At 35.4% G+C, this 72,089-nt stretch overlaps 2 protein-coding genes across 2 annotated transcripts in view; one reads left to right on the forward strand and one right to left on the reverse strand.

The window, feature by feature from the left end:
• The window catches only part of LOC142350361 (uncharacterized), a 187,519-nt gene extending 185,836 nt beyond the window's left edge, over window positions 1-1,683 (reverse strand). The window contains exon 1 of the mRNA XM_075402201.1: window positions 1,005-1,683. Within this exon, the coding sequence (XP_075258316.1) occupies window positions 1,005-1,593 (589 nt within the window). The 5' untranslated portion in view covers window positions 1,594-1,683. The remainder of the gene's footprint in view (window positions 1-1,004) is intronic.
• A 3,861-nt stretch (window positions 1,684-5,544) lies between these two features.
• LOC142350422 (uncharacterized) lies at window positions 5,545-53,879 on the forward strand. Its single transcript, XM_075402269.1, has 5 exons — window positions 5,545-5,777; window positions 9,402-9,686; window positions 41,099-41,295; window positions 45,715-45,863; window positions 53,715-53,879. The coding sequence occupies exons 1-5, from the start codon at window positions 5,545-5,547 to the stop codon at window positions 53,877-53,879; spliced, it is 1,029 nt and encodes a 342-aa protein (XP_075258384.1).
• The last annotated feature ends 18,210 nt before the right edge of the window (window positions 53,880-72,089 follow it).

The raw sequence follows: 72,089 nt of genomic DNA on the forward strand, positions 1-72,089 counted from the left end.
ATTGTCAGCCTAAAAAATATTCTGTCTGAAACCTGTTTGAGTCCTGAGTTTGCATTACTTGCGAGGCATTTTCACACCATACTGCATCACACCACAGGCAATCATGCTGCATCGTTGTTTTATAGTTTTAAAAGCGATGATCTTGTGTAAATTCAACGCTCTTGAGAAATAAATAAAACATTAAAATAAAATACAGGCTCACTTAGTCAGTCTCAGGAGTTGTAATTGAGAGTACCATGAGAGTTTCGGATGTCTGTAGAGAACTTTAAATTCACCAGAGTAAAGTGAAATATTTCAAACGCGTCTATTTAGATGATATAATTATCATCATCAATCACGATTTTTTACTGTTACCTGACCAAAATGGGGAGAATAGAAACGTACTTTTCATGTGCGGAAAAATGAAATGGACTGATGAAAATTGATTCATTAAACTGTTGATCTGCCGTTTTAATAAACATAGTCATGGTACCCAAGTTAATTGTTAGAAAACGACTGCAAATAGAGGAATCAAGTATCTGACAATCATTTAAGGATAATACACCAAAAATTTAGCCATTTAAATTGGTGTGTAAAACCGAATTCCTGATTTTTGAATTACAAAAAATTTACGCTCTCCAAGATTAAAGCCATGATTGCGAAATGCTTAAAGAACAGTGGTTTATTTTTGAAATCGGTGGATGAGTCTTAAAAGTTGTAATGAGAGCTGACTTCGACAATTTTGTGAGAATGACTATTATAAACTGTATTGTTGTCGGCAAACTAGAAACCTACTTTCGCCTTGAAAGAAGTGAAATATTGAAAGACCGACGCCCAAATTTTTTGGTATTGCTTAGATAAACAGTTCTGAGGTGAAAAAATATTTTCACAATTTGTTACTGCTGATTTCTTATGCCTTTGCAGTGATATTCTCTACAAGGATTATATTTTTCAACGATGAACAAGGACCATAACGAAAATCGGTTATCAAGAATTTCATTTGGAGAGCATTTAGGCGGGCTTGCCTGAAAGATTTGAACTGATTTCTAATCGTGAGTTGACATTCACAGTCGACCTCTGAGATCCTTGCCAACGTTGCTGTTGCCTTGAACCCACATTCGAAGAGATCCCCGAATCTCTACCGACATCAGTCGCAGAACTTCTGGAACGACCCGTAACATCCGATTTGACAGTCGAGGGTCGAGTTGCAGTTGTAGCACGACTATCAGTTGGGTTTTCAGGCGTTTGCTTGTTTGTTTGAATAGCCGAAGTAGTCGCGGAATAGAAACCCGAAGTTTTACTCGAAGTTGGTCGTGACTTCATCCCGACAGCTGTGTTGGGTCGCGAGCCGGATTTTGATTGACTTCGGAGCTCAGAAGACTTTGCCTCGGTTCTAGAATCGACTCGGTTCTCGTCAGATTTGTTCACTCGTGACGAAGGCCGAATTGGCGGAGGAACTTTTGGAGGTCTTCTCGTGTCATGGCGAGGACTTGCAGCTAATAGTTGCAACGTTATTTTCCTTGATGCATTTTCGTCGGTACCATAAAAATCAGCCTGCGAATCGATAATGTATTCCTGATTGTTGTTTTCTTTGTTTAAGTTAAAACCGTTCATTGGATAAGATTAAATGTATTGGTCAATGTGCAGCTTATATTAGCTGGTATTAGTACAATCAATATACAACGTATGTTTTGTTGAACGTGTTATAATCACAGTCTTAAATTTGAATTTTGAACGCTAAGATTGGCTTTGCATTTTTAAAAATCAAAATTGAGCATTCGTAAAACTTGATTCGGACAGCTATCAATAAAACCAAAAAGTGAGTTCGATCTTTCCCATTAAACACACTCAAGGTACGTTTACGTTAATTGAGGCGATATGGGGGGGGGGTTTGCTTAATTGAAAACAAACTAAAAAAATGGTAAATCTTGCCAAGATCTTAACAAATTGCATGGAAAGAAAATGCTAAAATATGTATCTTTGCATGAAGGTAGAGAAACCATATTAAGGCAAAAATATTGCAAAAATAAGTAGTACGATTTAAGCATTATTAAACCCGATTTAGAATGACATTATAAAGTTAAGGTTGAGGTATCGAGATTTATCAGGAAGAAGAAGAAATATTATCCAAAATTTGGGAAAACTCAGCTCCCGTAAGCTAAGCTGTGATATAAAGCGCCATAACCTCACTATATCTTTTGTTGCTTGATCGTATAACCTCAGTAACAACAGAAGCAAAAGGGAGTTTGTTCTTTGAGATGATGAAAGAAAAAAATTGGTACGAGATACGATAACCCAACTATCTGAAAGTCTTAAATAAAGTGTAGGCCCATACATTCTTACCATGACAAAAGTTCCATACTGATTTTGAAAGATTTTCTCAAAAGATTTCAGCGAAATAAATCCTGACCAAGATTTAACAACAACTCTTAGTGTTCCGAGTTCTTAGCGCCATGTTTCAATTTTCGCCAAGGATGTCAAGCTCAGCTGGTTTCATCAGGGTTTATCATGAATCGGTTCGATGGGATCCAAGAGAAAAAATTCAGCCGTTTAATCGGATCGGGTTTTTTTACCAAGCGAGAGTTTAAAACACTCCTTTTGATAAACAGTTCATTATCAGACACATTGTAGACACATAGTTATGTAGTGCAATTTGTAGCAACCGATCTTGAAAAAACAAAACAGGGGATAAAACTTGGTGTTTGTCCAACAACGTTAGTTTTGACTTTTTAAAGATTAAAAAGGATTTGTCCAATTACCCGAAGTGTTTCAGTTTTTATAGTTTAGTTTGAAAATACGTATAAGGATGTCAGGTCATGTGTTGTTTCTGTTTTGTGGTTATTGTGTTTTTCTCTTTTTGTGTTTTCGGGCAAAAACGCAAAATCATTGATTCTTTTTGTTCGTTCGTTTCTTTTGGACTATGAAAGACCAAAAAATTTTGTTCTGTATTTAGCAGCTATGCTGTAGTTCTGTTCGTTTTCTTAATATGAAAATATAACAGCTTAAACTTGGAATTTTGAATACATTTTTCAATTTTTTGATTTACTTTTCTTTATATGGACTTTTTGCCCTCCCTCGATCGCTTTTCTGATTTCACTTTTTTCTGAAATTTAGGAAACTGGACTATTTGAGAGCTAACGAGCGGCAACTTCTTATTCTTATTCGACGATGTTTTATTTATCAAATTAGTTTTACTGTTCAGTATTAATTAAGTGATTGGGAGCCAAAACAATTTAATTTATTGAACTCTGACTCCTATTAACCACAAAATTGCTGCCATTACCCAACTTGTTTGGTAGAAAAATAAACCCAAAGCCTCATTTCGTCCCCTAAATTCACCGAAAATAATTTTTGTTTTCGTTCTGTTTTCAAAAAACATAAGAATTTTTGAAAAAGATTTACAGCCAGGATCTTAATGGTGATTTTCTGTTTGCAGAACGAATATCTAGAAAATCAACGAAGCACTTTCAATCATTTGACGGCAAGATTTTTTTTCGAAAGTGTTGTCCGTTTATGGCAATAGGCAGTTTTGATGCGCTTGGATAGCACGTTTTGGAGGTAACGCGCATAAGATGGCAGGTTAGACTAATCGAGGTTGCGGGTTAAACTTTTTAAGGTAGTCGAACTGAAAACTGAGATGAGTTTTAAAACGTTACACCTTCAGTCTTTTGAATTTACGTAAAAAATATTTCCTGGCTGTGTGATCAAGCAAACTCTGATCAGTTCGACTAAAGCAACCCTTCCACAAAGTCTGCCAGAACCCCTTATGGTCTAAAAATTTGGATCAAGGTCCAATCCAGAGTCACTTCGGTCTGATCCGCGCACTACATGGGGTCCAGAAAGTCTGATATTAGACACTCACGGAATCTAGATATTCTGATCCTGCGGGATCTGGGGTCAAGATAACTTTATGAAAAGATTTGGATAGTTTGAACAGAGCTCTTTCCAGATTCTGAAGAGATGAGAAAAACTTCCAGAGTCTTGAAATTGGGCTCCAAACCAAGAAGTTCAACCGGAAAAACAGCCAGTCCGCCAAAAGAAAGAAGAGATAATTAACCACATGAAGAGACAGTTTTTGAATAGTATTTTTCAATTTTACTTGATGAATATCAAAGACCACGCTAAAAAGTAAGTTTCGATAAATGCCGTTGAGCTCAAAACTTTCTTAGTTTGGAAAATTTTCAAACACCTAATGCATGAAATTATGTCTGTTTTTTTCTGAAAACAATATATTATACCAATGATTACTGCTACAATATATTATACAATGATTACTGCTGATTACTTATACCAATGACTACTATTCTACCAATGATTACTGCTGCGTGACTCAAGTTGGTCACATCAGAGCCGATTTTGGTTCGGATGGTCTGTTATGCCCTCTTCCCGACGCAATATATTCAGTCTGATCACAGTTGGCATAGGACGCACACCTCATCCAGGGTTGTATATTCTACTGAAGAAATTAAAAAGCTGCCCCATATAGAGCTCTTTACATTTAATTGAGGAAAAAAGCATCAAATTGTAGAAACTAAAAACTTTCAACTATGTAGATTTGCAAAATAAAAACTGCAGGAAAAAAAACCGGTTTTGGCCGTCAGTCAGAGTCAGCATTAGTAGTGATCCAAAAATAGTTTATTTTCGCGGTCGATTCAGAAATTTATCTATAGGCTACGTTTTCAGAATAGACACTAAAATAATTCTGAATGTCGCTATATCAGAACAAAATTTAAAACAAACAAACAAATATATATATATATATATATATATATATATATATATATATATATATATATATATATATATATATATATATATATATATATATATACAGCCAAAATGTAAAATATAGGTTGTATAGAGCAAAACTCAAAATCACTAAATTCTTAATCAGTATTGAGTCAGAAAAGTAATATGACTAGTTTTGTCATCACAAAAAACTTATTGAAAAAGAAGAAAAAACTGATTCTGAAGCAGAATATTTTTTCAGTTTGATTTAATTTATGATTCAGAACAGAATACATGAACAGAGTCTGAAGCGAAACGGATGCATTTCTGAAAACCAATCTAATTCGGTACTGAATGACTCTGAAAGTTAGGTACGGAGGTAATGTATTTCACTTGCTATCTTTTTGTCTTTAGATTGATTCCCGGTCTTATCTTCTCGAGCTGGAAACAATTTTGTGTACTAAAAGGTCGTTTTCATACCTGTCTTCTTGAAAGTAGACTTATATATCAAAATTATTATAAACTTTTTCCATTTTAGCAACAGCAAAACACTTTCTGTTTCCAAGAATGGAACCGAATTTCAAAATACTCCACAGACATTTTCTCCGGAGAAATTCCTGCGAAAACTTAGACAGCTAACAGTCTTGTTTAAAACAAAGAACTTTTTTTTAAAAAATCGTGGTTCATGCATTGCGATTTTTGGAGATAGCTGAGCTTCAGTTCAGTTCTAATCGCTTTGATGATTTTTAATTTTTAGAGCAATTTTCGAATTTTTTGTGTCACTTTTTGAAGTTTTGCCAGATCTTAAATATTTGTTAAGTGTTTTATTAATTCACTATGAATCTGTTATTCAACTTAATCACGAAACATCAAAAATCAATTAAATTGGTTTTCACAATAATTGCATTATCTCTTGTTAAGCAGCAATCTGCAACAGTTACAGACGTTGAAAGTTCCTTCAAAGACGAAAGTTTTGACCCTGAAAATGTAAATTTAGAGGAGAATTTGGTGGAACTGTCGAGTCATATCGCAGAACTTCCGATGTCTTTGTTGAACTCTGAGCAACAAGGGTACGTATCTCTCTTAAAAACAAATAAAAGACTGCGTCAGATTCTTTCTTCTGCGACCAAGACGGGAGTTCAAGATGCATGTAGTGACCCAGTAAGCCGAAACTTGAATTATCTGCCAAGGCCTCAGCAGAATTTCGCTAAGCTAAGTTTTCTTGAAAAATTTTGACATGTCTTGATGAGATCTAGGTAAAAATAACTAATTTCTCGCACCCAATGCATATAGGCTGCACGTTTGCACACACTTTACCTTAAAACACGCACGTGCATTTTATGAAGTGCCAAAAATCTGTAGTGCAGGAAGCTGAAATGCAATAAATTCCTAAATAATTTGCCAAAAGTTGGCTTTCATAAACTTTCATCATTTAAAAACGTGCCTCAGTTAAGCAAGGTTACGTGACTTTGCATAAGTGGTTTCGAAATTCTGGCCAAACAACTTGAACCGCTATGAGGTTTGCTGAAAGCCAGAAGTTCTCTGTAACTTCAAGCTGAATCGCGTAACCATTTCGGAATTAAAATAAACTGTTTACGGATGCGAAAAAGATTACTTACAAAACTTAAACGACAATTTATAATTTAGTACTTCAAGTGTGTTTCGATAGGACATCAATGAACCCCAAGGATCGTTATCAGACGCCTACCAAGGGGAGGATAAATGATTTCAGATCTCATTCTTCTTCTGGCTGAGATAAGGAAATATATGGGTGTCAATACGCAATGTGGACAAAAACGGCTTTTTGGGATACCATGGTATAAATGGAATGTTTAATGTTTAGGGAACCAATGGCATAAATGTTTTCAAAAAGTCTTGATCAGATTGCTTTGCTTGTTGCTATTCATTTCTTTTGACGTTTGTAATGAAAGTGCAGTCCATAGTCAAAGAGCAGTTGAATAGTTTTCTAGTTTTATTGTGATCAAGTTTTTGCTGATTATAGAAAAACGAATGTCAAGATGTATGGTTGACCGTCATTTTCCGGCAGTTTTTTCCAAATCAATTTAATTCATAGAATGCTCTTACTGTTTAATTTTGCACACATTTCTCAGTATTTTCTTCCAAATATTTCTTCTGTTCATAGTTTTGACTGTTGTAGATTTAATTTGTTTTGTGTAAGTTTAAAATGGAATTAAATTTTCTGTGAAAATAGATAACCATTAGTAATCAGTTTATTTTGCATCAATAAGTTGTGGAAAACTTTTGTTTGTTAATCGGTAAGCGTGGACGCCATATTGAATTCCTGGCTGCACAAAGATTTCGAAAATTTTAATCATCTGAGATACTCCTAGAAATTAACTCAGGTGGTAGAACATAGAAGTGAACTAGTTTAATTTTTTGTGAAAAAAACTGTGTTCTTGAAACTTTAGTTGGTGATCAACGATGATACCTAGCTATATAAAACTTTCTACGTTTTCCACTAGTTTGTGTTTCATTGGGGGACTGCTGATTTTCGTGCCACGCTTTTTTCAATATTTCGTCGTCCGCATCTTCTTTTATATTTAATTTATGCTTATTTTGTTATAACCACTCCGTAACATTATTTAAAATAGTTAGTAGTTGTTTTTGTGACTTTGAAGAGAACCCGTCCACGAACGAGACATTAAGATATTTCATGCATTTTAAAACTTTTGGGTGATTTTTACAAACATACGTCTGTCGTATAGGCACAACTCAATTAAATTTGATGCCGTCCCCTTAAGCCAAAATCTAAACAGTTTTTTTAAAATGATGCAATAATCAACTATGCCGAAAGATTTTAGTTCTACGAATGTTATTTGTATTCGCTAAAACATTTCTTTTTTACCCCCATGTCTTCTAGCAGAGTGACATTTGCGCCTGAAGTGTAACAACTCGTTCAGAATCTAAATTGGTTTTTTTCTATCATGTTTTTTCCATTAAATTTTTTTGGTCAAATCTTAAAGACTGAAAGTGGGGGCTAATGTGTCGTTTCCAATGATGTTTTTATGTCGCGAGTTTTATAAATTGGCTTTTTAGTGCAGTTTTTGATGAAAAAATAGAACTGGTTTAGAAGCTTTCAATGAAGAAATAATTTAAGTTGAAGCAGTCTGAAATGTCCTTTGAAATTGCCTCGACAACATCTTCACCTCCGTTTTTGTGAAAAACGTTTATAAAATCGTTTAGCCCTCAGCTTTTGTTTTGTAGATTGAAACGACTTTTCTAATTTTGTACCTACTTACGCAGAGTAGTTATAAAAAATCTCATTTTTTTGCTCAAAGAAATCATTTTTTAACTTTCAGCTTTTGAACTTTCGTTTACAACATCACTGATAGATATGAATAACTAACGGCTTTTGTTTCCCGCCTCATAAGCAACTTTTGTTTGTTTTCACGTTTTTCTGGTTACACCTCTAACAAGTTTCGATTGTGTATCATACGCTCCCTTTTCCGAATAGGATTTTGTTGTTAAATTTTTTTTTATTTTCCAAAGTTTTCCCTTTTGTGCCGAAACTTTAAATCTCGTCGTGAATCCATTCCTTTTTCTCTTCTTGGATGTTGCTAGATGGAGAAAAGTATTTAATCAAACAATTAGTGTTGCACGCACTACATCGGCCAGTTTGTGAACCTTGTGAGTTTCAAAGCTACAACTGAAGGATGTCAATTTGCGTCAAGAGAGCTATTCAGTTCTCTATAAAAATGTTCTTTATTTAGCTTCATCCAGTTACTTTTTAAAATTGGAATATTTTTAACTGTTTGACTAACTACATTTACTTGGAGCCCTACTGCATAATAATCGCTAATATTGATTTTTTTTTTGACAAAATTGTTGGTCTTGAAATTTGTAAAGATGACGTCAATGCACTACTTGGATGAAATGCTTTACCGATTCTGTTTCTGAGGACCCATTAGAGACAGGCCGTTCATCTAAATGTGATCAATTATTGTAATAGCTTTAAATTTAATATTTAAGTCACCACACACTGTTGGTGTGGTGTCGGGCAAAATAGTTAAGTCATCCATGCACGAGAAAAACATATGAAATGTATACTTAGAGTTTAGAGGAACATAATCACACGTGACAATGCATTGTTTTACCATCGAATTTTGTGTAATTGATGGCCTGTAAGTTCAATGCTTTAATTGAAGCTATTTTTTCGTGACAAGGGTTCCAAGAGCACCACATCTTTATTTCCTATTGGATGTTTCAACTTCTGAGTAGTTTCTAAAGCAAAAACTTTTTGTTCTGGGGCGTTGTTCAAACAAATTTCTGTAAGACCAATTACAATAGTTTCCACTACTGTCTGCGTAATAAAAATTTGAAATTCATCCAAATTTTTTGATGAAAACGGTTTTTTTGGAGAACTATCCAGCTTTTCGCCAAATGTCCGGTGATGCATGTGCCCTGTTGTACCTTCGTTTTTTTTAAAGTCTGCTTGTTTTTTTATCCCTTGGGAGCTTTTACCTGTATCAAGAGTCATATCAAGATCTCCTCACAATAATTCAAATTTCGTTCCACTGGGTGCATTTGCTAATTGGCAATAAAACTACCGTCGCTCTCCATATACGGCGTATAGAGATACTGTTTATATAATTCGATGTTTTATTTCTACGAGTCTTCATAACACGCTTAAGCATTCAATCAAATGTTGAACTCCACAAATATGTCTTTTTCAGACCATCGGACGAGCCCTCAACTTCGAGTTTGAACAACGAAGATGTAAAGAAAATCGAGAAAATTCTAGAAATTTCTTTTCTCGAATCTTGTGAAAATTATCGAAAGTCAGAGCAAAAAGTCATGTTTGATACTAAAGAGCAAGTGTTCTACTATGAGTTGAGCCGTAGCACATTGGACGATACTCATTCAGATACTGATCGTGTTAGCGTTGACTCAAATCTGAGTTTGGAGCCCTCATCGGAAAAAACTGGGGAGTTATGGGCAGGTCAAGGATTTCAGGAGAGGTACTTTCTTATTGATTAGATGACATTTTACCCAGTGGCGAAAAATGCCAAATATGCCAAAAAAGAATCTCTGTTCCTCCTTTACGTTTAATAAACCGATTACAACATCAATAGGATGTTCACGCCGCTCGGCTATGGTCTTAGTTGGATATCAAGACCGATTTGAAATACAAATTTATTATAGATTACCGAAGGTTGGTCCTCGACTTATGAAAAGAATCAAAAATTCTATTTATTTGTTGGTTAAAATCACATAGTCGAGCTTCCTTATTAAAGTCGAAAAAAAATTTTAAGGACCAAACAAAAATTTTTATCACGGGCATTTTGGGTCAAGCATGGTTTTTCATGAGTAAAAAACAACATTTTAATAGTCCAGCTGAAGATCCTGTCGAGCCTGGATTTTTTTATGGTTGGGTAAAAATCTTTTCATAAGCCTGCTTTTTGCAAAATTTAAAATTGTTTTTCGCTTATGTACATATTGAAGCAGCAACCGAGCAAACCATATTTACACCAGAGATATCAAACCTGAAAGACGGTTGGAGAAATGCCAGATAACTATTGATTTTTTCTTCAAAATCTCAAGATAATTAGTTATCGGGGCTATATCGCCACATTACTTGAGTGAATCAAACCAGATATCATAATTGTATAGGCCTCCTTCTCATTAGCCATAAAGAAACTGCGACATTTTTTGTTGTTTTCGACCTGCACCAAACTATTAATTAAAAAACGCAAATTTTTGTTCAATTAGTGGTTCTTCGGAATTTCAACGGAGCATGAAGAGTACTTGCTGGTACGTAAGAAGCATTTGTGGGCAATAAAATTGGACGTACAATTTCTCGGGAAAAATACTGACCAATGAAAAGACTTTCGATGAAAGGACTCATGAAAGGACCGACTTATGAATTGACAGTAACTGCACCCCCGGACCCGAGTGTCAGAGCCTTTCAGTACTGATTCATTACAATCCAATGGTAAAACGTTAAATCAGTCCTGAATCAGAGTGACCTAAGGGTAAATTTACCTCGCATTATGTGCAGACAAAACCCAGAAACACTTTTTTCATGAAATGTCACTGGACATTCTGAGTTTGTTGTTTTTTCTGATCAGAGTAAAATCATAGTAAAAATGAAATTCTCGAAAATCGAAAATTTTGGCAATTGTGTCGCACGATCAGGCAAAAAACAAGTAAAATCGTATAAGAACACGTTACAAAAAACGGAAAACAAGTAAAGGCTATGTAGCGAGACCTGTACTAACTAGTAAAGGCCTGTAGCGAGATATAAAGGTAGTGAAAAGGGGAAAGGTAAATATGGCCAGAGAGGAGGAAAAAAGTAGGAAAAAGCCCTGAGATAGGGTGGCAGAGGGTAGAGTATAAATTTTGGCGATGGTGGCACTGTCTCTGGTCAATAATGGGCCCAGTAATTGCAATTCAGTACATTGAGTCGATTAAAACTTGAGCAGAATTTAAAAGGTCCAGCTAACGTCAAACGTTAAAAAAGTGGTCGAACGAAAGACGAGCATAATAAATTAAGCTACGCCAAACTCCAGCCTGAATGATTTTTGTTAAGCTGAAATTTATTTGTTCGCTAAAGTTGACCAAAAACCATTTTATAGGCCATTTAGGTCAAGGAAGGTCTTTTCACTCTGTTTTTTTTCAAAGTATAGTCGCTTGATTTAAGGCCTAAACCTGGGTAAAACAGCAAATCAAAGCAGCAATTGATAACATTGAAATAAGAGCCATCATTTTGCAATTGGTGTCAAAAACAAAAAAAATGCTCCTTTAAAACATTCGGAAAATAAAGCAAATTGTAACTGATTTATGTGTTATCTAAACGTTTCTTAGAGGTATTTGTTTTGAGCAACAATCAAAATGAAACAATGGAAATTTATTTTAGAGTGAGCACTTATGTCAAGTTGACCATTGAGTGCAACCATGTTTCGAGTTTTTTCGAAAAATGAATCTGACAAACATTTAGAAACTGCGCCAAAAAAATATAAAACAGCAGAACTTGTAATTCTACGATCATAATTAAAATTGCGTTTCCTTGATAGCTTTTCCGCGTTGGGCCTTGAGATTGATATTAGCTCCAATGCAGTTGCTATTGGCAAAATCGTGTTTTTCTCTGACCAAAAACGGACATCTATATGGAAGCAAAAACATTGAAAGCAAGGTTTCCAAAGATTAAAGTCATAATCTGGGGCCCAATTAGTAGGATCGCGAGGTATTCGACCCGTCATTAACTTAGACCTGCAATTTTTCAAGACAAAATTGCTCCAATAATAGAGCTACGTGAAAAAGATTGCCCTGAGCAAATCAGGAGAGGATTTAACCATCAATCAGAGACCCGAACAAAGCTTCAACTTATCTTGAGCTACAACCCAGAAAGGAACCTTGAGCGAATGAAAACTTGATATAAAAATTACAAAAATATTTTTCCCACTTGCTTGAATTGCTATAGGCACCTTTATTGCACTGACTTAGCATAAACGTCTAAAACCCAGGATACACTTCAAGCCGTCTGTATAAAAACCAATTACTCCCATCATTTGTTAATTTGATCTCTGGGAGAAAGTTAGATTCCATTCAAATTGAAGTCAACAAGATACATGCATTTTTGAGCATTCGTATTGGACTCTGCTTTTGCGTAAAAGAAAACGCATAATGATTTGCCTAGCCCACAAATACATTACGCAGTAGTGGACAGTCTTATTCCACGATTTCGACAGTTTTCTTTAAAAAGATACAACTGTATACAACAATGAGGATAGCTAACACTTTCTTATCCCTAATGGCATCGATCTTAACATGACAGAAAACCAGAGGATCTAATGCTTCTACTTGATGACCTGATGTTAAATTAAACTGCAAATTGAGATGTTCATTTGTTAAAAAACACATAAAACCATTATTGTTTTTGACATTGGTTTTGACAAATAAGAAAAAATTAACTTCGAAGAGTGATTTTGTTTGATCTAATAATGATATTAAATATTTTATCTAATATTTTGAACAAGTATATGCAACTATTTTTTTCATGTTCTTTCTTACCATGCCAGCACAATTAACTGATTTATTCAAGCTTGCGTGCTGAAATAACGCTCAATATTGTCTGATAAATTTTTTTCGACTGTTGTCAGTTTTTCTAACTGCCATTTTAATAAATTTGTTTTTCACTCAAAATATGTAATTGTTCTCGAAGTTTTTCAAAATACTTTGGTACTGTTTAGTGCTTTAGCACAACGCGTAAATCAAAGAAAGGTGAAAATTGTTTTGAAAAACGTTCCACTTCTGATCTATTATGCGAATTTTTTTTACTTAGCAGAAGATTTGAAAAAATTAGAACAGTAGATATGAAAAATCTCATCAGCAAAAGTTACTAAAAAATTTTTAATAAAAAACCAATGACTCCCACCATCTGTTAAACTGATCCCTGGGAGAAAATTAGATTCCACTTGAACTGAAGTAAGCAAGATTTATGCATTAATTGAGAATTCGTATTGGACTGTGCTTGTGCGTACAAGAAAACGCATATTGATTTGCCTAGGGCGCAAGAACAATATGTACGATGTAATGGACAGTTATATTAAAGGATGTCGACAATTTCTTGGAAATTTTCAATAACAACTTTGAAGAACAAAAGGGATATCTAACACCTGATTTCTCATGCTTTAATGGCATCAATCTATGCATAACACAAAACAAGAGGTTCTAATGCTTCTACTTGATTACTTGATCTTCATTGAGTTAACGCAAATTGAGATTTTCCCTTTTTGAAAAAAAGCTTGATACCCTTTGTGATTTTGATTGTGGTTTTGGCAGCTAAGAATATACTGATTTCAAAGATTGCTTTTTTCTAAAAAAAACATTTATCTAATAATTAAATTATATATTTTATCTAATAGTTTTAATGAGTATAAGTAACAACTTTTTTCACGTTTTTTTTGTCTCATGTCAACAGAATCCTCTAACTTATTGATTAATTCGGGCTGAATTAACGCTCAATATTGTCCGATGAAAGGACTGTTGTCAGTTTTTCTAACTGCCATTTTAATTTCTTTTTACTCAAATAATACGATTGTTTTCGAAAGTTTTTAAAGCAACTTAGTAGTTTTTAGAACTTTAGCACAACGCATAAATCAAAGAAAGATGGAGCCCGTTTGTCAATTTTTTGCTATATTTGATCTTTCATGGGGTTGTTACTTACTTATCAGGGGATATGAAAAAGTAGACCTGAAGATATGAAAAATTTCATCAGCAAAATGTAATGAAAAAAAAATAAATATAAAAACACTAGTTACTGGACCACAAAAAATTTACAATCACAAAATAATCATATTGATTTTATGCGATTGCTAGAATATAGATTCAAACTAAGAAAAATGCAGTAAATTTTTAACTACAACTGCGCTCATTTTTTTGAATAATGAGACAATTTGATCGTCAAGTACAACACCAATAACACTGTTTTATATAAGCATGATTTGGTAAAATTTATTGTTTTTTATTAGAAACCGATTAGTGTAATTTTTCAATCGGCGCCACATCCTACACAGTAACGGCATTTTTGCAATTATTATCTTACGTTTTGTGAAATTAAATCAATAAATGGCACTTTACATGCCTTCCCGGCCAAGTCGTGTAATTCTGTGACAAACAACTGGGAATTTTTCAACTATCTCCCCTTCCGGAAAATGGGACGAATTGTTGAATAGAAAGTGAGCGAATACTTAAAAAGACGAAATAAACGAGCGTGACAAAAACTAAAATAATCAGCAATTTCTGGATTTGGTCCCACAGGCGTTGAGAGGCATTGACGTGAAAAGCAGTCTGATAACCCATTAATTTTCATCCAGGGACAACAGTAACTTCAAAAGAATGCCATTGGTGGATCATCGACGGTTCAATAGCACCATTTTATTATTCAAAATCTATCGATTGGATACCTCTTAGTTTTTAATGGTGCATGGAAAGTCTATGCAAAATGACTCTAGGACTTCAATTGACGTATGATTTTGTCGCTAATCGAAAATTTGATTTTTTAAATAGCATAAATTGAACACTGCAATTGCACAATTTTCGGGAGTCAATCGTCTGAAAGCCTGCTGCACTGCGATAATTAAATATCTGCATCAGTATTAAAACTAGAAGAAAATATTTTTTTGCAGGTCTTTATACCATTTATCATATGGCAAAACTATATGGCAAATTACATTTTGGATCGGATTTTACTATACAAATAAAAAATCCCAACAACGGATTACGCTTATACTGTTCTTAGCTCCTCCACATCGTAGTCAAGCTATCTTTATTTTAAAGTTTGTGAAGTTTTTTTAGTACTTTTTAGTACTTTAGCACAAAGCGTTAATCAAAGAAGGTTGGAATTTTTTTTTCCAAATTTCAACACTTACGATCGATTATGGGGATGAAGTTTACTTTTCGTGGCTATAGAGGATAGGAAAAAAATTGCCCTGAGCATATGAAAGAATTCATCAGGAGAGTTTCTTGGAAAAAAATGGTATAAAAAACTAATTACTGGGACAAACAATGTTTTACAGTTACAAAAAAAATCGTATTCATTTTATGCGACTGGGAGAAAACAAATAAAAATTAATAAAAATGCAGGAATTTCTCTTAACAACTACTGCGCTCATTTTTTAAATCATGAGATAAAGTCATCGTCAAGTACTACACCAACTTCACTTTTCTGTTACTGTAAATATGTTTCGCTACACTCTATTGTTTTTAGAGGAAACCAATTAGTGTAATAGTTGGTAAAATCCCACACAACACGCCTTTTTATTAAGTACTACATCAGTTTTGTGAGTTTAAAGCGGTAAAATGGCACTTTATGTGCTTGTCACGGCAAAATCTTATAATTTCCGGTGACAAACAGTTGGGATCTTTTCAACAATCTCCCTTTTCGCAAAATGAGGGAGACTGTTGAATAAAAAGTGAAAGACCACCTGAATAGGCCAAAGAAGTAAACGGGACACAATATTTACTAATTCTTGATTTCCGGATTAAACCCCCTAGGCCTTGAGAGGCATGGCCGTGAACAGCGGTCTGATAACCCCTTAAATTTCATCCCTAGGCAACAGTAATTTGAAAAAAACGCCATTGGTGGATCATCGATGGTTCAATTCCCCCAATTTACCAAACAAAATCCATAGATTGGATATCCCTGATTTTTTGCTGGTGCATGGAAAGCCCATGGAAAATGACACAAAGCCTTCAATAATTGTATATTTCTTGCCGCTCTTCGAAAGTTTGATTTGTAAGTTTTCAAAAACTGCATAGGTTAAACACTGAAATGGCAAAATTTTTGGCAGTCAATCGTCTGAAAGCCTGCTGCACTGTGCGAAAATTAAAAATCTGCCTCGGTATTAAAACTAGAAGAAAATTTTTTCGCAGGTCTTAATACCATTTATCATAAAAACTATATTGCAAATTACATTTTTGGATCGAATTTTACTACAAGAATAAAAAACCCAACAATGGATTACGCTTATACTGTTCTTAGCTCATCCAAACCGTAGTCAAGCTATCTTTATTTTAAAGTTTGTGAAGTTTTTTAGTACTTTTTAGTACTTTAGCACAAAGCGTTAATCAAAGAAGGTTGGAAAATTTTTTTCAAAATTTCAACACTTACGATCTATTATGGGGATGAAATTTACTTTTCGTGGCTATAGAAGATAGGAAAAAAGCCCTGAGCATATAAAAGAATTCATCACGAGAGTTTCTTGGAAAAAAATTGGTATAAAAAACTAATTACTGGGACAAACAATCTTTTACAGTTACAAAAAAATTATTTTGAATTTATGCGACTGGGAGAAAACAATTAAAAATTAATAGAAATGCAGGAATTTCTCTTAACAACTACTGCGCTCATTTTTGTAATCATGAGATAAAGTCATCGTCAAGTACTACACCAACTTCACTGTTTTGATACTGTAAATATGTTTTGCTAAACTCTATTGTTTTTTAGTGGAAACCTATTAGTATAATAGGTCCCTTGTTGCCGAATCCCAATTTTTTTTATTAAGTACTACATAAGTATTGTGAATTTAAAGCGGTAAAATGGCATTTTATGTGCTTGTCCCTTCCAAACCTTGTAATTTCCGGTGACAAACACTTGTCAGTAATCTTTTAAACAATCTCCCTTTTCGCAAAATGGGGGAGACTGATGAATAAAAAGTGAGCAACCACCTAAATAGACCAAAGAAGTAAACGGGACACAATGTTTACTAATCCTTGATATCTGGATTAAATCCCCTAGGCCTTGAGAGGCATGGCCGTTTATAGCGGCCTGATAACCACTTAAATTTCATCCCTAGACCACAGTAATTTCAAAACAACGCTATTGGTGGGTCATCGATGGTTCAATTCCCCAATTTTACCAAACAAAATCCACATATTGGATATCTCTGATTTCCTACTGGTGCATGGAAAGTCCATGAAAATTGACACTAAGCCTTCAATAATTGTATATTTTTTTGCCGCTCTTCGAAAGTTTGATTTGTAAGTTCTTAAAACAGTATAGGTTTAACACTGAAAATGCAGAATTTTTGGCGGTCAATTTTCTGAAAGCCTGCTGCACTGCGGTAATCAAAAATCCTCATCTCTAGAAGAAAATATTTTTATACAGGTCTTTATACCCTTTCTCATGAAAAATATAGCAATTAACGTTTTTCATCAGATTTTACTACAAGAACAGAGGACTCCAACGCTGGATCACGCTTATAATGATCCTAGCTCATCCAAACCGTACGCAAGGTATATTTATATTAAAGTTGGTAGAGTACTTAGTATCTTTTAGTACTTTATCAGAAAACGTAAATCAAAGAAGGGTGGAAAACATGGTTCAAGTTTTTAAAACTTTTGATTTACTATGGGGCTGTAGTTTACTTATCAGAGGATTAAAAAAATGATCTGAAGATATGCAGATTTCATTAGCAAAGTTTATTGAAAAAAATTCGTATAATCAAAACAATTACTGGGATAAACAATGTTTTTCAGTCACAAGAAAAATCATATTGATTTTATGCGACTGGAGAAAAAAAATCAAATCAATAAAAATGCTGGCATTTCTCTGAACTACTACTGCGCTCTTTTTTTAAATTATGAGACAAAATTATCCTCAAGTAATACACAAACTTCACTCTTTTGTTACTGTAAATATGTTTTGATGAAATCTATTGTTTTTTAGTGGAAACCAATTAGTATAGTACTTCTATTGTTGCAAAATCCCACACGAAAACGCCTTTTTTAATAAGTACTGTATTAGGTTTTGTGAAATTAAAGCGGAAAATGGCATTTTATGTGCTTGTCCCGGCCAAATCTTATAATTTCCGGTGACAAACAGTTGGGATCTTTTCACAATCTCCCTTTCTCAACATGGGGGAGATTGCTGATTATAACTACCCATTAAAAAGCCCAAAGAAGTAAACGGGACAAATAGTAAATTAATCTGCGATTTCTAGGTTAAATCCCAAAGGACTTGAGAGGCATGGCTGTGCACAGCGGTCTGATAACACATTAAGTGTGGTCCACAGATCACACTAATTTCATAACAACGTCACAAGTGGATCATCGATGGTCCAATACTCCCATTTTATTATACAAAATCCACAGATTGCAAATCTCTGACGTTTTACTGGTGCATGAAAAGTCTATGGAAAATGACTATAAACCGTCAATAAACGTATTTTTCTTGCCGCTTTTTGAAAATTTGATTTGTAAGTTTTTAAAACAGTATAGGTTAAAAACTGAAATTGCAGAATTATTGGCAGTCAATTTTCTGGAAACCGGCTGCACTGCGGTAATTAAAAATCCACATCGGTATTAACTCTAGAAGAAAATATCTTTATACAGGTCTTTATAGCTTTTATAATAAACTATATAGCAATTAACGTTTTTGATCAGATTTTACTACAAGAACAAAGGACTGCAACGCTGGATCACGCTTATATTGTTTCTAGCTCATCCAACCCGTAGGCAAGAGATTTTTATATTAAAGTTGGTAAAGTACTTAAGACATTTTAGTACTTTAGCAGAAAGCGTAAATCAAAGAAAGGTGGAAAACATTTTAAAAATTTTGAACACTTTTGATCTACTATGGGGCTGTAGATTATTTATCGGAGGCCAGAAAAAAATGATTTGAAGAAATGAAAGATTTCATCAGCAAAGCTTATTGAACAAAAATCATATAATCTTACCATATACTGAGACAAACAATGTTTTACAGTTACAAAAAAAAATCATATTGATTTTATGCGACTGGGAGAAAATAAATTCCAATTAATAAAAATGCGGGAATTTCTCTTAACAAAAAATAAGCTCGTTTTTTTTAACTATGAGACAAAATCTTCGTTAAGCAATACACCAACTTCACTGTTTTGTTACTGTAAGTATGTTTTATTAAAATCTATTGTTTTTTAGTGGAAACCAATTAGTATAATACTTCTATTGTTGCAAATTCCAACAAGAAAACGCCTTTTTTAATAAGTACTACATTACGTTTTGTAAAATTAAAGCGGAAAATGGCACTTTATGTGCTTGTCCCGGCCAAATCTTATAATTTCCGGTGACAAACAGTTGGGATCTTTTCAACAATCTCCCTTTCTCAACATAGGCGAGATTGTTGATTAGAAATTGAGCTACCCATTAAAAAGTCCAAAGAAGTAAACTGGACCAAATGTAAATTAATCTGCGGTTTCTAGGTTGAATCCCACAGGACTTGAGAGGCATGGCTGTGCAGAGCGGTCTGATAACCCATTAAGTGTGGTCCACAGATCACACTAATTTCATAACAACGTCACAAGTGGATCAACGATGATCCAATACTCCCATTTTATTAATAAACGTATTTTTCTTGCCGCTTTTTGAAAATTTGATTTGTAAGTTTTTAAAACAGTATAGGTTAAACACTGAAATTGCAGAATTATTGGCAGTCAATTTTCTGGAAACCGGCTGCACTGCGGTAATTAAAAATCCACATCGGTATTAACTCTAGAAGAAAATATCTTTATACAGGTCTTTATACCTTTTATAATAAACTATATAGCAATTAACGTTTTTGATCAGATTTTACTACTAGAACAAAGAACTCCGACGCTGGATCACAATTATATTGTTCGTAGCTCATCCAAACCGTAGGCAAGAGATTTAATATTAAAGTTGGTAAAGTACTTAAGACCTTTTGGTACTTTAGCAGAAAGCGTAAATCAAAGAAAAGTGGGAAACATTTTTCAAATTTTTAACACTTTTGATCTACTATGGGGCTGTGGATTACTTATGGGAGGATAGTAAAAAATGATTTGAAGACATGAAAGATTTCATCAGCCAATTTTATTGAAAAACAGTTTCAAAAAAATCATATTGATTTTATGCGACTGGGAAAAAACAATTCCCAGTTAATAAAAATGCGGGAATTTCTCTTAACAAATAATGCGCTCATCTTTTTAACTATGAGACAAAATCATCGTTAAGTAAAACACCAACTCCACTGTTTTGTTACTGTAAGTATGTTTTATTAAGTATGTATTTAAGTATGCTTTTAGTGGAAACCAATTAGTATAAAACTTCTATTGTTGCAAAATCCCACACGAAGACGCCTTTTTTAAAAAGTACTACATTACGTTTTTAAAATTAAAGCGGAAAATGGCACTTTATGTGCTTGTCCCGGCCAAAGCTTATAATTTCCGGCGACAAACAGTTGGGATCTTTTCAACAATCTCCCTTTCTCAACATGGGGGAGATTGTTGATTAGAAATTGAACTACCCATTAAAAAGTCCAAAGAAGTAAACGGGACAAAATTTAAATTAATCTGCGATTTCTAGGTTAAATCTCACGGAACTTGAGAGGCATGGCTGTGCAAAGCGGTCTGATAACCCATTAAGTGTGGTCCACAGATCACACTAATTTCATAACAACGTCACAAGTGGATCATCGGTGGTCCAATAATCCCATTTTATTATACAAAATCCAAAGATTGGATATCTCTGAAGTTTTACTGGTGCATGGAACGTCCATGGAAAATCACTCTGAGCCTTCAATAAAGGTATATTTCTTGCCACTCTTCAAAAGTTTGATTTGTAGGTTTTTAAGACAGTATAGTTTCAATACTGAAATTGCAGAAATTTGGACAGTTAATTTTCTGAAAGCCTGCTGCACTGCGGTAATTGAAAATTGACATCGGTATTAACTCTAGAAGAAAATATCTTTGTACAGGTCTTTATACCATTTATGAAGAAAAAAATATGGCTATTAACGTTTTTGAAAATATCTTTTTTACAAGAACAAAGGACTCCAACGCTGGATCACGCTTATATTGTTCCAAGCTCATCCAAAACGTAGGCAAGGTATATTTATATTAAAGTTGGTAAAGTACTTAGTACCTTTTATTGCTTAAGCAGAAAGCGTAGATCAAAGAAGGGTGGAAAACATTTTTCAAATTTTTAACACTTTTGATCTACTATTGGGCTTTAGATTATTTATCTGAGAATAGAAAAAAAATGATTTGAAGATATGAAAGATCTCATCAGCAAAGTTTATTGGAAATAAATCATATAATCTAACCATTTACTGGGACAAACAATGTTTTACAGTTTCAAAAAAGTCATTTTGATTTTATGCGACTGGGGAAAATACTTCCCAATTAATAAAACTGCGGGAAATTCTCTTAATAAATAATGGGCTCATTTTTTTTAACTCTGAGACAAAATCATCGTTAAGTAATACACCAACTCCACTGTTTTGTTACTGTAAGTATGTTTTATTAAAATCTATTGTTTTTTAGTGGAAACCAATTAGTATAATACTTCTATTGTTGCAAACTCCCACACGAAAACGCCTTTTTTAATAAGTACTACATTGCGTTCTGTAAAATTAAAGCGGAAAATGGTACTTTAGCTGCTTGTCCCGGCCAAATCTTATAATTTCCGGTGACAAACAGTTGGGATTTTTTCAACAATCTCCCTTTCTCAACATGGGCGAGATTGTTGATTAGCAATTGAACTACCCATTAAAAAGTCCAAAGAAGAAAACGGGACAAAATGTAATTTAATCTGCGATTTCTAGGTTAAATCTCACAGAACTTGAGAGGCATGGCTGTGCAGAGCGGTCTAATAACCCCTTAAGTGTGGTCCACAGATCACACTAATTTCATAACAACGTCATAAGTGGATCATCGATGGTCGAATACTCCCACTTTATTATACAAATCCACAGATTGGATATCTCTGAAGTTTTACTGGTGCATGGAACGTCTATGGAGAATCACTCTAAGCCTTCAATAAAGGTACATTTCTTGCCACTCTTCAAAAGTTTGATTTGTAGGTTTTTAAGACAGTATAGTTTCAATACTGAAATTGCAGAATTTTGGACAGTTAATTTTCTGAAAGCCTGCTGCACTGCGGTAATTGAAAATTGACATCGGTATTAACTCTAGAAGAAAATATCTTTGTACAGGTCTTTATACCATTTATGAAGAAAAAAATATGGCTATTAACGTTTTTGAAAATATTTTTTTTACAAGAACAGTGGACTCCAACGCTGGATCACGCTTCTATTGTTCCAAGCTCATCCAAAACGTAGGCAAGGTATATTTATATTAACGTTGGTAAAGTACTTAGTACCTTTTAATGCTTAAGCAGAAAGCGTAAATCAAAGAAGGGTGGAAAACATTTTTCAAATTTTTAACACTTTTGATCTACTATTGGGCTGTAGATTTTTTATCTGAGAATAGAAAAAAAATGATTGGAAGATATGAAAGATCTCATCAGCAAAGTTTATTGGAAAAAAATCATATAATCTAACCATTTACTGGGACAAACAATGTTTTACAGTTTCAAAAAAATCATATTGATTTTATGCGACAGGGGAAAATAATTCCCAATTAATAAAACTGCGGGAACTTCTCTTAACAAATAATGCGCTCATTTTTTTAACTATGAGACAAAATCATCATAAAGTAATACACCAACTCCACTGTTTTGGTACTGTAAGTATGTTTTATTAAAATCTATTGTTTTTTAGTGGAAACCAATTAGTATAATACTTCTATTGTTGCAAATTCCCACACGAAAACGCCTTTTTTAATAAGTACTACATTGCGTTTTGTAAAATTAAAGCAGAAAATGGCACTTTATGTGCTTGTCCCGGCCAAATCTTATAATTTCCGGTGACAAACAGTTGGGATCTTTTCAACAATCTCCCTTTCTCAACTTGGGCGAGATTGTTGATTAGAAATTGAACTACCCATTAAAAAGTCCAAAGAAATAAACGGGACAAAACGTAAATTAATCTGCGGTTTCTAGGTTAAATCTCACAGAACTTGAGAGGCATGGCTTTGCACAGCGGTCTGATAACCCATTAAGTGTGGTCCACAGATCACACTAATTTCATGACAACGTCACAAGTGGATCATCGATGGTCCAATACTCCCATTTTATTATACAAAATCCACAGATTGGAAATCTCTGACTTTTTACTGGTGCATGGAAAGTCTATGGAAAATGACTCTAAATCTTCAATAAACGTATTTTTCTTGCCGCTTTTCGAAAGTTTGATTTGTAAGTTTTTAAAACAGTATAGGTTAAACATTGAAATTGCAGAATTTTTTGGCAGTCAATTTTCTGAAAGCCTGCTGCACTGCGATAATTAAAAATCCACATCGGTATTAACTCTAGAGGAAAATATCTTTATACAGGTCTTTATACCTTTTATCATAAACTATATAGCAATTAAAGTTTTTGATCAGATTTTACTACAAGAACAAAGAACTCCAACGCTGGATCACGCTTATATTGTTCCTAGCTCATCCAAACCGAAGGCAAAAGATTTTTATATTAAAGTTGGTGAAGTACTTAAGAGCTATTGGTACTTTAGCAGAAAACGTAAATCAAAGACAGGTGGGAAACATAAAAAAATTTTTGAACACTTTTGATCTACTATGGGGCTGTAGATTACTTATCGGAGGATAGAAAAAAATGATTTGAAGATATGAAAGATTTCATCAGCAAAGTTTATTGAAAAAAATCATGTAATCTAACCCTTTACTGGGACAAACAATGTTTTACAGTTACAAAAAAATCATATTGATTTTATGCGACTGGGAGAAAATAAATCCCAATTAATAAAAAAGCAGGAATTTCTCTTAACAAATAATGCGCTCAATTTTTTAACTATGAGACAAAATCGTCGTTAAGTATTACACCATCTTCACTGTTTTGTTACAGTAAGTATGTTTTATTTGAATCTATAGTTTTTTAGTGGAAACCAATTAGTATAATACTTCTATTGTTGCAAAATCCCACACGAAGACGCCTTTTTTCATAAGTACTACATTACGTTTTGTAAAATTGAAGCGGAAAATGGAACTTTATGTGCTTGTCCCGGCCCAATCTTATAATTTCCGGTAACAAACAGTTGGGATCTTTTCAACAATTTCCCTTTCACAACATGGGGGAGATTGTTGATTAGAAATTGAGCTACCCATTAAAAAGTCCAAAGAAGTAAACGGGACCAAATGTAAATTAATCTGCGATTTCTAGGTTGAATCCCACAGGACTTGAGAGGCATGGCTGTGCAGAGCGGTCTGATAACCCATTAAGTGTGGTCCACAGATCACACTAATTTCATAACAACGTCACAAGTGGATCATCGATGGTCCAATACTCCCATTTTAATTTACAAAATCCACAGATTGCAAATCTCTGACGTTTTACTAGTGCATGGAGAGTCTAAGGAAAATAACTATAAACCTTCAATAAACGTATTTTTCTTGGCGCTTTTTGAAAATTTGATTTGTAAGTTTTTAAAACAGTATAGGTTAAACACTGAAATTGCAGAATTATTGGCAGTCAAATTTCTGAAAGCCTGCTGCATTGCGGTAAATAAAAATCCACATCGGTATTAACTCTAGAAGAAAATATCTTTATACAGGTCTTTATACCATTTATCATAAACTATATAGCAATTAACGTTTTTGATCAGATTTTACTACAAGAACAAAGAACTCCAACGCTGGATCACGCTTATATTGTTCCTAGCTCATCCAAACCGAAGGCAAAAGATTTTTATATTAAAGTTGGTAAAGTACTTAAGACCTATTGGTACTTTAGCAGAAAACGTAAATCAAAGAAAGGTGGGAAACATAATAAAATTTTTGAACACTTTTGATCTACTATGGGGCTGTAGATTACTTATCGGAGGATAGAAAAAAATGATTTGAAGATATGAAAGATTTCATCAGCAAAGTTTATTGAAAAAAATCATGTAATCTAACTCTTTACTGGGACAAACAATGTTTTACAGTTACAAAAAAATCATATTGATTTTATGCGACTGGGAGAAAATAAATCCCAATTAATAAAAAAGCAGGAATTTCTCTTAACAAATAATGCGCTCAATTTTTTAACTATGAGACAAAATCATCGTTAAGTATTACACCATTTTCACTGTTTTGTTACAGTAAGTATGTTTTATTTGAATCTATAGTTTTTTAGTGGAAACCAATTAGTATAATACTTCTATTGTTGCAAAATCCCACACGAAGACGCCTTTTTTCATAAGTACTACATTACGTTTTGTAAAATTGAAGCGGAAAGTGGAACTTTATGTGCTTGTCCCGGCCCAATCTTATAATTTCCGGTAACAAACAGTTGGGATCTTTTCAACAATTTCCCTTTCACAACATGGGGGAGATTGTTGATTAGAAATTGAGCTACCCATTAAAAAGTCCAAAGAAGTAAACGGGACCAAATGTAAATTAATCTGCGATTTCTAGGTTGAATCCCACAGGACTTGAGAGGCATGGCTGTGCAGAGCGGTCTGATAACCCATTAAGTGTGGTCCACAGATCACACTAATTTCATAACAACGTCACAAGTGGATCATCGATGGTCCAATACTCCCATTTTAATTTACAAAATCCACAGATTGCAAATCTCTGACGTTTTACTAGTGCATGGAGAGTCTATGGAAAATAACTATAAACCTTCAATAAACGTATTTTTCTTGGCGCTTTTTGAAAATTTGACTTGTAAGTTTTTAAAACAGTATAGGTTAAACACTGAAATTGCAGAATTATTGGCAGTCAAATTTCTGAAAGCCTGCTGCATTGCGGTAAATAAAAATCCACATCGGTATTAACTCTAGAAGAAAATATCTTTATACAGGTCTTTATACCATTTATCATAAACTATATAGCAATTAACGTTTTTGATCAGATTTTACTACAAGAACAAAGAACTCCAACGCTTGATCACGCTTATGTTGTTCCTACTTCATCCAAACCGTAGGCCAGGTATATTTATATTAAAGTTGGTAATGTACTTAGTACTTTTTTAGTGCGTTAGCAGAAAGCGTAAATCAAAGAAAGGTGAGAAATGTTTTTCAAATTTTTAACACTTTTGATCTACTATGAGGTTGTAGATTACTTATCTGAGGATAGAAAAAAATGATCTGAAGATATGAAAGATTTCAACTGCAAAGTTTATTGAAAGAAATCATTTAATCTAACCATTTACTGGAACAAACAATGTTTTACAGTTACAAAAAAATTATATTGATTTTATGCGACTGGGAGAAAATAAATCCCAATAAATAAAAATGCGGGAATTTCTCCTAACAAAAAATGCGCTCATTTTCTTAACTATGAGACAAAATCATCGTTAAGTAATACACCAACTTCACTGTTTTGTTACTGTAAGTATGTTTTATTAAAATCTTTTGTTTTTTAGTGGAAACCAATTGGTATAATACTTCTATTGTTGCAAAATCCCACACGAAGACGCCTTTTTTAATAAGTACTACCTTACGTTTGGTAAAATTAAAGCGGAAAATGGAACTTTATGTGCTTGTACCGTCCAAATGTTATAATTTCCGGTGACAAACAGTTGGGATCTTTTCACAATCTCCCTTTCTCAACATGGGGGAGATTGTTGATTAGAAATTCAACTACCCATTAAAAAGTCCAAAGAAGTAAACAGGACAAAATGTAAATTAATCTACGATTTCTAGGTTAAGTCCCACAGGACTTGAGAGGCATGGCTGTGCACAGCGGTCTGATAACCCATTAAACTTGGTCCACAGATCACAGTAATTTCATAACAACGTCACAAGTGGATCAACGATGGTCCAATACACCCATTTTATTATACAAAATCCACAGATTGCAAATCTCTGACGTTTTACTGGTGCATGGAAAGTCCATGGAAATGACTCCAAGCCTTCAATAGACGTATATTTCTTGCCGCTTTTCCAAAGTTTGATTTGTAAGTTTTTAAAACAGTATAGGTTAAACACAGAAATTGCAGAATTTTTGGCAGTCAATTTTCTGAAAGCCTGCTGCACTGCGGTAATCAAAAATCCTCATCAGTATAAACTCTAGAAGAAAATATCTATATACAGGTCTTTATACCATTTCTCATGAAAAAAATAAAGCAATTAACGTTTGTGATCAAATTTTACTACAAGAACAAAGCACTCAAACGCTGGATCACGCTTATATTGCTCCTAGCTCATCCAAACCGTAGGCGAGGTATATTTATATTAAAGTTGGTAAAGTACCTAGTACCTTTTAGTACTTTAGCAGAAAGCGTAAATCAAAGAAAGGTGGGAAACATTTTTCAAATTTTTAACACTTTTGATCTACTATGGGGCTGTAGATTTCTTATCGGAGGATAGAAAAAAATAATTTGAAGATATGAAAGATTTTATCAGCAAAATTTAATGAAAAAAAAATCATATAATCTAACGATTTACTGGGACAAACAATGTTTTACAGTTACAAAAAAATCATACTGAATTTATGCGACTAGAAGAAAATAAATCACAAATAATAAAAATGCGGGAATTTCTCTTAACAAATAATGCGCTCATTTTTTTAACTATGAGACAAAATCATCGTTAAGTAATACACCAACTTCACTGTTTTGTTACTGTAAGTATGTTTTATTAAAATCTATCGTTTTAGTGGAAACCAATTAGTATAATACTTCTATTGTGGCAAAATTCCACACGAAGACGCCTTTTTTAATGAGTACTACATTACGTTTTGTAAAAACAAAACAAAAAATGGCACTTTATGTGCTTATCCCGGCCAAATCTTATTATTTCGGTGACAAACAATTGGGATTTTTCAACAGTCTCCCTTTCTCAACATGGGGGAGATTGTTGATTAGAAATTGAACTACCCATTAAAAAGTCCAAAGAAGTAAACAGGACAAAATATAAATTAATCTGCGAATTCTAGGTTAAATCCCACAGGACTTGAGAGGCATGGCTGTGCACAGCGGTCTGATAACCCATTAAACTTGGTCCACAGATCACACTAATTTCATGACAACGTCACAAGTGGATCATCGATGGTCTAATACTCCCATTTTATTATACAAAATCCAGAGATTGGAAATCTCTCACTTCTTACTGGTGCATGGAAAGTCCATGGAAATGACTCTAAGCCTTCAATAGACGTATATTTCTTGCCGCTTTTCCAAAGTTTGATTTGTAAGTTTTTAAAACAGTATAGGTTAAACACAGAAATTGCAGAATTTTTGGCAGTCAATTTTCTGAAAGCCTGCTGCACTGCGGTAATCAAAAATCCTCATCGGTATAAACTCTAGAAGAAAATATCTTTATACAGGTCTTTATACCATTTCTCATGAAAAAAATAAAGCAATTAACGTTTGTGATCAAATTTTACTACAAGAACAAAGCACTCAAACGCTGGATCACGCTTATATTGCTCCTAGCTCATCCAAACCGTAGGCGAGGTATATTTATATTAAAGTTGGTAAAGTACCTAGTACCTTTTAGTACTTTAGCAGAAAGCGTAAATCAAAGAAAGGTGGGAAACATTTTTCAAATTTTTAACACTTTTGATCTACTATGGGGCTGTAGATTTCTTATCGGAGGATAGAAAAAAATAATTTGAAGATATGAAAGATTTTATCAGCAAAATTTATTGAAAAAAAATCATATAATCTAATGATTTACTGGGACAAACAATGTTTTACAGTTACAAAAAAATCATACTAAATTTATGCGACTAGAAGAAAATAAATCACAATTAATAAAAATGCGGGAATTTCTCTTAACAAATAATGCACTCATTTTTTTAACTATGAGACAAAATCATCGTTAAGTAATACACCAACTTCACTGTTTTGTTACTGTAAGTATGTTTTATTAAAATCTATCGTTTTAGTGGAAACCAATTAGTATAATACTTCTATTGTGGCAAAATTCCACACGAAGACGCCTTTTTTAATGAGTACTACATTACGTTTTGTAAAAACAAAACAAAAAATGGCACTTTATGTGCTTATCCCGGCCAAATCTTATTATTTCGGTGACAAACAATTGGGATTTTTCAACAGTCTCCCTTTCTCAACATGGGGGAGATTGTTGATTAGAAATTGAACTACCCATTAAAAAGTCCAAAGAAGTAAACAGGACAAAATATAAATTAATCTGCGAATTCTAGGTTAAATCCCACAGGACTTGAGAGGCATGGCTGTGCACAGCGGTCTGATAACCCATTAAAATTGGTCAACAGATCACACTAATTTCATGACAACGTCACAAGTGGATCATCGATGGTCTAATACTCCCATTTTATTATACAAAATCCAGAGATTGGAAATCTCTCACTTTTTACTGGTGCATGGAAAGTCCATGGAAATGACTCTAAGCCTTCAATAGACGTATATTTCTTGCCGCTTTTCCAAAGTTTGATTTGTAAGTTTTTAAAACAGTATAGGTTAAACACAGAAATTGCAGAATTTTTGGCAGTCAATTTTCTGAAAGCCTGCTGCACTGCGGTAATCAAAAATCCTCATCGGTATAAACTCTAGAAGAAAATATCTTTATACAGGTCTTTATACCATTTCTCATGAAAAAAATAAAGCAATTAACGTTTGTGATCAAATTTTACTACAAGAACAAAGCACTCAAACGCTGGATCACGCTTATATTGCTCCTAGCTCATCCAAACCGTAGGCGAGGTATATTTATATTAAAGTTGGTAAAGTACCTAGTACCTTTTAGTACTTTAGCAGAAAGCGTAAATCAAAGAAAGGTGGGAAACATTTTTCAAATTTTTAACACTTTTGATCTACTATGGGGCTGTAGATTTCTTATCGGAGGATAGAAAAAAATAATTTGAAGATATGAAAGATTTTATCAGCAAAATTTATTGAAAAAAAATCATATAATCTAATGATTTACTGGGACAAACAATGTTTTACAGTTACAAAAAAATCATACTAAATTTATGCGACTAGAAGAAAATAAATCACAATTAATAAAAATGCGGGAATTTCTCTTAACAAATAATGCACTCATTTTTTTAACTATGAGACAAAATCATCGTTAAGTAATACACCAACTTCACTGTTTTGTTACTGTAAGTATGTTTTATTAAAATCTATCGTTTTAGTGGAAACCAATTAGTATAATACTTCTATTGTGGCAAAATTCCACACGAAGACGCCTTTTTTAATGAGTACTACATTACGTTTTGTAAAAACAAAACAAAAAATGGCACTTTATGTGCTTATCCCGGCCAAATCTTATTATTTCGGTGACAAACAATTGGGATTTTTCAACAGTCTCCCTTTCTCAACATGGGGGAGATTGTTGATTAGAAATTGAACTACCCATTAAAAAGTCCAAAGAAGTAAACAGGACAAAATATAAATTAATCTGCGAATTCTAGGTTAAATCCCACAGGACTTGAGAGGCATGGCTGTGCACAGCGGTCTGATAACCCATTAAAATTGGTCAACAGATCACACTAATTTCATGACAACGTCACAAGTGGATCATCGATGGTCTAATACTCCCATTTTATTATACAAAATCCAGAGATTGGAAATCTCTCACTTTTTACTGGTGCATGGAAAGTCCATGGAAATGACTCTAAGCCTTCAATAGACGTATATTTCTTGCCGCTTTTCCAAAGTTTGATTTGTAAGTTTTTAAAACAGTATAGGTTAAACACAGAAATTGCAGAATTTTTGGCAGTCAATTTTCTGAAAGCCTGCTGCACTGCGGTAATCAAAAATCCTCATCGGTATAAACTCTAGAAAATATCTTTATACAGGTCTTTATACCATTTCTCATGAAAAAAATAAAGCAATTAACGTTTGTGATCAAATTTTACTACAAGAACAAAGCACTCAAACGCTGGATCACGCTTATATTGCTCCTAGCTCATCCAAACCGTAGGCGAGGTATATTTATATTAAAGTTGGTAAAGTACCTAGTACCTTTTAGTACTTTAGCAGAAAGCGTAAATCAAAGAAAGGTGGGAAGCATTTTTCAAATTTTTAACACTTTTGATCTACTATGGGGCTGTAGATTTCTTATCGGAGGATAGAAAAAAATGATTTGAAGATATGAAAGATTTTATCAGCAAAATTTATTGAAAAAAAATCATATAATCTAACGATTTACTGGGACAAACAATGTTTTACAGTTACAAAAAAATCATATTGATTTTATGCGACTAGAAGAAAATAAATCACAATTAATAAAAATGAGGGAATTTCTCGTAACAAATAATGCGCTCATTTTTTTAACTATGTGACAAAATCATCGTTAAGTAATACACCAACTTCACTGTTTTGTTACTGTAAGTATGTTTTATTAAAATCTATCGTTTTAGTGGAAACCAATTAGTATAATACTTCTATTGTGGCAAAATTCCACACGAAGACGCCTTTTTTAATGAGTACTACATTACGTTTTGTAAAAACAAAACAAAAAATGGCAATTTATGTGCTTATCCCGGCAAAATCTTATAAATTCGGTGACAAACAATTGGGATTTTTCAACAATCTCCCTTTCTCAACATGGGAGAGATTGTTGATTAGAAATTGAGCTACCCATTAAAAAGTCCAAAGAAGTAAGCGGGACCAAATGTAAATTAATCTACGATTTCTAGGTTGAATCCCACAGGACTTGAGAGGCATGGCTGTGCACAGCGGTCTGATAACCCATTAAACTTGGTCAACAGATCACACTAATTTCATGACAACGTCACAAGTGGATCATCGATGGTCTAATACTCCCATTTTATTATACAAAATCCAGAGATTGGAAATCTCTGACATTTTACTGGTGCATGGAAAGTCCATGGAAAATGACTCTAAGCCTTCAATAGACGTATATTTCTTGCCGCTTTTCCAAAGTTTGATTTGTAAGTTTTTAAAATAGTATAGGTTAAACACTGAAATTGCAGAATTATTGACAGTCAAATTTCTGAAAGCCTGCTGCACTGCGGTAAATAAAAATCCACATCGGTATTAACTCTAGAAGAAAATATCTTTATACAGGTCTTTATCATTTATCATAAACTATATAGCAATTAACGTTTTTGATCAAATTTTACTACAAGAACAAAGGACTCCAACGCTGGATCACGCTTATTTTGTTCCTATCTCATCCAAACTGTAGGCAAGGTATATTTATACTAAGTTTTGTAAAGTACTCAGTACCTTTTAATACTTTAGCAGAAAGCGTAATTCAAAGAAAGGTGTGAAATATTTTTAAAATTTTTAACACTTTTGATCTACTATGGTGATTTAGATTACTTATCGGAGGAGAGAAAAAAATGATTTGAAGATATGAAAAATTTCATCAGCAAAGTGTATTGAAAACAAATCATATAAACTAACCATTTACTGGGACAAACAATGTTTCAGTGTTTAAAAAAAATCATATTGATTTTAAGCGACTGGGAGAGAATAAAACCCAATTAATAAAATTTCGGGAATTTCTCTTAACAAAAAATGCGCTCAATTTTTTAACTATGAGACAAAATCATCGTTAAGCAATGCACCAACTTCACTGTTTTTTTTTACTGTAAGTATGTTTTATTAAAATCAATTGTTTTTAGTGGAAACCAATTAGTATAATACTTCTATTGTTGCAAAATCTCACACGAAGACGCCTTTTTTTAATAAGTACTACATTACTTTTTGTAAAATCAAAACGAAAAAGGCACTTGATGTGCTTATCCAGGCCAAATCTTATAATTTCGGTGACAAACAATTGTGATCTTTTCAACAATCTCCCTTTCTCAACATGGGGGAGATTGTTGATTAGAAATTGAGCTACCCATTAAAAAGTCAAAAGAAGTAAACGGGACAAAATGTAAATTAATCTGCGATTTCTAGGTTAAATCCCAAAGGACTTGAGAGGCATGGCTGTGCACAGTGGTCTGATAACCCATTAAGTGTGGTCCACAGATCACACTAATTTCATAACAACGTCACAAGTGGATCATCGATGGTCCAATACTCCCATTTTATTATACAAAATCCACAGATTGGAAATCTCTGACGAAATGACTCTAAGCCTTCAATAAAGGTATATTTCTTGTCACTTTTCGAAATTTTGATTTGTAAGTTTTTAAAATAGTATAGGTTAAACACTGAAATTGAAGAATTTTTGGCAGTCAATTTTCTGAAAGCCTGCCGCACTGCGGTATTTAAAAATCCACATCAGTATTAACTCTAGAAGAAAATATCTTTATACAGGTCTTTATACCATTTATGATAAACTATATAGCAATTAACGTTTTTGATCAAATTTTAATACAAGAACAAAGGACTCCAACACTGGATCACGCTTATTCTGTTCCTAGCTCATCCAAACTGTAGGCAAGGTATATTTATATTAAAATTTGTAAAGTACTCAGTACCTTTTAATACTTTAGCAGAGAGCGAAAATCAAAGAAAGGTGTGAAATATTTTTAAAATTTTTAACACTTTTGATCTACTATGGTGATTTAGATTACTTATCGGAGGAGAGAAAAAAATGATTTGAAGATATGAAAGATTTCATCAGCAAAGTATATTGAAAACAAATCAAATAACCTAACCATTTACTGGGACAAACAAAGTTTCAGAGTTACAAAAAAATCATATTGATTTTAAGCGACCGGGAGAAAATAAATCCCAATTAATAAAAAATCGGGAATTTCTCTTAACAAAAAATGCGCTCATTTTTCTAACTATGAGACAAAATCATAGTTAAGTAATACACCAAATTCTCTGTTTTGTTACTGTAAGTATGTTTTATTAAAATCAATTGTTTTTAGTAGAAACCAATTGGTATAATACTTCTATTGTTGCAAAATCCCACACGAAGACGCTTTTTAATAAGTACTACCTTACGTTTTGTAAAATTAAAGCGGAAAATGGAACTTTATGTGCTTGTACCGTCCAAATGTTATAATTTCCGGTGACAAACAGTTGGGATCTGTTCACAATCTCCCTTTCTCAACATGGGTGAGATTGTTGATTAGAAATTGAACTACCCATTAAAAAGTCCAAAGAAGTAAACAGGACAAAATGTAAATTAATCTGCGATTTCTAGGTTAAATCCCACAGGACTTGAGAGGCATGGCTGTGCACAGCGGTCTGATAACCCATTAAACTTGGTCCACAGATCACAGTAATTTCATAACAACGTCACAAGTGGATCAACGATGGTCCAATACTCCCATTTTATTATACAAAATCCCGAGATTGGAAATCTCTCACTTTTTACTGGTGCATGGAAAGTCCATGGAAATGACTCTAAGCCTTCAATAGACGTATATTTCTTGCCGCTTTTCCAAAGTTTGATTTGTAAGTTTTTAAAACAGTATAGGTTAAACACTGAAATTGCAGAATTTTTGGCAGTCAATTTTCTGAAAGCTTGACGCACTGCGGTAATCAAAAATCCTCATCGGTATAAACTCTAGAAGAAAATATCTTTATACAGGTCTTTATACCATTTCTCATGAAAAAAATAAAGCAATTAACGTTTGTGATCAAATTTTACTACAAGAACAAAGCACTCAAACGCTGGATCACGCTTATATTGCTCCTAGCTCATCCAAACCGTAGGCGAGGTATATTTATATTAAAGTTGGTAAAGTACCTAGTACCTTTTAGTACTTTAGCAGAAAGCGTAAATCAAAAAAAGGTGGGAAACATTTTTCAAATTTTTAACACTTTTGATCTACTATGGGGCTGTAGATTTCTTATCGGAGGATAGAAAAAAATAATTTGAAGATATGAAAGATTTTATCAGCAAAATTTATTGAAAAAAAATCATATAATCTAACGATTTACTGGGACAAACAATGTTTTACAGTTACAAAAAAATCATAATGATTTTATGCGACTAGAAGAAAATAAATCACAATTAATAAAAATGCGGGAATTTCTCTTAACAAATAATGCGCTCATTTTTTTAACTATGAGACAAAATCATCGTTAAGTAATACACCAACTTCACTGTTTTGTTACTGTAAGTATGTTTTATTAAAATCTATCGTTTTAGTGGAAACTAATTAGTATAATACTTCTATTGTTGCAAAATTCCACACGAAGACGCCTTTTTTAATGAGTACTACATTACGTTTTGTAAAAACAAAACAAAAAATGGCACTTTATGTGCTTATCCCGGCCAAATCTTATAATTTCGGTGACAAACAATTGGGATTTTTCAGCAACCTCCCTTTCTCAACATGGGGGAGATTGTTGATTAGAAATTGAGCTACCCATTAAAAAGTCCAAAGAAGTAAACGGGACCAAATGTAAATTAATCTGCGATTTCTAGGTTGAATCCCACAGGACTTGAGAGGCATGGTTGTGCACAGCGGTCTGATAACCCATTAAGTGTGGTCCACAGATCACACTAATTTCATAACAACTTCAAAAGTGGATCATCGATGGTCCAATACATTCTCTTAACAGAAAATGCGCTCAAATTTTAACTATGAGACAAAATCATCGTTAAGCAATACACCAACTTCACTGTTTTTTTTTACTGTAAGCATGTTTTATTAAAATCAATTGTTTTTAGTGGAAACCAATTAGTATAATACTTCTATTGTTGCAAAAACTCACACGAAGACGCCTTTTTTAATAAGTACTACATTACGTTTTGTAAAATCAAAACGAAAAAGGCACTTTATGTGCTTATCCCGGCCAAATCTTATAATTTCGGTGACAAACAATTGGGATCTTTTCAACAATCTCCCTCTCTCAACATGGGGAGATTGTTGATTAGAAATTGAGCTACCCATTAAAAAGTCAAAAGAAGTAAACGGGACAAAATGTAAATTAATCTGCGATTTCTAGGTTAAATCCCAAAGGACTTGAGAGGCATGGCTGTGCACAGCGGTCTGATAACCCATTAAGTGTGGTCCACAGATCACACTAATTTCATAACAACGTCACAAGTGGATCATCGATGGTCCAATAATCCCATTTTATTATACAAAATCCACAGATTGGAAATCTCTGACGAAATGACTCTAAGCCTTCAATAAAGGTATATTTCTTGTCACTTTTCGAAAGTTTGATTTGTAAGTTTTTGAAATAATATAGGTTAAACACTGAAATTAAAGAATTTTTGGCAGTCAATTTTCTGAAAGCCTGCCGCACTGCGGTATTTAAAAATCCACATCAGTATTAAATTTAGAAGAAAATATCTTTATACAGGTCTTTATACCATTTATCATAAACTATATAGCAATGAACGTTTTTGATCAAATTTTACTACAAGAACAAAGGACTCCAACGCCGGATCACGCTTATTTTGTTCCTAGCTCATCCAAACTGTAGGCAAGGTATATTTATATTAAAGTTTGTGAAGTACTCAGTACCTTTTAATACTTTAGCAGAAAGCGTAAATCAAAGAAAGGTGTGAAATAATTTTAAAATTTTTAACACTTTTGATCTACTATGGTGATTTAGATTACTTATCGGAGGAGAGAAAAAAATGATTTGAAGATATGAAAGATTTCATCAGCAAAGTATATTGAAAACAAATCAAATAACCTAACCATTTACTGGGACAAACAATGTTTCAGAGTTACAAAAAAAATCATATTGATTTTAAGCGACCGGGAGAAAATAAACCCCAATTAATAAAAAATCGGGAATTTCTCTTAACAAAAAATGCGCTCATTTTTCGAACTATGAGACAAAATCATAGTTAAGTAATACACCAACTTCACTGTTTTGTTACTGTAAGTATGTTTTATTAAAATCAATTGTTTTTAGTGGAAACCAATTAGTATAGTACTTCTATTGTTGCAAAATCCCACACGAAGACGCCTTTTTTAATAAGTACTACATTACGTTTTGTAAAATCAAAACGAAAAATGGAACTTTATGTGCTTATCCCGACCAAATCTTATAATTTCGGTGACAAACAATTGGGATCTTTTCGAAAATCTCCCTTACTCAACATGGGGGAGATTGTTGATTAGAAATTGAGCTACCCATTAAAAAGACCAGAGAAGTAAACGGGACAAATAGTAAAGTAATCTGCGATTTCTAGGTTAAATCCCAAAGGACTTGAGAGGCATGGCTGTGCACAGCGGTCTGATAACCCATTAAGTGTGGTCCACAGATCACACTAATTTCATAACAACGTCACAAGTGGATCATCGATGGTCCAATGCTCCCATTTTAATATACAAAATCCACAAATTGGAAATCTCTGACTTTTTACTGGTGCATGGAAAGTCCATGAAAAATGACTCTAAGCCTTCAATAAAGGTATATTTCTTGTCGCTTTTCGAAAGTTTGATTTGTAAGTTTTTAAAATAGTATAGGTTAAACACTGAAATTGAAGAATTTTTGGCAGTCAATTTTCTGAAAGCCTGCCGCACTGCGGTATTTAAAAATCCACATCAGTATTAACTCTAGAAGAAAATATCTTTATACAGGTCTTTATACCATTTATCATAAACTATATAGCAATGAACGTTTTTGATCAGATTTTACTACAAGAACAAAGGACTCCAACGCTGGATCACGCTTATTTTGATCCTAGCTCATCCAAACTGTAGGCAAGGTATATTTATATTAAAGTTTGTGAAGTACTCAGTACCTTTTAATACTTTAGCAGAAAGCGTAAATCAAAGAAAGGTGTGAAATAATTTTAAAATTTTTAACACTTTTGATCTACTATGGTGATTTAGATTACTTATCGGAGGAGAGAAAAAAATGATTTGAAGATATGAAAGATTTCATCAGCAAAGTATATTGAAAACAAATCAAATAACCTAACCATTTACTGGGACAAACAATGTTTCAGAGTTACAAAAAAAATCATATTGATTTTAAACGACCGGGAGAAAATAAACCCCAATTAATAAAAAATCGGGAATTTCTCTCAACAAAAAATGCGCTCATTTTTCTAACTATGAGACAAAATCATAGTTAAGTAATACACCAACTTCACTGTTTTGTTACTGTAAATATGTTTTATTAAAATCAATTGTTTTTACTGGAAACCAATTAGTATAGTACTTCTATTGTTGCAAAATCCCACACGAAGACGCCTTTTTTAATAAGTACTACATCACGTTTTGTAAAATCAAAACGAAAAATGGCACTTTATGTGCTTATCCCGACCAAATCTTATAATTTCGGTGACAAACAATTGGGATCTTTTCGACAATCTCCCTTACTCAACATGGGGGAGATTGTTGATTAGAAATTGAGCTACCCATTAAAAAGTCCAGAGAAGTAAACGGGACAAATAGTAAATTAATCTGCGATTTCTAGGTTAAATCCCAAAGGACTTGAGAGGCATGGCTGTGCACAGCGGTCTGATAACCCATTAAGTGTGGTCCACAGATCACACTAATTTCATAACAACGTCACAAGTGGATCATCGATGGTCCAAAACTCCCATTTTAAGATACAAAATCCACAGATTGGAAATCTCTGACTTTTTACTGGTGCATGGAAAGTCCATGAAAAATGACTCTAAGCCTTCAATAAAGGTATATTTCTTGTCACTTTTCGAAAGTTTGATTTGTAAGTTTTTAAAACAGTATAGGTTAATCACTGAAATTGCAGAATTTTTGGCAGTCAATTTACTGAAAGCCTGCCGCAATGCGGTATTTAAAAATCCACATCAGTATTAACTCTAGAAGAAAATATCTTTATACAGGTCTGTATACCATTTATCATAAACTATATAGCAATTAACGTTTTTGATCAAATTTTAATACAAGAACAAAGGACTCCAACGCTGGATCACGCTTATTTTGTTCCTAGCTCATCCAAACTGTAAGCAAGGTATATTTATATTAAAGTTGGTAAAGTACTTAATACCTTTTAGTACTTTAGCAGAAAGCGTAAATCAAAGAAAAGTGAGAAATGTTTTTCAAATTTTTAACAATTTTGATCTACTATGGGGCTTTAGATTACTTATCGGAGGATAGAAAAAAATAATTTGAAATATGAAAGATTTCATCAGCCAAATTTATTGAAAAAAAATCATATTATCAAACCAATTCCTGGGACAAACAAATTTTTGCAGTCACAAAAAAATCATATTGATTTTATGCGACTGGGAGAAAATAAATTCCAATTAACAAAAATGCAGGAAATTCTCTTAACAACTAATGCGATCATTCTTTTAACTATGAGACAAAATCCTTATAGTCCAGTAATAGACCAACTTCACTGTTTTGTTACTGTATGTATGTTTTGCTAAAATCTATTGTTTTTTAGTGGAAACCAATTAGTATAGTACTTCTATTGTGGCAAAATCCCACACGAAAACGCCTTTTTAATAAGTACTGTATTACGTTTTGTGAAAATGGCATTTTATGTGCTCGTCCCGGCCAAATCTTATAATTTCCGGTGACAAACAGTTGGGATCTTTTCAACAATCTCCCTTTCTCAAAATGGGGGAAATCGTTGAATAGAAAATGAAATACCCATTAAAAAGTCCAAGGAAGTGAGCGGGACAAAATGTAAATTAATCTGCAATTCCCACAGGACTTGAGAGGCATGGCTGTGAACAACGGTCTGATAACCCATAAAGTTTCGTCCATAGATCACAGTAACTTCAAAACAATGTCATATGTGGATCATCGATGGGCCAATACTCCCGTTTTGATTATACAAGATCCATCAATTGGATGTCTCTGATATTTTACTGGTGCATGCAAAGTCCATGGAAAATCACTCTAAGCCTTCTATAAACGTATAATTCTTGACGCTCTTCGAAAGTTTGATTTGTAAGTTTTTAAAACAGTATAGGTTAAACAGCGGTAATTAATAATCCACATTGGTATTAACACTAGAAGAAAATATTTTTTTACAGGTCTTTATACCGTTTATCATGAAAACTATATGTCAAATAACATTTTGAGCAGATTTTACTACAAGAACAGAGGAGCCCTACACTTAAACCCAATACTGGATCACGCTTTTTTTCTTAGCTCATTCAAACCGTAGGCAAACTATGTTTATGTTATCAAGTCTGGCTAAGATAGGGGAGGCTAGGAACCAAAGGGTGGATCTTTGACAGGATCGAAAAAAATTATTTTATCGCAAATGAATGGCTGTGGTGAATGAATTTTTAAGAAATATATGCATAAATAGTAAATCTGATCCATAGAGTTGAACATCAAAGGATTTCGTTGATATTTTGTTTTTAAGCAAAATTGCCGCAATCAGCGACGATGCAAAAATCACCGACCAAATTGTCATTCCTTTGTCGCTAATTCGGCCGGCGAATTCTAGCGACAAAAGCACTGCAAAAAATGGCAACTAATCTCCCCAAAACAAAGGACTAGATTAGAGTCGGCAACCAGATCAAAAGATTAGAGTCAATTACAATTTTCGGTAGTTTTTGCAAACTGTAAAATGCGAAATATAGTGACAGATGTACCAAAGTTTTGAGCGCATCGCACTTTTTTGGCTCGCTTACTTTCCTTAACTTGATACATGCTTAAAAAAGGTTCGTAAAACAGTGATTTGCCTAGTATAGATGCTCGAGCAAATATGCTTTTTGCAACGAAAGGAGGTTTGCGGTGTGTGAAGTATGTTTCCCCCTTGTACAGTTAGTGCAGCAGATAAAAATCCATTTTGTGTATTCTCCACAAATCACAGACTGAGAAGACTCCATTCTCTTTTAAATAGAGCATGCTACACCATTTTAGACAGTCTTTCGATATTTTCACTATGTGTAAATCTTTACTCCGGCTTATTATCGCCGTTATAATTAAAGTTCTCCTTTATTGTTTTCCAGAGTCGGTTAGTCCGTTAAATTTAGGTAAATCTAGTTCACGCAGAAATCAGCAGCTCTAGCTCTCTAAACCTTAGGGCTGCATATAGAGCTAATGCCTTAGAAGAACTCAGTTATTTTTCTTCCACCTTACTTACTGCTGACGAAAAATACCCCAGCTTTTACAAAATTCCACTATAATGTTTTGAAAAGTTTTACATCGAACGTCGAATTGTCTGATAGCCTGCGGCACTGCGGTAATTAGAAATCCACATCTGTTTCAACACTAGAAAAATATATGTTCGTCTTCATACGACTTATCATGAAAACTATATGGCAAATAACCATTTTGAGCAGATTCTACTACAAGAACAGAGGGGCTGGATTTCCGGCACTAATTTGGAGCTATGATGTCATGCGCGGATCTGGAAAACGAAAGTGGCGGCTCATAGGACGTGGACACTTTTACGAAGACGTTTCCCTCGACGAAGAAGGTTTAAAGACAAGTATGGACATTGGCGGCAAAATTTTATCTTATGAGGAGCTGGAAAAGAGTAAGTGCTGTCGAATAAAGATTAATTGTTCCAACATTTCTTCAAAATATGGGAGAATATTTATGTGAAACCGGCTTCTTTCTTCAGGAACATTTGCTTTTTCGATTGTCAGAAAAATCAATTCCCGGGTCCAGGTTTTTGGGTGAATTTTTGTAAGAAATGCGGTGAATGCGGTGAATTTTTGTAAGAAATGCGGTGATTGCGGTGACAATAAATATTTCACCGCAATTCACCGCTTTTTTTTAACAAAAATTCACCGCATCAAATTTTTAGGCAAATTAATGAAAGAAATGCGGTGAAAGCGGTGAATGCGGTGAAAAAAAAATAATTCACCGCATTTCACCGCATTTCTTACCAAAATTCACCGCGAAATTCACCGCATTTCTTACAAAAATTCACCGCATTTGCTTTCCAACGTTTACTCGATCTGATTTAAATTCATAAGAAATATCAAGTGTGTAAGTGAAAGTTGGAGCAGTGGAATAAGCACATGAAGGCATGCAGGAGGTACGAGTTTCGAACCCGGGTAGGGAAGATTCTTTTTTATAAGAATACTGAGAACGCGGTGAAAATAAACAATTCACCGCTATTCACCGCATTCACCGCAAAAAATGTAAGAAATACGCGGCGAAAATTATTTTTCGCCGCATTTCACCGCATTTCTTACGAAAATTCACCGCCAAACCTCGACCCGGGTTGTAGCACTTAGAGAGGCTACTTTTCATCTGTATATTAGGTTGAAAATCATTGTCAGCGTAAATAACATAATCAGCTGCACATCTCGCAAAATGATTCATTATTTCAGATAGCAGCATAGTTGCATTTGGACCCCCAGTCAGGTTTTCAATTTATCGGTAACACTGTGGAACTCCTCTCATTGAAAAAGGAACAGTTTAAAAATGAGAAAAGAAAACTAGAAAAAAGAAAAGTATCTATACATTGGGCTTTGAGATAGAGTGGGTAGCCATCTGTAGCATTTTTTTTAAAGTAATAAAAACAAAATGGCAAAATTCATTAGAAATTTGTTAAATACAAGAATTCAGGAGACAATTTTTTTTTACATTTCTTAGTTAAAATTTTTATGAATTATTTCAGTCTTTTCTGTTGTTTAATAGTTTACTGACGTTGCAGAAACAAAAAAATTATATTAAACAGGGGAAGAGAAGCATTGAAACGGCCGCATATATTGTAGAAGAGAGAAAAAAAATAACCATTTACTCCACTTTCTTTGAACTCTTTAAAAATTATTTCTATATGATGCCTACTTGTCAAATTTTAAATCTTGACTTGAAACAATGAAAAATGAAAAATTAAACGTCAAGCATTCAATGTACAAAAACTTTCGAAAAAAATTTTCTAGTTAGCGAGAAAACGACGGAACAAAATTTATATGATTTGTTCATGTTTTGCTGGTTTTATGAAGTCTTGAGCAAACAAAAATAAGTAACAAACAAAAAAATAGAATTCTAACTTTTTCATTGTTCGACCTAACGGAAATTGCATACCAGTATTATAAAAATTCAATTGTAGAAAAGGCGAAAGTTTAGAAAAAGCATTTTAAAAAACCTTTTCTTTAAATTTTTTAATTTTTTTTAAATTTATTTCTTTTAATTTTTCCTGAGAATTTAAGCTCAAGTTGAAACACTCATCCCATGTTCCACTCAAATAATGATTTGCCTGAAGTTTCACAAAACTGTTGATTACAAGATACCAGAGACAAGATTAGAAATAAACAACAGTTCTCGAAACAAGGCACTGAAAAAATCTTGTAAAATTTCCATCTTATATTTGTATTACTGGTACACCCAGTTTTTTTTCAAATAAAATATCACCACTGGTTTCCCATGGCTATCAGATTGAATCCATAGAGGACGTGCGAGATTTGTTTTTGACGTTAAAAATTATTTCGGGAAAATATTTTCAGAAAAGCAGAAAAAACAAATTTCTTCTAATTTTTCCAGCGCAAATTTTTGCTTAGCCTTCGAAAACATATTCCTCAGAATTTAACAAACTGTGCTGACAATAGTCTTCCCCATCGAGTTTTTAAGAATAAAAACTGAATACCGAAAAAAAGTCCCAAGCCCGAAAGAATTTGTTATCTTAAATTTTATCTTACTTATCTTTTTTTTCAGCGATTATAATTATTGATGCTTGTTCTTCAAATAATCTTAATTGACTTTTTAGATCGAATTTTTATATGCACTCTTAGAGTCTTTAATTTACACTTTTTCACGTTAATAAAAAACCAGATCAGTTTATAGTTGAAAAACAAACCTTCGTTTTCTAAAAGACTGAAAAAACAATTTCCTCTGTTTTAGTAAATGGTCTGATTTGATAAACTAATTTTTCAAAAATTAGACAAAAAATTTGTTATCTTTTTAAAATCTGTTGCTCTCATCTTTACTGATTCATAGTTGACTACCTACCTTCACTGGTTGACTCGCATCAAATTTGAATGATTGGTTGGTTGTTAACATACATAATCCAAGAAATAACGGATATACATAAAACATGGCCAAAACTTGTTTACAAACGGCAAAAAGGTTAAGGCAAAACTCTTCGTTCTATTCGTCAGTTAAACATTGACTAGAATCTCAAAATATTTTTCGATGGCAACAATTTTTTCTCTAACTATTCTTTCGAAAACGTAAAGTTCGATATTGAATTGAACTTATTAGTAAACACATAACAATACAACTAACACAGAAAACGAGTAAGATCTTTGATTTTATCATTTTAACCTGTCTGAGTTCTTTTGCCAATTATTAGGATCAAGCCTAATCATTTTTTCTTATTCGCAATTTGCAGCAGTTAAAGTTAAATTGATCGCTGTATTTAAAAAAATTGACATAAATAAAATTCAGATGCCAAGTTTTTTTTATATTGCGCCAGGTAAACGAAAAATTATCTGGAAAAACTATATCAAAAGTCCGCTCCTTAGTTTTTCCGTTAACTTCATTACGTTAAAGAAAATCGTCCACAGGCTTTCTCAAGAAAAGTTAATTCAGGCTGAGCTACGCAAAGTTTTATTCTAATATTTAGAGAAAATATAAAAAATGTTTTGGCAAACTTGAGACCTAAGATGGAGCAATTCGTGCTGCACACTGTCTTGCGAAAGCCATCTTGTCTTTTATCATAAGCAACCAAAAAAATATGTCCAAGGTTGAGAAAATTTCTTGAAGGTTTGGAAAAAGAAACGCCATGAATGTTCAAAAATTTCAGTGTAAAATTGTTACATAGCAACCCGGTAAAATTGTGCTAAGCTTTAAATTTCAGTAACTTTTTATAACGTTGAATTTACTATAAGAATATAACGTGCACGAATTTTGAAATGAACAAATTCGGAATCAGTGTTAAATACTCGCTTATCGACAAGTTTTTGGTATCTGACAGGGACAGAGTGAAAGTTCAGCATAGCTTAAAGCACGTTTTAAAGCTGCAAATTTTAAGGGACCAAAAGTATGCAGTGCCAGAAGTTAAAATGCTAGAAGTTCCATTATACATAGCCAGCAGTTGACTTCAGTGAACTTTGCGGCATTTTCAAACTTGCAAACTGTTATAAGCGTGTTTTAAAAAATGTTATCTGACTCCAAAGAAAATTCTTCAAAATTCTGGCTGGACTTCTTGAACCAGGAAGCGGTCTGAACCAGTAAGTTTTCAATAACTTCAAGCACAGTCGCGTACCTTTGGTGCGACGGTATTATTCTCAACATTAAGCACAATTGGCACTAGACATCTCAAATATAAAATCCTTGGTAGATTGTAACATAGCCATTGGTACGAAAATTGATAGAAAGACCTTTGTCATTTTATAACTTGCACACGCTTGTTTTAAGCTTTGTCGAATTTGCAGCTTCGTTAGATTCCTGTTTTACCCACCATACAACTTCCCGGGCCGAGGATTTTGCCCAAAAATAACGGGGAAGAGAGTGTAAAGGGTGGAAAAATAATATTTTTAAACCGTTAGTGCCCCTCTTAATAAGGGTGGATTTCCATTTTAAAGTGTAACTTTACTGGTGTAATTTTAAGATTTAAAGGTGGAGTAAGAGTGGATTAACTTATTGTTACACTCTTTTGATTACATCGCTAAAACTTATTGTTACACTCTTTTGGTTACACCATTAAAACTTACTGTTACACTCTTTTATTTCTTTCAATTCACACTAGGTCAAACTTGATTCTGAAATTTTAACTCTTCAGATACAGAATCTTTTTCGATAAACCAGTACTAATCGATTGTTGAGAACGCCGATTCTTAATTGATGGGTGCTTCAGAGCTGTCAACAAAATAGGTTACGCCGATTCTTAATTGATGGGTGCTTCAGAGTTCTCAACCAAAAAGGCAACCGCAACGAAAACAAGTTTGAAGAGATCTAGAACTTGATATTGTTTCTTGATCGAACTTTTTTGTTTTTCAAGTTCTCGTCGATTCAGTAGAAATGATTCCCAGACTCGAAACTTACAATATTCCCCAAGAATGCAAAACCGACTACGATTGTCAAGCGTGGCAATTCACATCTGGGAAACCAAACCCACGTGACCGTTTCATGGAGTTCAAGTGGGATTGCGTAAAAGATGGGAATGTGTTTTTGGCTCGAATGGCCCAAAGATTACCACTTTATCGGCTGCCTGATTCAATGCAGAAATTATTTCAATGGATTGAAAGCAATGGGCGTTGCATTAGAACGCCCGTTGCAGAAAACAAAAACGAGAAAACGTCCGGGGTCCATCCTTTCTTCAGGAAACTGTTTTGATCAGATAGTTTTCAACATCGGGTGTATAAAAAGTATTCGATGTCCGGTAATTCAGTTTAAAGAATAATTAGCTGACAGTTGTCATGGCCGTCGAGTGAGAAGTCATCAAAGTCCGATGCCACTTAGCGAATATTTTTGGAACGTTTTTTTTAGACTTGGTGAAAATCTATTTTTGACGTTTTTTGGACTAGCCAAGTCCCGGCCAAGATTTGCCTGGATTTGGACTTGCATTTAGACGTGCAGGTCGTGACAAAGATTTGCATTTAGACGGCAAGGGTAAAAAGTGACAAGATCATAGTTCTGATATAAGACTTGTAATTAGACGTGCCCAGTTCTGATATTGACTTGCCGTTAGGTTAGGGAGACCGTCATACAAGATCATATGATTCCTAGAATTCATATATATATATATATATATATATATATATATATATATATATATAGTTTGCATGATTTCTTAGTAGTAAAACAAAGATGACACAGAAATTTAAACTTAATCTCGAAAGCCTTCCATCAATTCTGTTCTAAGTTACTGATGGCCAAAAATATCAAATAAAGATGTAAAACATGTAGATCATTTTTTTCTTTGTAATCATACCAGGTCATATGCGATTTCTCAGTTTTCTTAATAGGACAAAAATGAGATCTTTGATCTCATGCAAAGGACCATACTTTAATTGCGTGAACCGTTGCGTTTCATTTCCTGAAATTATTACTATGAATACTTTGACCCCACGCAGAGAGGAATCTTTGGATTTCATACAGGGATCCTATATGATTTCCTTGGTTTCATATTGGGATCGTATTACGAAATTTAGTAAGAGCAGTATGAAATTATATGTGATATTTGTTTGAAGTTTTAAAGGATTCAGTCCGGGCGAGCGATAAAAACCACTTGGAGACAATTTTAATCAACTGTAGCTGTCATTACAGCCTTTTTCGGAAAAAAACGCCCACGGAAAGAAACCCCACTTAATTTTAGATAGAAATTAAACCCCCACGGAAATAGACACCCACGGAAATAAAACCCCCATTCGAATGTTAAGGATTTTCGCATTTAGAGCATTGGGCCATGCTTCGCGGGCCATGGCCTTATGCATGAGCGGCCCGCGCAACATGATATGAAACAATAACAGCCGAACAAATTATCGCGACTAAAATTCAAAATTAAATGGGAATTTAGTTTCGTGAGGGTTTATCTCCATGGGGGTCAATTTTCATTCGGGGTTTTTTCCCAGCTAAAATTAGGTGTTTTTCTTGGGAGTTTATTTCCTAGACTCCATTACAACATTGCATAACTAGCGCCACTGTGTAATTGATTGAACTACCTTTTTGCGTCACTTTTTCGCTCTTCATATAGCGACAGTGACTAGAAAAGAAAGGTGGGAAAAGCCTGATCTCAAGTCAGAGTTTGGTCACTGTTTCAGAATTTTGTAATATTCATCGGTCGTCAAGGAGTCTTTTCATCGATGCAATCGAAAAAAAAATGATTTTTTTAAAAAATCAGCCCCATTACAGACCGCAAAATGATAGAGGAATTCAAACAGTTTCATCGGCATTTAGAGACTATTTGTGTAAATACAATCAAGACTGCCCTCGTTACTTCATTAGCCCAGATTACCCCTTGGAATGGAAATGTCTTGTTCTTAAAAAGAAGATGAATATCTTAGGAATGTGTCGACTGTACTATCGACTGTCGGACGGCCAGAGCCATTTGCAGTATAGATATAGAGTTCCAATGGAGGCATCTATTCTTTTACCAGCACATAAAGCCCAGGTTGAGCTCAAAATCAGTAGCGGTCCCATAACTTTTTGGCCCACAGCGAATGTGCCTATATTTTGTTGGGGGCAGGAGCTGGCGGAAGGGGGGTTTAAATTTGAGTTGTTTCGTGTTTAAGGTTAACAAATAACCACAATCATAGGGTTGAATATGATAATATAATAATTAATTGTGGTTTCTGCGTAATCGCAGCGGAACAGCATTAGGCCTACAGTAGCCTGTTTTCAGCTGCCCTTTTTCTTATTATTCCCCACATTTCAGACTGATCTTTTCATGAGCAGTATTGCTCTTTTTTTGGTGACTATAGCCACTTTTTTGCGTCTGAAACTTTCACGTGGTACCATCATCGCAGCCAACATTGGTCAGGCTATGGTCAACATGAAGCTATGGTTAAGTAAGAGCTCATCCTCACACATACAGCTTCACGGAGGCAGAGGATTGCACTCTCAATCATTGGCGTGTGAACCACACACCTTACCTCTCGGCTATCACTCCACTATCATTAAATATTATTTTAGACAATAACCGTGCTCACGCTCATTCTTCAGTTTGTTGACACAAATAAAAACGTAAGTCGAATAAAAACGTAGAATGTGAAGTATCAAGCCCTTCTTCTACAGCGCAACCCCCCCCCCCCCAAAAAAAAACTCTATTACTACAATTGAAACCATAAAACCATAAGCGAACTATAGATTTGCGGGAGCTATGATAGGACAGACAGAAATTCACAGCTGGTAACAGAAAATAAATGGTCGGATCTATTCTGTCCGCTCCCCAAGCTTAGTGGGCATATAACTTTCATTTTTATTATTTTTCCGTTTTAACAGGGCGCACTTTTATTTTTTACATAGTAACGTGCTATATAACAACACATAAATCGTAACTGGGGGGCATCAAAAAAAACTTGGGGGAACAGAATAGATCCGAATTGTCTAGCAAGCAAAACATTTGGCTGACTTGTACTTCGAGCGATCAGTGAACCTACACCATACCCACGGACGACTGTCCCCTATTGAATACTTGTACGACTCCTACAACCGAACAGTGGCCGATAAAGTCGACAAAGGGTTCAATCGGATGCGTTTGACACAAAAGGAGAGAGAGCCTTATGACTTTTTGAAGAAACAATCTGATTTGGTGACTAAGTTTGTGCAATATATGAAGCAACATTAGTTCTTTTTTAAACAAGCAATAGTTTCAAAGTTTTAATTGCTCTCGAATGAGAAGAAATTGTTGTAAACGTATGTGTCTTTCTAATGCAGATTTTTCGCTTGATCGTTTTTGCCCTTTTCTTCTAGAAAAATCTTTGACTTCTCAAGTGACTTTTTCACGCACCTCTTGATTTTTGAGTGATTTCAATTGGTCTCACTCCGAAATAAAGTTTGTTGTTCCAACGAAACCGATTGTTAGAAAGACGATGACAATGCACTGACAGGCGAGTAGGTCGGAGTGCGATCCCTACCTTCGACTGATGTTTTTGCATCCATAAACAAAAATCTATCTAGGCTACAGCCCCTGAATTAGATTGCCCCCCTGTCATTCAAGAGCAATATTTCCGACGCTAGTCGGCTTATGATTCAGAATTGCAAGCCTTAGTTTCAGAGCTCTAATCTATTACAGCCGGCTTTAGTCGTTGGGAGGACGGGGAGAGGTAGCCCAGAGGAGCGGGAAATAACAAGTTCACTAAGACGCTTCAAATGACAGCATTAGAGGTTGCGTTAGGGGTTAGGTATAGAGGATGATTTTCTGTAATTTGCATAAGGTGAAGGAACTCTTATGAGATCAAAACTTTATTATAGATCCAATACTACATTGAATTTTACTGTCAGTTAGTAATAACTATACATCTAAGCTACCTTTAAAGTTTGATGTTCAAAAACAGAAGTAAATGTTCAGAAAAAAAAAGAAAACGTTGAAGTCATGAACAGACATGATAAAACTAAAAACAACTATAGAATACAATTTCGCCTCTTTGAGTCGTGAAAATACACACAAGTTTATAATAATCAAATCTATGAATTCTTTGACTGGTCTACAGGGTCCCTTCTGATCGGAACTTATCTCATTCTTTGAATTGATTCATAAGAGAAATCACGCTAGGTTTAGCAACTTGTTGATATTGAAACTTGCGCTTAATTCTTCATGTGAAGCAACGTAGCAGAAATGCAATCTTGTTGGATTATTTGCAAACGTACCAAATGTTAAAAGCGTTAACATCCCGCAAGCAGACCGACAACAAAACGGCAGCAAAAACAGTATGGTGAAATCAGGCATTGATGTTCATGCTATAGCACAGATAATAATTAACCAAAACATCGTCTCAAGCAGCAATTTTAGCAGGACTCGTCTCGGCTATCACAGTTTGCTGAGCAGCTCCGGTCATCTGGTAAATTTTCAGCAACGAAAGGAGTAAAGCGTTTATGCTCCGGGTTCGGGGGGGGGGGGGGGGGGGGTAAGGAGCAAACGATTCCCAATTTTTGTTTAGCAGTAATCATGGGCAAACAAATTTAATTGAATAATTTATGATCATTATTTAACAAATTAAACTTTTTGTTTATCGCTTTAATCAGTGTTGCGGCTGCTTAAGAATCTCAGCGGAACCTAATCTTCACGACCTGGTTCTCGAGTTTTACGCCGGCCTGGTTCTTCACTCGGTTTGATTTGTCTAACAATCTCGCAGAAATAATTAGTCGCTCGGACGTATTAAAGGACTGTAACTTTAATTTTTTTGATAGAAGTTAAGAAAATTTTTAGTGATAGTCTATGTTCAATCTTGTGCTGAAGTTTGTAAGGCTTCCACCAGTAGCTAGTATTGTTGATAATTTCTCGTTATGTAAGTTCAACTAACTTAAAACTCGCAAGATCTTAAGATCTATCAAAACTTAGCAAAAAAGACTAAAGTTGTTAAAGAATCAAATTTTAGTCTATCTGAGAGCCAACTGTTCTTGGTAACAGTTTCTAATGGTTCTAAATACAATTAAGTTTCACTATTCAAACAATTGGGTTAAAGTAAATAATCAAATATTTATCATTTTTAACATCATTGCTACTTGTTTCTGATTGATTAATCAAGAAAATGATTTAGGTCATTGTTTACATAGTAAATGTCAAATTTCTGCAATATTTACTTTTGTTGACATAAGCAGGGATGGTTATTACGTGGCTCTAGACGCTTCGAATGTACGATATTTGACTTTTAATGATCATCTAAAGAATAATAAAATAAACAACTTAAGAAATTTAACAAAAAATAACAAAATAGCGAAAAATGCCGATTTTGCACCATTTAAGTGCTAATAGCCACAATTGTGGGTCTGAAGCAATAACGTTTGTTGGGTCCATGAGTAGTTTAGAGGTAACCCTAACTGTCTGCTATAACCTCGGGTTGCTCGGGTTTTGCCTTCCAAAAATCGGGGGGTGTACAGATTTTCAGTCCCAACTTGTAAAAATTTTCAATTTTCGACTATTTTTGAGTTTTGACAAATTCTAAGTTTTTTTCAGTTTCAAACGTTATTTCTTGCTGTCTGATTGCTGTTGTCGCTGATTTGAGGTTGCGCCAACATCGCCGGCCCTGTTCTCGATCTCGGAAACACCATCGTAGAATGCTGGCGCCAGTTTCACTACCGGTCTGTTGAATTCGCCTTGTGCCATCTTGACTCTCGCTGATCGTTCGACGCCATCGTCGCCTTTGAAAACTTTGATGAATCGTCCCACCTTGCATTCACATCGTTTCACTGAATCATCTACCGTCCACACAAGTTCTCTTTCTTTCAGATTTCGTACATGTTCTTTTGACCACTTCGATCTCTGGATCCATTGTGGAAGATATTCACGAGTCCATCTTTTCCAGATCCTGTCAGCATATGCTTGAGCCGTTTTGAAAGATTTTTTCAGGTCATTGTAGCGTCCACTACATGGCATGAATGGTGCACTCGCGTTCTTTCGTCCTAGCAAGAAATGATTTGGTGTGAGCGCTGTCAAATCTTCAGGGTCGTCACTTACTGCTGTCCGGGGTCTTGCGTTGAGTGTTTGTTCCACAAGACACATTGTGGTGCTGATTACCTCGTCAGTGAGGCTTCTGTTGTTCAAAATTGCGATTATAACCTTCTTGCAACATTGAACCAGTCTTTTCCAGATTCCACCAAAGTGAGGAGCATCGGGAGGATTGAATTTCCAAAAAACCTTTTTCTGAGCTAAGTCGCTTTCAATCTTAGCTTTGTCCCATTCGTCCATGAATGCTTTCAGTTCCTTGGCTGCTACAACGAAGTTTATGCCGTTGTCGCTGATGATGGTTTTTGGATAGCCACTTCTGGCAATGAATCTTGTCACAGCAGCTAGAGATGACTCGGTGTCCAATGACTGTGTGACTTCGATGTGTACTGCTCTCGTTGTCAGGCAAGTGAAGAGGCAGCACCATCTCTTCAAGGTACGTCGTAGGAACTTCAGATCGAACGGTCCGAGTAGTCGACTCCGGTATGGGTGAATGGGAACACATGTTCATCAAGCCGTTCTCTGGGTAGATCTGCCATCGGTGGGTGAATTGGGTTGGCATTTCTTTGTCTGCATTTGATACAACTCGAATTGATTTTCCTTAAAACATTTCTTAATCCAATGATCCAGTATTTTTGTTGGACCATGTTTCTCACGTATTCTGAGGCCTCATGTAGGATGTCTCGATGCGCTCTCTCCAACAGAAGTTGTACACCTGGATGTTTCGCGTTTAATAATATTGGGTGTTTTGCATTGTAGTCAAAGTTTGAATGCTTCAGTCGGTCTTTCACCTTAATTGTTCCATCGTCCTCTATGGAGCGTGACAATTAGGCAATGTTTAAGGTTTTGGAGATTTCTTTGCTGCTTGCTATCGACTTCGAAACATTCGGGAAGCTTTCGTTTTGAACAAATCGAAACAGTATTTGCTCTGCCTGATGAATTTCATCTGCTTTGAGGGTACTCCTTTGCTTCGTCTTGAACCTCATGCAGTAGGCAATAAAATTTCCAATTCGGTTGAAGGTACTGTATCGTCTCCAGTCATATATTTGGTCTAGTTTATTTTCTGCGGCTACAGTACGGGTAGATTTCTTAGCTTCAACTTCGTTCACTTGACACCATGGCTTTGGCCACTTTTCTTCATCTGCCTGGAGCCACGCGGGCCCTTTTAGCCATACGGACTCCTTGAGGCCTTCGAGGGACATTCCTCAAGTTCCGACGTCGGCAGAGTTTTCGACACCTTTGACGTGTCTCCATTGATTCATCGATGAGTTTTCCAGTATTTCCGCTGCTCTGTTCGCAACGAGCAATTGTTGTTTCTTGTGCGCTGCCTGTAACCACTGTAGGACCGTTGATGAATGGGTCCAATGAAAGATTTTTGTCGATTTTGACATCATGCTCGTTTAGAATCTGCTTTCTGAGACGAATTCCGTAAACTGCGGCTTGGAGTTCTAACTTCGTTATTTTCATATGTCTGATGGGTGCCACACGAAATTTCCCTATTACATATGTCAATTTTAGTGTTGTTTCATCTTGCAGATTTGCAACAATGCACATTGCTTCCTCTGATGCATCGGTAAAGATATGAAGTCTCAGATTTGTGCATCAGTTTTCAAAATAAATCGATTTATTGACATCGTTCTTATTTCTCTAAACGCAGAGCAGCAATTACTGAACAATTTTAAGTGTTCTGCTGACAACTCTTGGTCCCACGCTTGTCCCATTGCTGCCAAATGCTTTTCAGTAGAAATCGCATTCGCATGGTGAAGGGTGAACATATTCCAAGCGGGTCGAACATTGCTGAGACAAACGATAGGACAATTCTCTGAGTTATTTTTGCCGGAACTTTTTGCTCAGTTCCACGACAGACAATGAGACTGTCTGTGTCCACATTCCAGTTGAGTCCTAGGGTTGAAGATGATTGTGGTTCTACTTCGAAAGTCTTCGCAACTATCATTGATCTGTCTGCCTCTGGGAATTGTGACATGGCTTCTTCGTCACTTGTTATCCATTTCGTCAAATTGAATCCACCTTTGATGAGAACGTCTCTGACTTTCTGGTAGTTTTCGATTGCTTTTTGAGGGGTTCTGACTGACTTTGGGAAGTCGTTCATGTAGTAGTTTCGCTGAACCGTTCTGACGAGGCTTTCGTCGTTGACTGCATTGTCTTTCGCCACTTGGTGCAAAGCGTAATTTGCACAAGTCGGCGAGCTTTTCGCCCCAAACACGTGGTGTGTATACTTATAGATTTTTATTCTCCGCTCTGGATCTTCTCGCCAAAAGAATTGTAAACATCGGCTGTCATCGTTTGGGACAGCAACTTGAAGAAACATCGCTTCTATGTCGGCTGAAAGTGCTATTTGGTGTTCTCGGAAGCGAAAAATAATTCCGATCAAACTCTGCGGCAGGTCGGGTCCAGATAGAAGATTGTCGTTCAGGGCTACACCTTGGTATTTTGCTGCTGCGATGCACACTTCTCTGATTTTTTCGGGTTTGTGCGGGTTTATGACGGGATGATGTGGCAAATACCATTGTAGCCTGTTTTTCATTGACTTCTGTTTGATCAACTTTCCGAACGTATCCAGCGTTGACATCCGTATCAATTGTTTCCTGATAGTGCTTTCGTAGCGTTTCGTTGTTATTCGTCTTTTCGTTCTAGGGACTTGAGCTGCCCCATTGCAGAGTAGAAGTTGTTCGGCAACTTCACTTCTTCCTCTCGCCACAGAAGTCCAACTTTGTATCTTTCACCGTTGAATTGGGTCGTTTGTTCCAACGTCTTAGTTGCTCGTTTCACTTCTTTTGAATGTCCGGTGACATTGCAGTTTGAAGCGTAGGACTCGATATCCCACCACTTACTCAACTGGTTTGCTAGTTTGTCATCTGCAATTGATGTTGCTGTTGTGGCAAAAGTTGCCGCCTGCTTCGCTGGTAGCGGTCCACTTAAGGCTCAGTCGATCTTTGATTTCACTGCCCATGGAGCAGTTTTGTCTTCTGACTTCTTGAATTTGAAAGGGTGATGAATGTCGTAAAGGTCTTGTCCAAGGATCACTTGAACATCGTCTAGATTGTAGTTCTGATTTGGCAAGTTCCTCAGATGTGGGTAGCGATATTTTAACACTTGCAGTTCCACAATCTGGTGTCCCAACTTCAGTTTCTCGTGCACATAGAATTGTATTGTTGTCAATGGTCGAAACTTCTCACGCACTGAAACAGCTAACGGCACTATTTCAGTCTTGACATCTTTTGGTCCATGGATCCCTGCTACTGATAAGGACGCTTTTCGGCCTTGGAGTTGAAGTTTAGACACCACTGACTTGTTTACAAATGAAATTGAGAATCCTGAATCACACATTGCTAGTACATTTAGGCTTAAGTCTCTGTTTGTCAGCTTGATTTGCACCACTGGGAGTCCTCCTTGGGTGATGTTAGTTGCTACTGCCGTTGTAGCATCTGAGACATTCTTTGTAGTTTCCTTCTTCGTTAGGTCGCTGTGCAAAAACCTGTTCTGTCGCCTGCCAAAGCTGGGTACACTGCATGTCCTGCTTTTGCAGTCCTTCGACATTTGACCTGGTCTCAAACAATTGAAACACAGTCGGAACTTCTTGACTTGCTCAAGTCGTTCATTTACTTTCATCGATTTGAACGTGTCACAAGTCCAAACGGGGTGTTGTCCGTCCTTGAAGGGATATTCAAAAATCCTGGGTTTGCTTGACTCTTCAGCGTTTGAAGCAAAGGTACTCGTCTTCGGTTTATCACGGCTTCGAAAATTGTTTCTGTCAAACGACGAGTTTGTCTGTGCTATCAAGTTCTCATGAATTACAGCTTTGGAGGCAAGCCATTCTTTGAAAATAATCAGGTTGCCTCTCAGTAGTCGACGATCTTGCATATACTGCAACCATTGTTCTCTCAGTTGCGGAGAAGGTTTTCTCGTTTTTGAACTTAGCCCTGCTTCAGCTTCTATGTCTGATGTGTATCCAAGTTGAGTCAAAGTGTTCACCACATTTGTAACCACATTTGCAAATTTGACGATGCTCGTAGAATCGCCTTGTCAAGTTGGAGGATGAGTATGTATTTTTTTGAATTGAGCGTTGACTATGACATCTGATCTGCCATACTTCTCACAGAGTATATCCCAAGCATGATAGTATGATTGCGAGCTGAATCCCATTCCCGATATTGCTGTTTTAGTTTAACCCGTGAAACTGGTCTTGAGGTATTGCATCTCTTCTGTACCACTGATTGGCTTTTCATGAACAACAACATCAAAGAGACCCGACCACTCTGGCCACTCCAGAGGATCTGAAAACTCAGTCAGTTTTAGTTTTTACAAGCCACCGGCACCACTGCTTAGTACTGGTTGGTAAACGACTTGGGGAGTAGTATGATTTATTGTGCTCCTGTTTCTGCTTTCGGCAGATTTGTTTCAAGAGTTATTAATGGGAATCTGACTCCTGTTTCTGTCTTGAACTGCTGACGTTCCCTGCTGCTGAAACGTCCTTCTTGTCAACGGCGGTGCGGGGTTCGTTACTCTAGTTGGTTTACGGATTTCTGGTTTCTTGAGAATGCTCGGTTCAGTCAGTTGCGCTGAGAAAAATCCTCTACCCGGTTGGAACAGCAAGGTAATTTTCAGGCCGTCTAAGGTCAGACTGTTGAGCCTCTGATTCTGTCCACCCTGCTGTTCTTTCTTGATTGCGTCTTGATCCAACATTTTCTATCTCATCTGCCACTGATCCAGATGCCCTTGAGCTTCCTTTGGTGAGCTCAAATTTCAGACGTCTTTGTTCTTCGTCGGCCTCTGCTTTCCTTCTTTCGTTTTCAAGGAATCGCTCATGCTGTCGAAGACGCAGATCAATCTCTTGTTGTTGCATCTTTAGACGTAACTCATGTTCTTGTTGTTGCTGTTGTAAGCGTAACTCTTGTTCTCGTTGTTGTTGTTGTTGTTGTTGCTGTAAAGATAACTCTTCTTCTCGTTGTTGTTGTTGCTGCTGTAAACGCAAATCTTCTTGCTGACGTCAATGATCTATTTCTTCACGCTCCTGTTCTATTTTCAACTGCCACACTTGCAGTTGTTGCTCTGTTTCATTCTTAGTTCTTAGGTTTTCGAGCTCCATTTCTTCGATCTATCGCCTTCTCGATGATCGCGAGTTAGCGATACTTGGTTGTTTTCTGCTTCCTTGTGTAGCAGAATGCTTGGAAGAGACCTCGAAATTCTCCTCAGTGTTTTCTAGTGCCCTATTTCTTGTATGAATTACAGTTTCATTTGGGTCTTTGTCAACAGCCGATGTGGATGACACTAATGATGTTTGATTTCCACAATCCTTGCTGAGCCTATACTGCTTGATCAGGTCTCGATAGTAACTTCTAGCAGCACTGAAATTTGCAAATCCTTGGGGACAAGCTTCTGTCTTCATTATTTGAAGAAATTCTGCAAAAAATTCATCTAGCTTTTCTAAAAACCGTTCCGCTTGATTACACAGAATCTGTTTTTCGGAGTCGCTTAAATTTTCTGCTTTCAATTTATTTTCGAGTTTTAACAATTCGTTCTCGATTGGAACGGAATTTTCCAATAATTTGTACACTCGCATTGTATTATTCCAGTAGTCGACAACTGTTGCGCGACAATCTTCAATGTCCCGGAGATCTGGTACTTTGTCAACTACCCTTCGCAAAACTTTACTCTTTTCTTCTAACATACGCTTGGTGTCATTGTCAAAGCTTTCAAAATACTTTGGTTTTAATAGTAACCTCTGTAGTTGTCGGTTGTCTTCCAAGTTGTCGTACGTCTCGAAGAAACATCGATAAGCACCTTCGGCCCTTATTGTTTTGTTTTGTGTCAGGTAGCCTTCTAGCTCGTTGAGGTGTCGGGAGAAGGACTTGAGTAGGTCAGCATGCTCTTTCTCTAACGTCTTGAGTTGATCACTCGTCTTCCAATCAGCTGTCCTCCAATGTCTGTTGAGACTTTTGCTGGCCGTCGTTGCTGGTTGTGTTTTGGTCCACCAGGTCGAATCGAAGATTCGTTGCTGTTCGTGTCACTGCTGTTGTTGTGTCCGGGTCGGCGGACCAAATGTTGCGGCTGCTCAAGAATCTCAGCGGAACCTAATCTTCACGAACTGGTTCTCGAGTTTTACGCCAGCCTGGTTCTTCACTCGGTTTGATTTGACTAACAATCTCGCAATAATTAGTCGCTCGGACGTATTAAAGGACTGTAACTTTAATTTTTTTGATAGAAGTTAAAAAAATTTTTAGTGATAGTCTATGTTTAATCTTGTGCTGAAGTTTGTAAGGCTTCCACCAGTAGCTAGTATTGTTGCTAATTTCTCGTTATGTAAGTTCAACTAACTTAAAACTCGCAAGATCTTAAGATCTATCAAAACTTAGCAAAAAAGACTAAAGTTGTTAAAGAATCAAATTTTAGTCTATCTGAGAGCCAACTGTTCTTGGTAACAGTTTCTAATGGTTCTAAATACAATTAAGTTTCACTATTCAAACAATTGGGTTAAAGTAAATAATCAAATATTTATCATTTTTAACATCATTGCTACTGGTTTCTGATTGATTAAACAAGAAAATGATTTAGGTCATTGTTTACAAAGTAAATGTGAAATTACTGCAATATTTACTTTTGTTGACATAAGCACGGATGGTTATTACGTGGCTCTAGATGCCTCGAATGCACGGTTTTTGACCTTTAATGATCATCTAAAGTATAATAAAATAAACAACTTAAGAAATTTAACAAAAAATAACAAAATATCGAAAAATGCCAATTTTGCACCATTTAAGTGCTAATAACCACACTTGTGGGTCTGATGCAATAACGTTTGTTGGGTCCATTAGTAGGTTAGAGGTAACCCTAACCGTCTGCTATAACCTCGGGATGCTCGGGTTTTGCCTTCCAAAAATCGGGTGGGGGGGTGTACAGAATTTCGGTCCCAACTTGTAAAAATTTTCAGTTTTGACCATTTTTGAGTTTTGACAAGTTCGAAGTTTTTTCAGTTTCAAACGTTATTTCTTGCTGTCTTGTGGCTTTTGTAGCTGATTTGAGGTGGCGCCAACAATCAGGAATGCGATCTAGCCAGAAGATCTCATTCGATTTCAAGTTTAAAAACCTTAAACGCTCGGCCATGGCAGCTTAATGCAACTCCATTCATCTGGTGAAGTTCCAGCGACGAATGAGTTGAAAATTTAATGGTTAGTGATGGGAGGTGGGGAAAATGACCTTTTTCTACTGAGCAGTAAATAATGGAAAACTTCCAAGCAGAGAACCAACCTACGCGTGAGGATTACATTAGATTTCAATTCCAACGAATTAGTAATTCGATAATCCCAGCTTCAAGAGCAACTCCGCTCATCTTGTGAATCTCCGGCAGTAATGGGTGTACCAGTGAGCTGCGGTAAGAATTTAGGAATGAATGTTTTTCATTTCTGGTTTGCTGTAATTATAGGAAAACAAATTTACTTGAATATCTTTACAAAAGTTATTGAAGAAAATCCACACATATTTGCGCGCTGCGTACAAGGTTCTCACCTATGCAGGGACATCCTAAGATTATTCAGTTCCAACGATTCAACCACTTGGCCTAACAGAATAGCTCCGGACATCTTGTGCCTCTCCAGCAACGAAAAGCGTTAAGTTGTTAAGTTTAGTGAGCGGAGGGGACGGGGGAGTTTTTTCCCCACATTTTGCTAGAACATTTTTGTTAGTAAATATGCACAATCGAAGATACTTAAAAATTTTAGAACAAAATGAAGCCTTCGTTGGTCGCTTCAAGCAGAATTCGAACCTTCGTGAAGATCCATTAGGTTTTGAGTCAAAAACGTTATTCACTCGGCCGGAAGCTTGCGGAGTAGATCCAGTCATCTGGTTAAGTGCCAGCAGTAAAAGCTTGAAACTCTAATGCTCAGTAAACTGACAGGAGAGGTGGGATTAAAAGCTTTTCCTTTTTTGGTGAGCAGTTGCTAATAGAACATATACTTCACTGGATGACTTGATAAACATTACAAAAAAAAGTTGCTTGTTTTCCCTTCAGCGTTCGAAACTGAGCCGGAAGTGGCCAACTGATTTCAAGTCAAACGTTTCAACAACAACTAAATCCCAATAAATCTTCCAGAGCACCTACGGACATCTGGCGAAGTTTCGGCAACGAAGTGCGTAAAATTTTATGCTCAGCGAGCTGAGAGGGAGGAGTGAGAGATTTTCGCTTTCCTGTTGAGCAGTGAACAGTGGAAAGTTTAATTAATTAAAAGACTTGATGACTTTTTTTCAACGAATTAAAGCACTTTGTCAGCTGCGAGCAGAGATCGAACTCACGCGGGACCATTGCATTTGATTTCAACTCCAACGTCTTAACAACATTATAATCACAGCTTGAAGAGCAATTCCTGTCAACTTCTGACATTCCGGCAACTAAGAGTGTAAAATTTTCACAATCCGCAAGATGAGGGGAAGGTGCGGAATGAATGTTTTTATTTTAGTTTAGCTGTAACTAAAAGAAAGCATAAATATATAATAACTTGGTTAACATTATTAAACGCAATTAGGTCTCCTTTATTCGCTTCCCCCAGGCTTTGAACCTGCGTGGCAAAATCCCGTTTTACCTCATTTAGCTCACGTCCAAAGCCTAAACAACTTGACAAACTCCTGGTGTACAGACGCTCCTGGTGAAGTTCCGGCAACTTAGGGCATTTTTTGATCATTGGACCTTTTTTGAAACATTTTTGATCAGTGGTCTCAGGGTCATCTGTTGAAGCTTCGGCAAAGTATGGCGTTAAAACGGCACGGTTGTTGAGCTCAGGTGGGTTGCGGAGAGAAAAATTGTGTAGTAAAATTCTATTGAGTTGTATAAAAAATTGGATAAACAATTAATTGGTTAATGACTAACTTTAATGAAAGAAAAAAATTCTTCGTTGTTCTCTGAAAGCAGTATCCAACTTCAACTCCAAAATGTTAACCACAGGGCCATGGAAAATTGCAAGCAGCTCCAGTCATCTTGTTAACTTTCAGCTGCGAAGCGTGGGAAAATCAAATAATCAAACTGAGACGGGAGGTGGGAAGAAAATGTTTCCTTTGTGAGAAAATCTTTTTTTTCATTGAGAAATTTTTAATGGATAAAATATCTAATTGAGTAACCTAATGACCATTATTTAAAAAATTCTTTTTTGCTCGCTGCGAGCAAGGCTCATGTCCAAGATCTTAACAACGCGATCAAAACAGCTTGTAGAGAAGTTCTAGTCATTTTGTGAAGTTCTGGCAAAAAATATTATGCTCAGTGAGCTGAGGCGAGAGGGGGGTTGAAAAAAATTCTTTTTCTGTTGAGCAGTATTTAAGGAACAACAAATTTAGTTGAATAAATAGATGAACGTTACTTAACGAAATAACGTCCTCTTCGTTCGCTGCAAGCACGGTTCAAATCCACGCAAAACGCTCTCATTGGACCCAATTTCAAAGCCTAACAACTCGGCCCTTTTCAACAATAAACGCCTCAATCGTCGCAGATCAATGAGAAACTCCAAATATCTGAAGCGCCGGCAAAGCAAAAATTTTACGCTCAGTGAGCTGAGACGAGTAGTATAAATTCTTTTTCTGTTGAGCAGTAATCGGTGCAAAAAAATTATTGAATAATTTTATGAACGTTTTTTAACCACAAAGTTTGCCTTGTTCGCTGCAAGCAGCGTTAGAGCCTTTGCGCTAGGAGTCATTTCAAGACCAATGACCTAACTACTCGGCCACTGCAGCTCAAAGCGATGCTCCAGTCATCTGAAGTTCCGGCACCAAAAACCATAAAGTTTTTGTGCTCAGTGAGCTGAGTGGAGAGGTGGGATGGTGAAGTTTCCACCCCCGAAAAGAAGTAGGGGGATAAACCCAACTTGTGTTTCTATTTCTAAGAAGTGCCCTTCACACCATAAGTATAAATCTCCAATACAGTTTCCGTGATTCGCATAGTTGAAGACGAATCAGCTGCGACAACACAATACTCACTGGGCGCTACTTCTTTATCCCGTTTCTGAGTACAAAAAGTCAAATGGGTGTGACTAAACATCGGTCAAGCGAAAAAAAACGCATAAAAAGACCGAAAGGATTATAATAATTCCTACAAATTTCGTTTGCGATAGGGTGTGAGAGATAAAAAGTGAACGAGAAAGGGAAGGAAAGAAACCCAACCGGCTTAGAGAGAGCGAGAGAGAGAGAGAGAGAGAGAGAGAGAGCTATGAAAATTTTCTACGATGAGATTCGACGATGAGCTTTCTAGCCCTATTACCAATTCAATCATATAGAAACTGAAATCCCGTTGTATTCTTGTTCAACGGCTCAACCAATCGGTTAACTGACAAAGGAAGTATAACTTTTATAGTCAATGAGCTCCGGGATTTTTGCAGAGTAAAATTCAGAATTTCCATTGAGCAGAAGTTTCCGGAAAACATAATTAAAGAAATGAATTGATGAATGTTTTTCAACAAAATTAATCATTCTTTGTTCCTCGCAAACAAAATTAATCGCACCTATGCCTGAAGATCCCGTTGGTATTCATGTCCAACGGTTTAACCAATTCGTTAAGAGACCTTGTAGGGAAACTCCAGTTATCTGATGAAGTACCGACAACAAGAGGCGTTAGACAACTTTAACGTTGAGGGCGGATTGTTGCGGAGAGAACATTTTACCCTTTTTATGGGCAGTAAAATATGTAGAATATAATTAAATAAATAACAAGATGAAAATTATTTAACAAAATTAAGTCTCCTTTGTTGCTGCAAACAGGGACCGCATCTAAGCGGGTTGATCCAGTTTCTTAAGTCCATCACCAGAAATGGCCCAGATAAAGAGCATATATAGCTCCAGATAACGAGCTTATAGCGAAACTTGTACAGATAACGAGCTATACATTGTGACACAGCGCGTTTTAAAACGCCTGTACTACGTGAGGCTGCATAAATATAGAGCCTCTCCGCTAACGATGCCTATTGCTTACTGCTATTGGCCTTTTTAATGAGCAAAATTTATTTAGTGGCTATTTGATATGCTTGCTTTATGCGTTCAAAAAATGATCAATGTAGGAACTTAAATATGACAATATCGCTCGTCTCAAAACGCATGCAATACGGTAGGCTTCATTTTCAGGGACCGTTAAAACAAGTGAGCATTGAAGCCAAAACATGGTGCTACAGCTTTCGAGTTAGATTTAACATACAGATATAAGAGAAAAAATATAAAATGCAGTGAACTGAAAAACGGAGCAAGAAGGAAACACAGTTATGGATGGAAGACAACATTCACCATTTTTGTTGAATTTGGCGAACAGAAGCCATTTTTGACACCAACTCGTGCTCGAATTTGCAGTCCTCGTTCACGCTACCGATGCGTGTTACATTTGTCTATAACTAATTCTGTATCAACAAAATCTTGGTCAATGGACTTAATGGCTTGCCTGCTTTGGAAAGTTTAGTGAGCAAAAAATATGAACAAATTAGGAGCCAATATATGACAAAGGATTATTGGTGTAAAAGAGAGGAAATGAAAAAAAACGAAATGAAAGGAACAAAAAAAGAAAACCAACTTCTCAAAGTTTCGGTCGAGGAAACTATCCGTCCTTTTCCGCCTTTAATTAGACTCGAAGCCCTGCCCATCGCTTGACAGTCATTGGTCGTACACTCTCCGCTAATGATGTCTTTTGCTTACGGCTATTGATCTTTCTAATGAGCAAATTTTGGGTTAGTGGCTCTTTGGTATGCCTGTTTTTGCTATGTGGCAGGCTTTATGCGTGGAAAAAATGATCAAATTAGAAGCTTAAATATGGACATATAACTTTTCTCAAATCGCATGCATTACGCTAGGTTGCAATTTCAGGGACCGTTAAAACAAGTGAGCATTGAAGCCAAAACATGGTGCTACAGCTTTCGAGTTAGATTTAACATACAGATATAAGAGAAAAAATATAAAATGCAGTGAACTGAAAAACGAAGCAAGAAGGAAACACAGTTATGGATGGATGACAACATTCACCATTTTTGTTGAATTTGGCGAACAGAAGCCATTTTTGACACCAACTCGTGCTCGAATTTGCAGTCCTCGCTCACGCTACCGATGCGTGTTACATTTGTCTATAACTAATTCTGTATCAACAAAATCTTGGTCAATGGACTTAATGGCTTGCCTGCTTTGGAAAGTTTAGTGAGCAAAAAATATGAACAAATTAGGAGCCAATATATGACAAAAGATTATTGGTGTAAAAGAGAGGAAATGAAAAAAAAACGAAATGAAAGGAACAAAAAAAGAAAACCAACCTCTCAAAGTTTCGGTCGAGGAAACTATCCGTCCTTTTCCGCCTTTTATTAGACTCGAAGCCCTGCCTATCGCTTGACAGTCATTGGTCTTACACTCTCCGCTAATGATGTCTTTTGCTCACGGCTATTGATCTTTCTAATGAGCAAATTTTGGGTTAGTGGCTCTTTGGTATGCTTGTTTTTGCTATGCGGCAGGCTTTATGCGTGGAAAAAATGATCAAATTAGGAGCTTAAATTTGGACATATAACTTTTCTCAAATCGCATGCATTACGCTAGGTTGCATTTTCAGGGACCGTTAAAACAAGTGAGCACTGAAGCCAAAGCATGGTGGTACAGCATTCGAGTTAGATTTAACATACAGATATAAGAGAAAAAATATAAAATGCAGTGATCTAAAAAACGGAGCAAGAAGGAAACACAGTTATGGCTGGAAGACAACATTCACCATTTTTGTTGAATTTGGTGAACAGAAGCTATTTTTGACACCAACTCGTGCTCGAACTCGCAGCCCTTGTTCACGCTACCGATGAGTGTTACATTTGTCTATAACTGTTTCTGTATCAACAAAATCTTGGTCAATGGCCTTAATGGCTTGCCTGCTTTGGCAAGTGTAGTGAGCAAAAAATATGAACCAATTAGGAGCCAATATATGACAAAAAAATTATTGGTGTAAAAAAGAAGAGATGAAAAAAAAACGAAATGAAAGGAACAAAAAAAAAGAAAACCAACTTCTCAAAGTTTCGGTCGAGGAAACTATCCGTCTTTTTCCGCCTTTTATTAGACTCGAAGCCCTGCCCATCGCTTGACAGTCATTGGTCTTACACTCTACGCTAACGATGTCTTTTGCTTACGGCTACTGATCTTTCTAATGAGCAGGTTTTGGGTTAGTGGTTCTTTGGTATGCTTGTTTTTGCTATGCGGCAGGCTTTATGCGTGGAAAAAAAATCAAACTAGGAGCCTTAATATGGACTTATAACTTGTCTCAAATCGCATGCAATACGCTAGTCTGAATGTTAAAGAACCGTCAAATCATGTGAGCATTGGAGTTGAAACATGGTGGTGCAGCATTCGAGTTAGAATTAATAGGTTAGCAGGTCCGTAAAAGCAAGCTAAAAAACTGTTTTTTCAAGAACCTTCCAAAAGATAAGACACACAAATTTTCTCATTCCGATAATAATTTCATCGACGCTTTTACCGAGAAGTGAAAAATGGTTTAGAATCAAGAAATTATTTAAAAAACCCTTGCAAAAAAAAGAAAATGAGCGCAATGGTCACAAATATTTAGATTAAGGAAAACTGCTAAATTTGTATTTGAATAAAAGTTTTCTGTTCTGTTCTGACGACAATGAAACATCGGACTAACATCCAAAGAAAAACCATCGAAAAGAAGTAGGGGGAAAATCCAACCTGTATTTCTATTTCTAAGAAGTGCCCGTCACACCATAAGTATAAATCTCCAATACAGTTTCTCTGATTCGCACACTTGGGGACAAATTAGCTGAGAGAACGTAATACACACTGGGCGCTACCTTTTTATCCCAGTTCTGAGGAAAATAATCGAATGGGTCTGACGAAATATTTGTCAAGCGGAAAAAACGCATAAAAGACCGATAGAATTATCATAATTCCTACAAATTTCGTTAAAAATAGGGTGTGAGAGATAAAAGTTGAACGAGAAAGAGAAGGAAAGAAACCCAACCGGCATAGAGATAGAGAGAGAAAGAAACAGATAGAGAGAGAGAGAGAGAGAAGAAAGAAAGAGAGGGAGAGCGAGAGAGAGAGAGAGAGAGAGAGAGAGAGAGAGAGCTATGAAATTTTCCACGATTAGATTTGGCGATGTGCTTTCTAGCCCTATTAGCAATTCAATAATATAGAAACTGAAATATCGTCGGTACTCATGTCCAACGGCTCAACCAATCGGTTAACTGATCTTGTAGAGAAACTGCAGTTAAATGGTGAAGTGCCGGCAATATTAGGCGTAGGACATTTTTAACGGTGAGTGCGGAGTGTTGCGGAGAGATCATTTTACCCTTTTTATTGGGCAGTAAAATATGAGAATATGTTTAAATAAATAACAAGATAAAAATTATTTGACAAAATTACGTCTTCTTTGTTATTGCGAACAAGAACAGCATCTAAGCGGGTTGATCCAATTTTTTAAGTCAATCACCAGAAATGGCCCAGATAGCGAGCTTATACAGGTCCAGATAACGAGCTTATAACAAAACTTGTACAGATAACCAGCTTAAACATTGTGTCACAGCGCGTTTTAAAATGCCTGTACTACGTTAGGCTGCAAAGATATAGAGCCTCTGCACTAACGATGCCTATTGCTTACTGCTATTGGCCTTTCTAATGAGCAAATTTTACTTAGTGGCTTTTTGATATGCTTGTTTTTGCTATGCGGCATGCTTTATGCGTGCGAAAAATGATCAAATTAGGAACTTATTTATGACAATATAGCCAATCTCAAAACGCATGCATTACGCTAGGCTGCATTTTAGGGGCTGCATTGAAGCTTGAAAATGGTGGTAGAGCATTCGAGTTAGTTTTAATATGAAGAAATAAAAAATATAACTTGAAGGGAAATAAAAAACGGAGCAAAAATTGGAACACAGTAGTGGGTGGAATCAACATTCACAATTTTGCAGCCAAAAAACAGAAGCCAATTTTGGAACCAGCTTGTGCTCGAAACCGCAGACATCGCTCACGCTACCGACGCGTGTTGCATTTGTCTATTACTCTTTCTGAATCGACAAAATCATGGTCAGTGGCCTTTATGGCTTGCCTGCTTTGGCAAGCGTAGTGAGCAAAAAATATGAACAAATTAGGAGCCAAAAATTCACAGAGGAAAAGTATTGGACAAAAGTAAGGTAAAAAATGAGAAGAAACGAAATGAAAGGAACAAAAAAGAAGAAAACCAACTTCTGAAAGTTTTGGTCCGGGAAATTATGCATCCTTTTCCGCCTTTAATTAGACTCGAAGCCCTGCACCTAACTTGACAGTCATTGGTCTTATCCTGTCCCCTAAAGCTGTCAATTGCTTACGCCTATGACCTTTCCAATAAGAAAAACTTTGTGTTAGTGGCTTTTTGGCATGCTTGTTTTTGCGATGCGGCAGGCTTTATGCGTTCAAAAAAATGTTCAAATTAGGAACCTAAATATGGCCATATAAATCGTCTCAAATTGCATGCATAACGATAGGCTGCATGTTGAAGAACCGTTAAGTCATGTGAGGTTTGGAGCTAAAACATGGTGGTACAGCGTTCGAGTTAGAATTAAGAGACTAGCAGGTCCGTAAAAGCAATCTAAAAAACTGTTTTTCAAGTACCTTCTTGAAACATTGGACAAACAAATGTTCGCATCCCAAATATAATTTCATCGAAGAATTTACCGAGAAATGAAAACAAAAAGGTTTCGCTCGTGAATTAATTGAATAAATCCGGCAAAAATAAAGAAAATGAGCGCAATGGCCACAAATATTTAGATTAAGGAAAAGTGCTAAATTTGTCTTTGAAAAAAAGTTTTATGTTCTTTTCTGATTACAATGAAACATCGGACTAACATCCTAAGAAACACCCTCAAAAAGAAAGAAGGGGAAAAATTCAAGCTGCGTTTCTATTTCCAAGGAGTGCCATTCACACCATAAGTATTAGTCTCCCATACAGTTTCTGTGATTCGCATACTTGGGGACGAATCAACTGCGACAACATAATACTCACTGGGCGCTACTTCTTTATTCTGTTTCTGAGTACAAAAAGTCAAATGGGTGTGACGAAATATCGGTCAAGCGAAAAAAAAAACGCATAAAAAGACCGAAAGGATTATAATAATTCCTACAAATTTCGTATGCGATAGAGTGTGAGAGATAAAAAGTGAACGAGAAAGAGAAGGAAAGAAACCCAACCGAGTTAGAGAGAGAGAGAAAGTGAGAGAGAGAGAGAGAGAGAGAGAGCTATGAAAATTTTCCACGATGAGATTCGACGATGAGCTTTCAAGCCCTACTAGCAGTTCAATCATATGAAACTGAAATGTTCAATAAAAAAGTTCCACATATGAATTTTAAAAAAAATGAACGAAAAATTTTTTGTCTCTGGAGTTCGGAGTTCTCTCATAAAACACATCTGCAAGACTTAATAAGTTTTGATCGCAGTAATGATCGGTAAAATCAGAAGAGATCAAAAATATTCAAAAATTTAAAATCAAATTGACAAATTTTAACAAAAGCTTGCTAACATTCGTGATATTAATATCTTCGAAAAATTACATCTAGATACCATACAATAAGCTATTATCATTCCTAGATGAGGTTCCTTGGCTCTTGAGGCTGAAGAAACCTAAGGAAAATGACAAAAACTTTCAAAAAGAACTCGAAAAAAATTGTAAGTTTAGTAAATAAAACTGCTCAAATTTGTGATGTTAAAAAGTTGAGAACTATTCCATGGAAAAAATTTTTTTCCAATAACATTTTTTTGAACCCTTGAGGAAATTTTGTAAACCTTTAGACTGAAAAAAACTTGAATAATGACAATGAAGGTAAAAGAATTGTGTAAGTTTCGTAAAAGAGCTAAAATTCGTGAAGTTAAAAACTTGAAAAACATTTCATTACATCTAGAAACTATGCAGTAACTTATTATCAAACCCTATAGCATTGGCTTTTGAGGCTGAAGAAAATTAAAAAAAATGACAATTTTTTTTCAAAAACACCTGACAAAATGCAAGTTTTATAAAGAAAAAATGCTAAAATTTATTATATTAAAAAGTTGAAAACCATTCAATTGGCAATCAAAATTTTTCAGTAACTTATTATCAAAACTTTAAAGAGGTTCTATAGCTCCTGGGGCTGGAAGAACTTGACTGATGCCAATTAATGTCAAAAAGCATAAAAGATTTGCAAGTTTCGTTTTAAAATTGCTAAAATTCGTAATGTTAAAATATTGAAAACCAATCCATTGCCTTTAGAAACTATGCAGTAACCTATTATCAAACCTTATCAACTAAGGTTAATGAAACCCTGCTACTAGTTGCACTAAACTAAGCACTTGAAGCACTTGAAAGATTACTAAACGCTACTAAGGGCCTCTAAAGAAACCTAATGGCCTCTAAAAAGTTTATCCCATTTTGAAATTGTCAAATGGGTCAGACAAAAAATTGGTTAAGCGAAAAAATCGCAATAAAAAAGACCAAGAGGACTAGTACAATTGCTGCAAATTTTGTTTGAGAGCAATTAAGTAGAGCAGTTTAACCTCATATGTTCGCCACCAACGTAGTTTTGACGAAATAAAAGAAATCAAATAAAGACCTCTCGCAATCTGCCCTCTTAACCATCCTGCTCGAGAACTCTTAAACATGCTCTGCGATGTTTCATAAACAAGCTCTTCAGAGGCCTCTTAAACATGCATTTTTGCCTTTCGCTAAACACGGTGCCTTATATACTGTCATGCATTTAACATATAGGATTCCAACCCTTTTGAGCAGAATTTGAGGAGAAACAATCAAATGAATAACTTGATAAACGCTAATTAAAAACAAATGAAGTCGTTCTTGTTCAATGCGAGCATGGTTGGAACCTACCCTGTTTCGGCCCCCCAGCTTAGTTAGCATAAATTTTTTATGACTCTCAAGCACACGTGCTATTTTTTTACATAGTAACGTGCTATATAACAACATATAATTAGTAATTGGGGATCATTAAAAAAACTGGGGGGGGGCGAAACAGAATAGATCCGGAGAAACATTTCAATTGATTAACCTGATGAACGTTAATATAAAAAAAACAGAAAATTTGTGACCCAATTTTGATTGAATAAAGTGATTTATGATTCTTGAGCAGCATTGCTATTTTTTACATAGTAACGTGCTATATAACAACATATAATTAGTAATTGGGGATCATTAAAAAAACTGGGGGGGGGGCGAAACAGAATAGATCCGGAGAAACATTTCAATTGATTAACCTGATGAACGTTAATATAAAAAAAACAGAGAATTTGTGACCCAATTTTGATTGAATAAAGTGATTTATGATTCTTGAGCAGCATTGCTATTTTTTACATAGTAACGTCCTATATAACAACATAAAATTTGTATTTGGGGATCATAAAAAAAACTGGGGGGGGCGAAACAGAATAGATCCGGAGAAACATTTCAAATGATTAACCTGATGAACGTTAATATAAAAAAAACAAAAAATTTTCGACCAAATTTTGATTGAATAAATTGATTTATGATTCTTGAGCAACATTTGATGAGAAAAAATTCAAATGAATAACTTGATGTAAGTTAAATAAAAACAAAAAAACAGGTTTCGAACCCTGATCGTTATTTGCGCACCCTTTTCTTTGTCTTTGTAGGTTCAAAACTGCGAGAGCAGGGTTCGAACCTACGGGGGAAGCTCCCACTAGATGTCTAGTCCAGGGCCTTAGCATCCTGGCCATCAACGCTTGAAGACGCATCTGGTGATGTTCCGACAGCAAACGTGGTAGAACTTTCATGCCGAGTGAGCTGAGTGACCAGGTGGGTTGATGATTTTTCCTTTCTTTCTGATGAAATGTTTCTCAGAAAAAAATATTTCGATGAAATGAATTGATTGATGATGCTGGCAGTTTCGCACCTACAAAGATAAAGTGCAGGGTGAGCAGATAACAATCAGGGTTGCCTGCCCTTTGTTGTTTTTTTTTTAATGTACATCAAGTTATTCAATTGAATTTTTTCTCATCAAATGTTTCTCAAGAATCATAAATCAACTTACTCAATCAAACTTGTGTCACAATTTTTTTCATTGCACAATTTTTGTGTCACAATTATTTTCATTGCACGTTATTTTTTCAAATTAACGTGCATCAAGTCAATCATTTGAAATGTTTCGCCTTATATACAGCTCAGTGGTCATCAATAAATTTTTTCAATCAAAATCTCCTCAACCAATCTTCATAATTTAAATTAACGTACTTCAAATTATTCATTTAAAAAATTTCTTCTCAAATAATGCTCAAGGAACATCAATCAATCTACTCCATCAAAATTCTCTTTCCTTAACTTCTGCTCATCCGAGATAATGGAATCTTCATCAACTAGCCTTACGGCTCTGCTGTTTTGAGCATAAAATTATTACCTCAATTGATGCCAGAACATCACCAACGACTGGAGGCTCGCCTCATGCTCTGAAGGCCAAATAGTTAAGGTGTTGGACTTGAAACACAATGGGATTTCCCGCACAGGTGACGAACCTGCACGCAGCAGGCGGAGGAGTTGTTTTATTTTGTAAGAAAAAATTCAATGGAAAAATCCAGCGTAGGTTCCCACCCTGCTAGCATTGAACAAGAAAGACTTCATTTGTTTTTAGTTAGCGTACATCAAATTATTCATTAAAAATGTTTTTCCTCAAATACTGCTAAAAGCCGTTGGAATCCTATATGTTAAATGCATGAGAGTTTGTAAGGCAGAGTGTTTAGCGAAAGGTGAAAATGCATGTTTAAGAGACCTCTGAAGAGCTTGTTTATGAAATATCGCAGAGCATGTTGAAGAGTTCTCGAGCAGCATGGTTAAGAGGGCAGATTGCGAGAGGTCAATGACCGAAAAAATTGCTCTCAAAAATGTCAATGTCCGAAAAAACGCAGACTGCAAAAGAGTTATTGACCTAAATGCAAAAAGAGTCAGTGACCAATAATTCAGCTGCCAAAATGTTCAGGCGCCGCAAAAAACAGGGATGCAATAGTCATTCACCAAAAAAATGTCAATTCGAAATAGGTCCAAAAAGAAGGTATTGCTATTTTTGGCCTTTTTTTATTTCTTTTATTTCGTCGACACTATTTTGGTTGAGAACAAATGAGGATAAACTTCTCAATTCAATTGCTCTCAAACAAAACTTACAGCAATTGTATTAGTCCTCTTGGTCTTTTTAATGCGATTTTTTGCCTAACCGATTGATTTTTCGTCTGACCCATTTAGCTCGAAAATGGGATAACCAGGCAGCGCCCAGCGGGCATTGAGTTT

The sequence above is a fragment of the Convolutriloba macropyga genome, chromosome 12 (genome assembly GCF_964194025.1).
Source record: "Convolutriloba macropyga chromosome 12, txConMacr16.3, whole genome shotgun sequence".
Taxonomy (NCBI): domain Eukaryota; kingdom Metazoa; phylum Xenacoelomorpha; order Acoela; family Convolutidae; genus Convolutriloba; species Convolutriloba macropyga.

Excerpts from the sequence above, each read along its gene's own strand:
- LOC142350422 (XM_075402269.1), top strand. The coding sequence starts at position 5,545 with ATGAATCTGTTATTCAACTTAATCACGAAACATCAAAAATCAATTAAA. Across the intron at positions 9,687-41,098 it reads GGTCAAGGATTTCAGGAGAG|ATTCTACTACAAGAACAGAG; the intron begins GTACTTTCTTAT and ends CATTTTGAGCAG. Across the intron at positions 45,864-53,714 it reads TGGAGTTCAAGTGGGATTGC|TTGAGTCCTAGGGTTGAAGA; the intron begins GTAAAAGATGGG and ends TCCACATTCCAG.